The sequence below is a fragment of the Gadus morhua genome, chromosome 11 (assembly GCF_902167405.1).
Source record: "Gadus morhua chromosome 11, gadMor3.0, whole genome shotgun sequence".
In the NCBI taxonomy this organism is placed as follows: Eukaryota; Metazoa; Chordata; class Actinopteri; order Gadiformes; family Gadidae; genus Gadus; species Gadus morhua.
The window spans coordinates 1-69318 of NC_044058.1; the positions used below are offsets into that span (position 1 = coordinate 1).

General features: G+C 43.4%; 23 non-coding genes across 23 annotated transcripts; all 23 read right to left on the reverse strand.

Moving 5' to 3' along the window:
- Positions 1-385: 385 nt before the first annotated feature.
- Positions 386-504, reverse strand: LOC115554878 (5S ribosomal RNA). Its single transcript, XR_003978734.1, has one exon. It is a non-coding gene; the product is annotated as a 5S ribosomal RNA (ribosomal RNA).
- Positions 505-925: 421 nt separating this feature from the next.
- Positions 926-1044, reverse strand: LOC115554922 (5S ribosomal RNA). Its single transcript, XR_003978770.1, has one exon. It is a non-coding gene; the product is annotated as a 5S ribosomal RNA (ribosomal RNA).
- Positions 1045-1465: 421 nt separating this feature from the next.
- On the reverse strand, positions 1466-1584 carry LOC115554924 (5S ribosomal RNA). Its single transcript, XR_003978772.1, has one exon. It is a non-coding gene; the product is annotated as a 5S ribosomal RNA (ribosomal RNA).
- Positions 1585-2006: 422 nt separating this feature from the next.
- Positions 2007-2125, reverse strand: LOC115554804 (5S ribosomal RNA). The gene has a single exon (XR_003978668.1). It is a non-coding gene; the product is annotated as a 5S ribosomal RNA (ribosomal RNA).
- A 411-nt stretch (positions 2126-2536) lies between these two features.
- On the reverse strand, positions 2537-2655 carry LOC115554853 (5S ribosomal RNA). The gene has a single exon (XR_003978712.1). It is a non-coding gene; the product is annotated as a 5S ribosomal RNA (ribosomal RNA).
- A 421-nt stretch (positions 2656-3076) lies between these two features.
- LOC115554920 (5S ribosomal RNA) lies at positions 3077-3195 on the reverse strand. The gene has a single exon (XR_003978768.1). It is a non-coding gene; the product is annotated as a 5S ribosomal RNA (ribosomal RNA).
- Positions 3196-3616: 421 nt separating this feature from the next.
- On the reverse strand, positions 3617-3735 carry LOC115554902 (5S ribosomal RNA). The gene has a single exon (XR_003978756.1). It is a non-coding gene; the product is annotated as a 5S ribosomal RNA (ribosomal RNA).
- Positions 3736-4156: 421 nt separating this feature from the next.
- LOC115554817 (5S ribosomal RNA) lies at positions 4157-4275 on the reverse strand. Its single transcript, XR_003978679.1, has one exon. It is a non-coding gene; the product is annotated as a 5S ribosomal RNA (ribosomal RNA).
- Positions 4276-4696: 421 nt separating this feature from the next.
- Positions 4697-4815, reverse strand: LOC115554919 (5S ribosomal RNA). Its single transcript, XR_003978767.1, has one exon. It is a non-coding gene; the product is annotated as a 5S ribosomal RNA (ribosomal RNA).
- A 411-nt stretch (positions 4816-5226) lies between these two features.
- Positions 5227-5345, reverse strand: LOC115554931 (5S ribosomal RNA). Its single transcript, XR_003978776.1, has one exon. It is a non-coding gene; the product is annotated as a 5S ribosomal RNA (ribosomal RNA).
- Positions 5346-5766: 421 nt separating this feature from the next.
- LOC115554841 (5S ribosomal RNA) lies at positions 5767-5885 on the reverse strand. The gene has a single exon (XR_003978701.1). It is a non-coding gene; the product is annotated as a 5S ribosomal RNA (ribosomal RNA).
- Positions 5886-6306: 421 nt separating this feature from the next.
- On the reverse strand, positions 6307-6427 carry LOC115554926 (5S ribosomal RNA). The gene has a single exon (XR_003978774.1). It is a non-coding gene; the product is annotated as a 5S ribosomal RNA (ribosomal RNA).
- A 421-nt stretch (positions 6428-6848) lies between these two features.
- On the reverse strand, positions 6849-6967 carry LOC115554829 (5S ribosomal RNA). Its single transcript, XR_003978690.1, has one exon. It is a non-coding gene; the product is annotated as a 5S ribosomal RNA (ribosomal RNA).
- Positions 6968-7388: 421 nt separating this feature from the next.
- On the reverse strand, positions 7389-7507 carry LOC115554865 (5S ribosomal RNA). Its single transcript, XR_003978723.1, has one exon. It is a non-coding gene; the product is annotated as a 5S ribosomal RNA (ribosomal RNA).
- Positions 7508-7928: 421 nt separating this feature from the next.
- Positions 7929-8047, reverse strand: LOC115554925 (5S ribosomal RNA). Its single transcript, XR_003978773.1, has one exon. It is a non-coding gene; the product is annotated as a 5S ribosomal RNA (ribosomal RNA).
- A 421-nt stretch (positions 8048-8468) lies between these two features.
- Positions 8469-8587, reverse strand: LOC115554921 (5S ribosomal RNA). The gene has a single exon (XR_003978769.1). It is a non-coding gene; the product is annotated as a 5S ribosomal RNA (ribosomal RNA).
- Positions 8588-9008: 421 nt separating this feature from the next.
- LOC115554914 (5S ribosomal RNA) lies at positions 9009-9127 on the reverse strand. The gene has a single exon (XR_003978763.1). It is a non-coding gene; the product is annotated as a 5S ribosomal RNA (ribosomal RNA).
- A 421-nt stretch (positions 9128-9548) lies between these two features.
- Positions 9549-9667, reverse strand: LOC115554890 (5S ribosomal RNA). Its single transcript, XR_003978745.1, has one exon. It is a non-coding gene; the product is annotated as a 5S ribosomal RNA (ribosomal RNA).
- A 421-nt stretch (positions 9668-10088) lies between these two features.
- On the reverse strand, positions 10089-10207 carry LOC115554940 (5S ribosomal RNA). The gene has a single exon (XR_003978783.1). It is a non-coding gene; the product is annotated as a 5S ribosomal RNA (ribosomal RNA).
- Positions 10208-10618: 411 nt separating this feature from the next.
- LOC115554952 (5S ribosomal RNA) lies at positions 10619-10737 on the reverse strand. Its single transcript, XR_003978794.1, has one exon. It is a non-coding gene; the product is annotated as a 5S ribosomal RNA (ribosomal RNA).
- Positions 10738-11158: 421 nt separating this feature from the next.
- LOC115554798 (5S ribosomal RNA) lies at positions 11159-11277 on the reverse strand. Its single transcript, XR_003978662.1, has one exon. It is a non-coding gene; the product is annotated as a 5S ribosomal RNA (ribosomal RNA).
- A 421-nt stretch (positions 11278-11698) lies between these two features.
- LOC115554928 (5S ribosomal RNA) lies at positions 11699-11817 on the reverse strand. Its single transcript, XR_003978775.1, has one exon. It is a non-coding gene; the product is annotated as a 5S ribosomal RNA (ribosomal RNA).
- A 421-nt stretch (positions 11818-12238) lies between these two features.
- On the reverse strand, positions 12239-12357 carry LOC115554923 (5S ribosomal RNA). The gene has a single exon (XR_003978771.1). It is a non-coding gene; the product is annotated as a 5S ribosomal RNA (ribosomal RNA).
- Positions 12358-69318: the final 56961 nt, after the last annotated feature.

The window sequence follows — 69318 nt, forward strand, 5'->3', positions numbered from 1 at the left end:
GGAGGACGTAAGGAGTGAGAGCGCTGCCGTGGCCAGAGACGGGACTTGTACAGAAACAATGATTAGATCCATAATGAATGAATGAATACGTTATTCCAGACTCAGAGTTACATATTTGAACGCAATGCATTACACTGCTTGGGCGTCATCGTTTGCGTGATCTTTTGAAGAAACGTAGCGTTGCAGAACCTGGGATGGACTAAGGTGGACCGCCGTCATTGCAGCTCTCTGCTACGTCACTACACTGTCCACATGTTTCACAAATAGAGTTTGAGGAGACGTCGTCAGAGTCTGTATGTTGCTTAAATTCTCCAAAACAGTGGGCGCTAAAGCTCAGCGCACGGTAGGCCATTGCATCCAATGAGCTCGATTTGAAATAGTTTAATGCTTACAGCACCTGGTATTCCCAGGCGGTCACCCATCCAAGTACTAACCCGGCCCGACCCTGCTTAGCTTCCAAGATCAGACGAGATCGGGCGTGCCTAAGGTGGTATGGCCGTAAGCAATTATAGACTTGACCATATTAGCTTTTATACAGGGGGAGGACGTAAGGAGTGAGAGCGCTGCCGTGGCCAGAGACGGGACTTGTACAGAAACAATGATTAGATCCATAATGAATGAATGAATACGTTATTCCAGACTCAGAGTTACATATTTGAACGCAATGCATTACACTGCTTTGGCGTCATCGTTTGCGTGATCTTTAGAAGAAACGTAGCGTTGCAATACCTGGGATGGACTAAGGTGGACCGCCGTCATTGCAGCTCTCTGCTTCGTCACTACACTGTCCACATGTTTCACAAATAGAGCTTGAGGAGACGTCGTCAGAGTCTGTGTGTTGCTTAAATTCTCCAAAACAGTGGGCGCTAAAGATCAGCGCACGGTAGGCCATTGCATCCAATGAGCTCGAGTTGAAAAAGTATAATGCTTACAGCACCTGGTATTCCCAGGCGGTCACCCATCCAAGTACTAACCAGGCCCGACCCTGCTTAGCTTCCGAGATCAGACGAGATCGGGCGTGCCTATGGTGGTATGGCCGTAACCATTTATAGACTTGACCATGTAAGCTTTTATACAGGGGGAGGACGTAAGGAGTGAGAGCGCTGCCGTGGCCAGAGACGGGACTTGTACAGAAACAATGATTAATTCCATAATGAATGAATGAATACGTTATTCCAGACTCAGAGTTACATATTTGAACGCAATGCATTACACTGCTTTGGCGTCATCGTTTGCGTGATCTTTAGAAGAAACGTAGCGTTGCAAAACCTGGGATGGACTAAGGTGGACCGCCGTCATTGCAGCTCTCTGCTACGTCACTACACTGTCCACATGTTTCACAAATAGAGCTTGAGGAGACGTCGTCAGAGTCTGTATGTTGCTTAAATTCTCCAAAACAGTGGGCGCTAAAGATCAGCGCACGGTAGGCCATTGCATCCAATGAGCTCGAGTTGAAAAAGTATAATGCTTACTGCACCTGGTATTCCCAGGCGGTCACCCATCCAAGTACTAACCAGGCCCGACCCTGCTTAGCTTCCGAGATCAGACGAGATCGGGCTTGCCTAAGGTGGTATGGCCGTAAGCAATTATAGACTTGACCATATTAGCTTTTATACAGGGGGAGGACGTAAGGAGTGAGAGCGCATGCCGTGGCCAGAGACGGGACTTGTACAGAAACAATGATTAGATCCATAATGAATGAATGAATACGTTATTCCAGACTCAGAGCAACATATTTGAACGCAATGCATTACACTGCTTGGGCGTCATCGTTTGCGTGATCTTTTGAAGAAACGTAGCGTTGCAAAACCTGGGATGGACTAAGGTGGACCGCCGTCATTGCAGCTCTCTGCTACGTCACTACACTGTCCACATGTTTCACAAATAGAGTTTGAGGAGACGTCGTCAGAGTCTGTATGTTGCTTAAATTCTCCAAAACAGTGGGCGCTAAAGATCAGCGCACGGTAGGCCATTGCATCCAATGAGCTCGAGTTGAAAAAGTATAATGCTTACAGCACCAGGTATTCCCAGGCGGTCACCCATCCAAGTACTAACCAGGCCCGACCCTGCTTAGCTTCCGAGATCAGACGAGATCGGGCGTGCCTAAGGTGGTATGGCCGTAAGCATATATAAACTTGACCATATAAGCTTTTATACAGGGGGAGGACGTAAGGAGTGAGAGCGCTGCCGTGGCCAGAGACGGGACTTGTACAGAAACAATGATTAGATCCATAATGAATGAATGAATAAGTTATTCCAGACTCAGAGTTACATATTTGAACGCAATGCATTACACTGCTTGGGCGTCATCGTTTGCGTGATCTTTTGAAGAAACGTAGCGTTGCAAAACCTGGGATGGACTAAGGTGGACCGCCGTCATTGCAGCTCTCTACTACGTCACTACACTGTCCACATGTTTCACAAATAGAGTTTGAGGAGACGTCGTCAGAGTCTGTATGTTGCTTAAATTCTCCAAAACAGTGGGCGCTAAAGATCAGCGCATTGCATCCAATGAGCTCGAGTTGAAAAAGTATAATGCTTACAGCACCTGGTATTCCCAGGCGGTCACCCATCCAAGTACTAACCAGGCCCGACCCTGCTTAGCTTCCGAGATCAGACGAGATCGGGCGTGCCTATGGTGGTATGGCCGTAAGCATTTATAGACTTGACCATGTAAGCTTTTATACAGGGGGAGGACGTAAGGAGTGAGAGTGCTGCCGTGGCCAGAGACGGGACTTGTACAGAAACAATGATTAGATCCATAATGAATGAATGAATACGTTATTCCAGACTCAGAGCAACATATTTGAACGCAATGCATTACACTGCTTGGGCGTCATCGTTTGCGTGATCTTTTGAAGAAACGTAGCGTTGCAAAACCTGGGATGGACTAAGGTGGACCGCCGTCATTGCAGCTCTCTACTACGTCACTACACTGTCCACATGTTTCACAAATAGAGTTTGAGGAGACGTCGTCAGAGTCTGTATGTTGCTTAAATTCTCCAAAACAGTGGGCGCTAAAGATCAGCGCACGGTAGGCCATTGCATCCAATGAGCTCGAGTTGAAAAAGTATAATGCTTACAGCACCTGGTATTCCCAGGCGGTCACCCATCCAAGTACTAACCAGGCCCGACCCTGCTTAGCTTCCGAGATCAGACGAGATCGGGCGTGCCTAAGGTGGTATGGACGTAAGCAATTATAGACTTGACCATATTAGCTTTTATACAGGGGGAGGACGTAAGGAGTGAGAGCGCTGCCGTGGCCAGAGACGGGACTTGTACAGAAACAATGATTAGATCCATAATGAATGAATGAATACGTTATTCCAGACTCAGAGTTACATATTTGAACGCAATGCATTACACTGCTTGGGCGTCATCGTTTGCGTGATCTTTTGAAGAAACGTAGCGTTGCAAAACCTGGGATGGACTAAGGTGGACCGCCGTCATTGCAGCTCTCTGCTACATCACTACACTGTCCACATGTTTCACAAATAGAGTTTGAGGAGACGTCGTCAGAGTCTGTATGTTGCTTAAATTCTCCAAAACAGTGGGCGCTAAAGATCAGCGCACGGTAGGCCATTGCATCCAATGAGCTCGAGTTGAAATAGTATAATGCTTACAGCACCTGGTATTCCCAGGCGGTCACCCATCCAAGTACTAACCAGGCCCGACCCTGCTTTGCTTCCGAGATCAGACGAGATCGGGCGTGCCTAAGGTGGTATGGCCATAAGCAATTATAGACTTGACCATATTAGCTTTTATTCAGGGGGAGGACGTAAGGAGTGAGAGCGCTGCCGTGGCCAGAGACGGGACTTGTACAGAAACAATGATTAGATCCATAATGAATGAATGAATACGTTATTCCAGACTCAGAGTTACATATTTGAACGCAATGCATTACACTGCTTGGGCGTCATCGTTTGCGTGATCTTTTGAAGGAACGTAGCGTTGCAAAACCTGGGATGGACTAAGGTGGACCGCCGTCATTGCAGCTCTCTGCTACGTCACTACACTGTCCACATGTTTCACAAATAGAGTTTGAGGAGACGTCGTCAGAGTCTGTATGTAACTTAAATTCTCCAAAACAGTGGGCGCTAAAGATCAGCGCACGGTAGGCCATTGCATCCAATGAGCTCGAGTTGAAAAAGTATAATGCTTACAGCACCAGGTATTCCCAGGCGGTCACCCATCCAAGTACTAACCAGGCCCGACCCTGCTTAGCTTCCGAGATCAGACGAGATCGGGCGTGCCTAAGGTGGTATGGCCGTAAGCATATATAAACTTGACCATATTAGCTTTTATACAGGGGGAGGACGTAAGGAGTGAGAGCGCTGCCGTGGCCAGAGACGGGACTTGTACAGAAACAATGATTAGATCCATAATGAATGAATGAATACGTTATTCCAGACTCAGAGTTACATATTTGAACGCAATGCATTACACTGCTTGGGCGTCATCGTTTGCGTGATCTTTTGAAGAAACGTAGCGTTGCAGAACCTGGAATGGACCAAGGTGGACCGCCGTCATTGCAGCTCTCTGCTACGTCACTACACTGTCCACATGTTTCACAAATAGAGTTTGAGGAGACGTCGTCAGAGTCTGTATGTTGCTTAAATTCTCCAAAACAGTGGGCGCTAAAGATCAGCGCACGGTAGGCCATTGCATCCAATGAGCTCGAGTTGAAAAAGTATAATGCTTACAGCACCTGGTATTCCCAGGCGGTCACCCATCCAAGTACTAACCAGGCCCGACCCTGCTTAGCTTCCGAGATCAGACGAGATCGGGCGTGCCTAAGGTGGTATGGCCGTAAGCAATTATAGACTTGACCATATTAGCTTTTATACAGGGGGAGGACGTAAGGAGTGAGAGCGCTGCCGTGGCCAGAGACGGGACTTGTACAGAAACAATGATTAGATCCATAATGAATGAATGAATACGTTATTCCAGACACAGAGCAACATATTTGAACGCAATGCATTACACTGCTTGGGCGTCATCGTTTGCGTGATCTTTTGAAGAAACGTAGCGTTGCAAAACCTGGGATGGACTAAGGTGGACCGCCGTCATTGCAGCTCTCTGCTACGTCACTACACGGTCCACATGTTTCACAAATAGAGTTTGAGGAGACGTCGTCAGAGTCTGTATGTTGCTTAAATTCTCCAAAACAGTGGGCGCTAAAGATCAGCGCATTGCATCCAATGAGCTCGAGTTGAAAAAGTATAATGCTTACAGCACCTGGTATTCCCAGGCGGTCACCCATCCAAGTACTAACCAGGCCCGACCCTGCTTAGCTTCCGAGATCAGACGAGATCGGGCGTGCCTAAGGTGGTATGGCCGTAAGCAATTATAGACTTGACCATATTAGATTTTATACAGGGGGAGGACGTAAGGAGTGAGAGCGCTGCCGTGGCCAGAGACGGGACTTGTACAGAAACAATGATTAGATCTATAATGAATGAATGAATACGTTATTCCAGACTCAGAGCAACATATTTGAACGCAATGCATTACACTGCTTGGGCGTCATCGTTTGCGTGATCTTTTGAAGAAACGTAGCGTTGCAAAACCTGGGATGGACTAAGGTGGACCGCCGTCATTGCAGCTCTCTGCTACGTCACTACACGGTCCACATGTTTCACAAATAGAGTTTGAGGAGACGTCGTCAGAGTCTGTATGTTGCTTAAATTCTCCAAAACAGTGGGCGCTAAAGATCAGCGCACGGTAGGCCATTGCATCCAATGAGCTCGAGTTGAAAAAGTATAATGCTTACAGCACCTGGTATTCCCAGGCGGTCACCCATCCAAGTACTAACCAGGCCCGACCCTGCTTAGCTTCCGAGATCAGACGAGATCGGGCGTGCCTAAGGTGGTATGACCGTAAGCAATTATAGACTTGACCATATTAGCTTTTATACAGGGGGAGGACGTAAGGAGTGAGAGCGCTGCCGTGGCCAGAGACGGGACTTGTACAGAAACAATGATTAGATCCATAATGAATGAATGAATACGTTATTCCAGACTCAGAGCAACATATTTGAACGCAATGCATTACACTGCTTGGGCGTCATCGTTTGCGTGATCTTTTGAAGAAACGTAGCGTTGCAAAACCTGGGATGGACTAAGGTGGACCGCCGTCATTGCAGCTCTCTACTACGTCACTACACTGTCCACATGTTTCACAAATAGAGTTTGAGGAGACGTCGTCAGAGTCTGTATGTTGCTTAAATTCTCCAAAACAGTGGGCGCTAAAGATCAGCGCACGGTAGGCCATTGCATCCAATGAGCTCGAGTTGAAATAGTATAATGCTTACAGCACCTGGTATTCCCAGGCGGTCACCCATCCAAGTACTAACCAGGCCCGACCCTGCTTAGCTTCCGAGATTCAGACGAGATCGGGCGTGCCTAAGGTGGTATGGCCTGTAAGCATTTATAGACTTGACCATATTAGCTTTTATACAGGAGGAGGACGTAAGGAGTGAGAGCGCTGCCGTGGCCAGAGACGGGACTTGTACAGAAACAATGATTAGATCCATAATGAATGAATGAATACGTTATTCCAGACTCAGAGTTACATATTTGAACGCAATGCATTACACTGCTTGGGCGTCATCGTTTGCGTGATCTTTTGAAGAAACGTAGCGTTGCAAAACCTGGGATGGACTAAGGTGGACCGCCGTCATTGCAGCTCTCTGCTACGTCACTACACTGTCCACATGTTTCACAAATAGAGTTTGAGGAGACGTCGTCAGAGTCTGTATGTTGCTTAAATTCTCCAAAACAGTGGGCGCTAAAGATCAGCGCACGGTAGGCCATTGCATCCAATGAGCTCGAGTTGAAAAAGTATAATGCTTACAGCACCTGGTATTCCCAGGCGGTCACCCATCCAAGTACTAACCAGGCCCGACCCTGCTTAACTTCCGAGATTAGACGAGATCGGGCGTGCCCAAGGTGGTATGGCTGTAAGCATTTGTAGACTTGACCATATTAGCTTTTATACAGGAGGAGGACGTAAGGAGTGAGAGCGCTGCCGTGGCCAGAGACGGGACTTGTACAGAAACAATGATTAGATCCATAATGAATGAATGAATACGTTATTCCAGACTCAGAGTTACATATTTGAACGCAATGCATTACACTGCTTGGGCGTCATCGTTTGCGTGATCTTTTGAAGAAACGTAGCGTTGCAAAACCTGGGATGGACTAAGGTGGACCGCCGTCATTGCAGCTCTCTGCTACGTCACTACACGGTCCACATGTTTCACAAATAGAGTTTGAGGAGACGTCGTCAGAGTCTGTATGTTGCTTAAATTCTCCAAAACAGTGGGCGCTAAAGATCAGCGCACGGTAGGCCATTGCATCCAATGAGCTCGAGTTGAAAAAGTATAATGCTTACAGCACCTGGTATTCCCAGGCGGTCACCCATCCAAGTACTAACCAGGCCCGACCCTGCTTAGCTTCCGAGATCAGACGAGATCGGGCGTGCCTATGGTGGTATGGCCGTAAGCATTTATAGTCTTGACCATATAAGCTTTTATACAGGGGGAGGACGTAAGGAGTGAGAGCGCTGCCGTGGCCAGAGACGGGACTTGTACAGAAACAATGATTAGATCCATAATGAATGAATGAATACGTTATTCCAGACTCAGAGTTACATATTTGAACGCAATGCATTACACTGCTTGGGCGTCATCGTTTGCGTGATCTTTTGAAGAAACGTAGCGTTGCAGAACCTGGGATGGACTAAGGTGGACCGCCGTCATTGCAGCTCTCTGCTACGTCACTACACTGTCCACATGTTTCACAAATAGAGTTTGAGGAGACGTCGTCAGAGTCTGTATGTTGCTTAAATTCTCCAAAACAGTGGGCGCTAAAGATCAGCGCACGGTAGGCCATTGCATCCAATGAGCTCGAGTTGAAAAAGTATAATGCTTACAGCACCTAGTATTCCCAGGCGGTCACCCATCCAAGTACTAACCAGGCCCGACCCTGCTTAGCTTCCGAGATCAGACGAGATCGGGCGTGCCTAAGGTGGTATGGCCTTAAGCATATATAAACTTGACCATATTAGCTTTTATACAGGGGGAGGACGTAAGGAGTGAGAGCGCTGCCGTGGCCAGAGACGGGACTTGTACAGAAACAATGATTAGATCCATAATGAATGAATGAATACGTTATTCCAGACTCAGAGTTACATATTTGAACGCAATGCATTACACTGCTTGGGCGTCATCGTTTGCGTGATCTTTTGAAGAAACGTAGCGTTGCAGAACCTGGGATGGACTAAGGTGGACCGCCGTCATTGCAGCTCTCTGCTACGTCACTACACTGTCCACATGTTTCACAAATAGAGTTTGAGGAGACGTCGTCAGAGTCTGTATGTTGCTTAAATTCTCCAAAACAGTGGGCGCTAAAGATCAGCGCACGGTAGGCCATTGCATCCAATGAGCTCGAGTTGAAAAAGTATAATGCTTACAGCACCTGGTATTCCCAGGCGGTCACCCATCCAAGTACTAACCAGGCCCGACCCTGCTTAGCTTCCGAGATCAGACGAGATCGGGCGTGCCTAAGGTGGTATGGACGTAAGCAATTATAGACTTGACCATATTAGCTTTTATACAGGGGGAGGACGTAAGGAGTGAGAGCGCTGCCGTGGCCAGAGACGGGACTTGTACAGAAACAATGATTAGATCCATAATGAATGAATGAATACGTTATTCCAGACTCAGAGTTACATATTTGAACGCAATGCATTACACTGCTTGGGCGTCATCGTTTGCGTGATCTTTTGAAGAAACGTAGCGTTGCAAAACCTGGGATGGACTAAGGTGGACCGCCGTCATTGCAGCTCTCTGCTACATCACTACACTGTCCACATGTTTCACAAATAGAGTTTGAGGAGACGTCGTCAGAGTCTGTATGTTGCTTAAATTCTCCAAAACAGTGGGCGCTAAAGATCAGCGCACGGTAGGCCATTGCATCCAATGAGCTCGAGTTGAAATAGTATAATGCTTACAGCACCTGGTATTCCCAGGCGGTCACCCATCCAAGTACTAACCAGGCCCGACCCTGCTTTGCTTCCGAGATCAGACGAGATCGGGCGTGCCTAAGGTGGTATGGCCATAAGCAATTATAGACTTGACCATATTAGCTTTTATTCAGGGGGAGGACGTAAGGAGTGAGCGCGCTGCCGTGGCCAGAGACGGGACTTGTACAGAAACAATGATTAGATCCATAATGAATGAATGAATACGTTATTCCAGACTCAGAGTTACATATTTGAACGCAATGCATTACACTGCTTGGGCGTCATCGTTTGCGTGATCTTTTGAAGGAACGTAGCGTTGCAAAACCTGGGATGGACTAAGGTGGACCGCCGTCATTGCAGCTCTCTGCTACGTCACTACACTGTCCACATGTTTCACAAATAGAGTTTGAGGAGACGTCGTCAGAGTCTGTATGTAACTTAAATTCTCCAAAACAGTGGGCGCTAAAGATCAGCGCACGGTAGGCCATTGCATCCAATGAGCTCGAGTTGAAAAAGTATAATGCTTACAGCACCAGGTATTCCCAGGCGGTCACCCATCCAAGTACTAACCAGGCCCGACCCTGCTTAGCTTCCGAGATCAGACGAGATCGGGCGTGCCTAAGGTGGTATGGCAGTAAGCATATATAAACTTGACCATATTAGCTTTTATACAGGGGGAGGACGTAAGGAGTGAGAGCGCTGCCGTGGCCAGAGACGGGACTTGTACAGAAACAATGATTAGATCCATAATGAATGAATGAATACGTTATTCCAGACTCAGAGTTACATATTTGAACGCAATGCATTACACTGCTTGGGCGTCATCGTTTGCGTGATCTTTTGAAGAAACGTAGCGTTGCAGAACCTGGAATGGACCAAGGTGGACCGCCGTCATTGCAGCTCTCTGCTACGTCACTACACTGTCCACATGTTTCACAAATAGAGTTTGAGGAGACGTCGTCAGAGTCTGTATGTTGCTTAAATTCTCCAAAACAGTGGGCGCTAAAGATCAGCGCACGGTAGGCCATTGCATCCAATGAGCTCGAGTTGAAAAAGTATAATGCTTACAGCACCTGGTATTCCCAGGCGGTCACCCATCCAAGTACTAACCAGGCCCGACCCTGCTTAGCTTCCGAGATCAGACGAGATCGGGCGTGCCTAAGGTGGTATGGCCGTAAGCAATTATAGACTTGACCATATTAGCTTTTATACAGGGGGAGGACGTAAGGAGTGAGAGCGCTGCCGTGGCCAGAGACGGGACTTGTACAGAAACAATGATTAGATCCATAATGAATGAATGAATACGTTATTCCAGACACAGAGCAACATATTTGAACGCAATGCATTACACTGCTTGGGCGTCATCGTTTGCGTGATCTTTTGAAGAATCGTAGCGTTGCAAAACCTGGGATGGACTAAGGTGGACCGCCGTCATTGCAGCTCTCTGCTACGTCACTACACGGTCCACATGTTTCACAAATAGAGTTTGAGGAGACGTCGTCAGAGTCTGTATGTTGCTTAAATTCTCCAAAACAGTGGGCGCTAAAGATCAGCGCATTGCATCCAATGAGCTCGAGTTGAAAAAGTATAATGCTTACAGCACCTGGTATTCCCAGGCGGTCACCCATCCAAGTACTAACCAGGCCCGACCCTGCTTAGCTTCCGAGATCAGACGAGATCGGGCGTGCCTAAGGTGGTATGGCCGTAAGCAATTATAGACTTGACCATATTAGATTTTATACAGGGGGAGGACGTAAGGAGTGAGAGCGCTGCCGTGGCCAGAGACGGGACTTGTACAGAAACAATGATTAGATCCATAATGAATGAATGAATACGTTATTCCAGACTCAGAGCAACATATTTGAACGCAATGCATTACACTGCTTGGGCGTCATCGTTTGCGTGATCTTTTGAAGAAACGTAGCGTTGCAAAACCTGGGATGGACTAAGGTGGACCGCCGTCATTGCAGCTCTCTGCTACGTCACTACACGGTCCACATGTTTCACAAATAGAGTTTGAGGAGACGTCGTCAGAGTCTGTATGTTGCTTAAATTCTCCAAAACAGTGGGCGCTAAAGATCAGCGCACGGTAGGCCATTGCATCCAATGAGCTCGAGTTGAAAAAGTATAATGCTTACAGCACCTGGTATTCCCAGGCAGTCACCCATCCAAGTACTAACCAGGCCCGACCCTGCTTAGCTTCCGAGATCAGACGAGATCGGGCGTGCCCAAGGTGGTATGGCCGTAAGCAATTATAGACTTGACCATATTAGCTTTTATACAGGGGGAGGACGTAAGGAGTGAGAGCGCTGCCGTGGCCAGAGACGGGACTTGTACAGAAACAATGATTAGATCCATAATGAATAAATGAATACGTTATTCCAGACTCAGAGTTACATATTTGAACGCAATGCATTACACTGCTTGGGCGTCATCGTTTGCGTGATCTTTTGAAGAAACGTAGCGTTGCAGAACCTGGGATGGACTAAGGTGGACCGCCGTCATTGCAGCTCTCTGCTACGTCACTACACTGTCCACATGTTTCACAAATAGAGTTTGAGGAGACGTCGTCAGAGTCTGTATGTTGCTTAAATTCTCCAAAACAGTGGGCGCTAAAGATCAGCGCACGGTAGGCCATTGCATCCAATGAGCTCGAGTTGAAAAAGTATAATGCTTACAGCACCTGCTATTCCCAGGCGGTCACCCATCCAAGTACTGACCAGGCCCGACCCTGCTTAGCTTCCGAGATCAGACGAGATCGGGCGTGCCTAAGGTGGTATGGCCTTAAGCATATATAAACTTGACCATATTAGCTTTTATACAGGGGGAGGACGTAAGGAGTGAGAGCGCTGCCGTGGCCAGAGACGGGACTTGTACAGAAACAATGATTAGATCCATAATGAATGAATGAATACGTTATTCCAGACTCAGAGTTACATATTTGAACGCAATGCATTACACTGCTTGGGCGTCATCGTTTGCGTGATCTTTTGAAGAAACGTAGCGTTGCAGAACCTGGGATGGACTAAGGTGGACCGCCGTCATTGCAGCTCTCTGCTACGTCACTACACTGTCCACATGTTTCACAAATAGAGTTTGAGGAGACGTCGTCAGAGTCTGTATGTTGCTTAAATTCTCCAAAACAGTGGGCGCTAAAGATCAGCGCACGGTAGGCCATTGCATCCAATGAGCTCGAGTTGAAAAAGTATAATGCTTACAGCACCTGGTATTCCCAGGCGGTTACCCATCCAAGTACTAACCAGGCCCGACCCTGCTTTGCTTCCGAGATCAGACGAGATCGGGCGTGCCTAAGGTGGTATGGCCGTAAACATTTATAGACTAGACCATATTAGCTTTTATACAGGGGGAGGACGTAAGGAGTGAGAGCGCTGCCGTGGCCAGAGACGGGACTTGTACAGAAACAATGATTAGATCCATAACTAGAACTGCAAGCAGTTATGCAGGGGTCCAAGAAGTGTGCATTTCGCCGGCACAACGCGACAAGAAACGTGCGTTTCGCCGGCACAACGCGAAGCATGTGTTCAAAACGCTACCCTGAACCTGTGGATACAAAGGATATGACTGTGGTAGGAGTAGCGAGAAGTCAGTGTAGCGTTTTCGCGGCGAAATTTTGTAGAAGATAAACAATTTCGTCGTTTATGGCGCCCCCTAATGGCGAAATTTTCCGAAATTTTTGTCGAACGACATTAAGGTTAGCACCAACATGTGTGTAAAATTTGGACTCGTTCCGATGTCTAATTTTGGATTTTTTTGGATTTTTAATTTTCCACGTCTAATTTAGCTCATAAACCAATATTCAAAACGCTACCGTTTCGTCGTCGAAGGTCCGATCAAAAAATCTATCATTTCTATGCGTGTGCGTCTGAAGATGCCGTGTGCAAAGTTTGGTGTCGATTGGTCAAGAAATGTGGGAGGAGTAGCGAAAAAACAGTTTTGCGGTTTTCGCGACTTTGCGAAAAAAAATTCTGGACGCAAATGGGCGTGGCCTAGGCCAAAAGATGCAGCAGACTCCAGTGCATCTGTGTGTACAAGTTTTTGGACTCTGGGAGGTTCGGTGTGGGAGTTATAGCCCCAAACGCGTATTCCTTGGTATAGCGCCACCTAGTGGCCGGCAGGTCTGGATTTTGTCGTCTGCATAGTCTTCACGGACCTGGATCTATTCATGCAATTGGCGTGTGTGCACCATTTACGGTTTGGGCTGTAGTACCACTTCTAGGGGGGAAAAATAACTAGAACTGCAAGCAGTTATGCAGGGGTCCAAGAAGTGTGCATTTCGCCGGCACAACGCGACAAGAAATGTGCATTTCGCCGGCACAACGCGAAGCAAGTATTCAAAACGCTACCGTGAACAACATGTGGATACAAAGGTTTTGACTGTGGGAGCTTCGGTGTGGGAGTTATAGCCCAAAACGCGTTTTCAGAACATTCCATTGGCCAAATAGGAGATAGACAATGTCGTTGTTTTTTGGCGCCGCCCTGTGGCGAAATTTTTAATTTTCCAAAGACAATTTTCTTTTGCCAAATAACTCCCGCCCACATTAATAATTCTTGGCCATTTTTTCTATATAGACTTGGGTTTGCCCCTTGATGGTTTCCCTTGAGTTTGAAGAACATTCCTTTGGCCAATTAGAAGATATACAATTTCCTCGTTTATTGCGCCCCCTAATGGCGAATTTTTCCGAATTTTTTATCGAACGACATTAAGGTTAGCACCAACATGTGTGTAAAATTTGGACTCGATCCGATGTCTCATTTTGGATTTCTTTGGATTTTTGCTATTCCACGTCTAATTTAGCTAATAAACCAATATTCCAAATGCTACCGTTTCGTCGTCGAAGGTCGGATCAAAAAAGTGTTTCATGCATTCTTTGTGTGAGTGTCTGAAGATGTCGTGTGCAAAGTTTGGTGTCGATTGGTCAAGAAATGTGGGAGGAGTAGGGAAAATACAGTTTTGCGGTTTTCGCGATTTTGCGAAAAAAAATTATGGACGCAAATGGGCGTGGCCTATGCCAAAAGATGCAGCAGACTCCAGTGAATATGTGCGTACAAGTTTTTGACTGTGGGAGGTTCGGTGTGGGAGTTATAGCCCCAAACGCGTATTCCTTGGTATAGCGCCACCTAGTGACCGGCGTGTCTGGATTTTGTCGTCTGCGTAGTCCGAAGAGATCGGGATCTAGTCATGTAATTGGCGTGTGTGCACCATTTACGGTTTGGGCTGTGGTACCACTTTTAGGGGGGTAAGTATAATAATAATAGGAAGAAAAATCCTTACAAAAACAATAGGGATCCAACCTGTTGGCTTGGACCCCTAATAAAAAAAATCCTTACAAAAACAATAGGGATCCAACCTGTTGGCTTGGACCCCTAAAAAATCCTTACAAAAACAATAGGGATCCAACCTGTTGGCTTGGACCCCTAAAAATAATCCTTACAAAAACAATAGGGATCCAACCTGTTGGCTTGGACCCCTAACTAGAACTGCAAGCAGTTATGCAGGGGTCCAAGAAGTGTGCATTTCGCCGGCACAACGCGACAAGAAATGTGCGTTTCGCCGGCACAACGCGAAGCATGTGTTCAAAACGCTACCCTGAACCTGTGGATACAAAGGATTTGACTGTGGTAGGAGTAGCGAGAAGTCAGTGTGGCGTTTTCGAGGCGAAATTTTGTAGAAGATATACAATTTCCTCGTTTATTGCGCCCCCTAATGGCGAAATTTTCCGAAATTTTTATCGTACGACATTAAGGTTAGCACCAACATGTGTGCACAATTTGGACTCGTTCCGATGTCTAATTTTGGATTTCTTTGGATTTTTGATTTTCCACGTCTAATTTAGCTGATAAACCAATATTCAAAATGCTACCGTTTCGTCGCCAAAGGTCGCATCAAAAAAGTGTTTCATGCATTCTTTGCGTGTGCGTCTGAAGATGTCGTGTGCAAAGTCTGGTGTCAATTGGTCAAGAAATGTGGGAGGAGTAGGGAAAAAACAGTTTTGCGTTTTTCGCGATTTTGCGAAAAAAAATTCTGGACGCAAATGGGCGTGGCCTATGCCAAAAGATGCAGCAGACTCCAGTGAATCTGTGCGTACAAGTTTTTGAATGTGGGAGGTTCGGTGTGGGAGTTATAGCCCCAAACGCGTTTTCCCTTGGTATAGCGCCACCTAGTGTTCGGCGTGTCTGGATTTTGTCGTCTGCTTAGAACTCAGGGACCTGGATCTAGTCATGCAATTGGCGTGTCGGCACCATTTACGGTTTGGGCTGTGGGCACACTTTTAGGATTAGCACGTTATGCAGGGGTCCAAGAAGTGTGCATTTCGCCGGCACAACGCGACAAGAAATGTGCATTTCGCCGGCCCAACGCGAAGCAAGTATTCAAAACGCTACCGTGAACAACATGTGGATATAAAGGTTTTGACTGTGGGAGCTTCGGTGTGGGAGTTATAGCCTAAAACGCGTTTTCAGAACATTCCATTGGCCAAATAGGAGATAGAAAATGTCGTCGTTTTTTGGCGCCGCCCTGTGGCGAAATTTTCCAAAGACAATTTTCCTTTGCCAAATAACTCCCGCCCACATTAATAATTCTTGGCCATATTTTCTATATAGACTCGGGTTTGCCCCTTGATGGTTTCCCTTGAGTTTGAAGAACATTCCTTTGGCCAATTAGAAGATATACAATTTCCTCGTTTATTGCGCCCCCTAACGGCAAATTTTTCCGAAATTTTTATCGAACGTCATTAAGGTTAGCACCAACATGCGTGTAGAATTTGGACTCGATCCGATGTCTAATTTTGGAATTTTTTGGATTTTTAATTTTCCACGTCTAATTTAGCTAATAAACAAATATTCAAAACTCTACCGTTTCGTCGTCGAAGGTCGGATCAAAAAACTGTCTATCATTTCTTTGCGTGTGCGTCTGAAGATGCCGTGTGCAAAGTTTGGTGTCGATTGGTCAAGAAATGTGGGAGGAGTAGCGAAAATACAGTTTTGCGGTTTTCGCGATTTTGCGAAAAAAAATTATTGACGCAAATGGGCGTGGCCTATGCCAAAAGATGCAGCAGACTCCAGTGCATATGTGGGTACAAGTTTTTGACTGTGGGAGGTTCGGTGTGGGAGTTATAGCCCCAAACGCGTATTCCTTGGTATAGCGCCACCTAGTGGCCGGCGTGTCTGGATTTGGTTATCTGAGTAGCGGTGCCGTACCTGGATCTAGTCATGCAATTGGCGCGTGTGCAGCATTTACGGTTTGGTCTGTAGTCCCACAAGTACGGGGGGAAGAATAACTAGAACTGCAAGCAGTTATGCAGGGGTCCAAGAAGTGTGCATTTCGCCGGCACAACGCGAAGCATGTGTTCGAAACTGAGAAACGGCGTATGCCAAAAGATGCAGCTGACTCCAGTGAATCTGTGGATACAAAGGTTTTGACTGTGGGAGGTTCGGTGTGGGAGTTATAGCCCAAAACGCGTTTTCAGAACATTCCATTGGCGATTAGGAGATGTATTATTTCGTCGTTTTTTTGCGCCCTCTTGTGGCGAAATTTTCCAAAGACAATTTTCCTTTTCCAAATAACTCCCGCCCACATTAATAATTCTTGACCATAATTTTTATATAGACTCGGGATTGCCCCGTGATGGTTTCCCTTGAGTTTGAAGAACATTCCTTTGGCCAATTAGAAGATATACAATTTCCTCGTTTATTGCGCCCCCTAATGGCGAAATTTTCCGACATTTTTATCGTACGACATTAAGGTTAGCACCAACATGTCTGTAAAATTTGGACTTGTTCCGATGTCTAATTTTGGATTTCTTTGGATTTTTGATTTTCCACGTCTAATTTAGCTCATAAACCAATATTCAAAACGCTACCGTTTCGTCGTCGAAGGTCCGATCAAAAAAGTGTCTATCAATTCTATGCGTGTGCGTCTGAAGATGCCGTGTGCAAAGTTTGGTGTCGATTGGTCAAGAAATGTGGGAGGAGTAGGGAAAATACAGTTTTGCGGTTTTCGCGATTTTGCGAAAAAAAATTATAGACGCAAATGGGCGTGGCCTATGCCAAAAGTTGCAGCAGACTCCAGTGAATATGTGTGTACAAGTTTTTGGACTGTGGGAGGTTCGGTGTGGGAGTTATAGCCCCAAACGCGTTTTCCCTTGGTATAGCGCCACCTAGTGGCCGGCGTGTCTGTATTTTGCCGTCTGCATAGTCTTCAGGGACCTGGATCTATTCATGCAATTGGCGTGTCGGCACCATTTACGGTCTGGGCTGTGGTACCACTTCTAGCCGGGAATAATAATAATAATAATAATAATAATAATAATAATAAGAAAAATCCTTACAAAAACAATAGGGATCCAACCTGTTGGCTTGGACCCCTAACTAGAACTGCAAGCAGTTATGCAGGGGTCCAAGAAGTGTGCATTTCGCCGGCACAACGCGACAAGAAATGTGCGTTTCGCCGGCACAACGCGAAGCATGTGTTCAAAACGCTACCCTGAACCTGTGGATACAAAGGATTTGACTGTGGTATGAGTAGCGAGAAGTCAGTGTAGCGTTTTCGCGGCAAAATTTTGTAGAAGATATACAATTTCCTCGTTTATGGCGCCCCCTAATGGCGAATTTTTCCGAATTTTTTATCGAACGGCGTTAAAGTTAACACCAACATGTGTGTAAAATTTGGACTCGATCCGATGTCTAATTTTGGTTTTTTTTGGATTTTTGATTTTCCACGTCAAATTTAGCTAATAAACCAATATTCAAAACGCTACCGTTTCGTCGTCGAAAGTCGGATCAAAAAACTGTCTTAGGGTTTCTTTGCGTGTGCGTCTGAAGATGCCGTGTGCAAAGTTTGGTGTTGATTGGTCGAGAAATGTGGGAGGAGTAGCGAAAAAACAGTTTTGCGGTTTTCGCGATTTTGCGAAAAAAAATTCTAGACGCAAATGGGCGTGGCCTATGCCAAAAGATGCAGCAGACTCCAGTGAATCTGTGTGTACAAGGTTTTGAATGTGGGAGGTTCAGTGTGGGAGTTATAGCCCCAAACGCGTCTTTCCTTGGTATAGTGCCACCTAGTGGCCGGCGTGTCTGGATTTTGTCGTCTGCGTAGAACTCAGGGACCTGGATCTAGTCATGCAATTGGCGTGTCGGCACCATTTACGGTTTGGGCTGTGGACCCACTTCTAGGGGGGAAAAATAATAATAAACAAGAAGTGTGCCTTTCGCCGGCACAACGCGACAAGAAATGTGCATTTCGCCGGCACAACGTGAAGCAAGTATTCAAAACGTTACCGTGAACAACATGTGGATATAAAGGTTTTGACTGTGGGAGCTTCGGTGTGGGAGGTATAGCCTAAAACACGTTTTCAGAACATTCCATTGGCGATTAGGAGATGTATTATTTCGTCGTTTTTTTGCGCCCTCTTGTGGCGAAATTATGCAAAGACAATTTTCCTTTTCCAAATAACTCCCGCCCACATTGATAATTCTTGACCATAATTTTTATATAGACTCGGGTTTGCCCCTTGATGGTTCCCTCATAGTTTGAAGAACATTCCTTTGGCCAATTAGAAGATATACAATTTCCTCGTTTATGGCGCCCCCTAATGGCGACATTTTCCGAATTTTTTATCGTACGACATTAAGGTTAGCACCAACATGTGTGTAAAATTTGGACTCGTTCCGATGTCTAATTTTGGATTTCTTTGGATTTTTGATTTTCCACGTCTAATTTAGCTCATAAACAAATATTCAAAACGCTACCGTTTCGTCGTCGAAGGTCGGATCAAAAAAGTGTTCCAGCATTCTTTGCGTGTGCGTCTGAAGATGCCGTGTGCAAAGTTTGGTGTCGATTGGTCAAGAAATGTGGGAGGAGTAGGAAAAAAACAGTTTTGCGGTTTTCGCGATTTTGCGAAAAAAAATTATAGACGCAAATGGGCGTGGCCTATGTCAAAAGATGCAGCAGACTCCAGTGAATATGTGGGTACAAAGGATTTGACTGTGGTAGGAGTAGCGAGTAGTCAGTGTAGCGTTTTCGCGACGAAATTTTGTAGAAGATATACAATTTCCTCGTTTATTGCGCCCCCTAATGGCGAAATATTCCGAAATTTTTATCGAACGTCATTAAGGTTAGCACCAACATGTGTGTAAAATTTGGACTCGTTCCGATGTCTAATTTTGGATTTCTTTGGAATTTTGATTTTCCACGTCTAATTTAGCTCATAAACCAATATTCAAAACGCTACCGTTTCGTCGTCGAAGGTTGGATCAAAAAACTGTCTACCATTTCTTTGCGTGTGCGTCTAAAGATGCCGTGTGCAAAGTTTGGTGTCGATTGGTCCAGAAATGTGGGAGGAGTAGGGAAAAAACAGTTTTGCGGTTTTCGTGATTTAGCGAAAAATATTCCCAGACGCAAATGGGCGTGGCCTAGGCCAAAAGATGCAGCAGACTCCAGTGCATCTGTGTGTACAAGTTTTTGGACTCTGGGAGGTTCGGTGTGGGAGTTATAGCCCCAAACGCGTATTCCTTGGTATAGCGCCACCTAGTGGCCGGCATGTCTGGATTTGGTCGTCTGCCGTCACCTCACGGACCTGGATCTAGGCATGTAATTGGCGTGTGTGCACCATTTACGGTTTGGGCTGTAGTACCACTTTTAGCTGCTGGAATAAAAATCCTTACAAAAACAATAGGGATCCAACCTGTTGGCTTGGACCCCTAAAAAAATCCTTACAAAAACAATAGGGATCCAACCTGTTGGCTTGGACCCCTAATAATCCTTACAAAAACAATAGGGATCCAACCTGTTGGCTTGGACCCCTAAAAATCCTTACAAAAACAATAGGGATCCAACCTGTTGGCTTGGACCCCTAAAAATCCTTACAAAAACAATAGGGATCCAACCTGTTGGCTTGGACCCCTAATAATCCTTACAAAAACAATAGGGAAAAAATTCTAGACGCAAATGGGCGTGGCCTATGCCAAAAGATGCAGCAGACTCCAGTGAATATGTGGGAACAAGTTTTTGACTGTGGTATCTTCGGTGTGGGAGTTATAGCCCCAAACGCGTTTTCCCTTGTTATAGCGCCACCTAGTGACCGGCGTGTCTGGATTTTGTCGTCTGCGTAGTCCGAAGAGATCTGGATCTAGTCATGCAATTCGCGTGTCGGCAACATTTACGGTTTGGGCTGTGGTCACACTTTGAGGGAGGTAAGAATAATAATTATGCAGGGGTCCAAGAAGTGTGCATTTCGCCGGCACAACGCGACAAGAAATGTGCATTTTGCCGGCACAACGCGAAGCAAGTATTCAAAACGCTACCGTGAACAACATGTGGATATAAAGGTTTTGACTGTGGGAGCTTCGGTGTGGGAGTTATAGCCTAAAACGCGTTTTCAGAACATTCCATTGGCCAAATAGGAGATAGACAATGTCGTCGTTTTTTGGCGCCGCCCTGTGGCGACATTTTCCAAAGACAATTTTCCTTTGCCAAATAACTCCCGCCCACATTAATAATTCTTGGCCATATTTTCTATATAGACTCGGGGTTGCCCCTTGATGGTTCCCTTATAGTTTGAAGAACATTCCTCTGGCCAATTAGAAGATATACAATTTCCTCGTTTATTGCGCCCCCTAATGGCGAAAAATACCGTTTTTTTTATTGACCGCCATTAAGGGTAACACCGACATGTGTCTAAAATGTGGGCTTGATCCGATGTCTAATTTTGGTATTTTTTGAATTTTTGCGTTTCGGCGTAAAACGTAGCTAATAAACCAATGTTCAAAACGCTACCGTTTCGTCGTCGAGGGTCGGATCAAAAAAGTGTTAGACGCAAATGGGCGTGGCCTATGCCAAAAGATGCAGCAGACTCCAGTGCATATGTGCGTACAAGTTTTTGACTGTGGGAGGTTCGGTGTGGGAGTTATAGCCCCAAACGTGTTTCTCCTTGGTATAGCGCCACCTAGTGGCCGGCAGGTCTAGGTTTGGTCGTCTGCGTAGTCCGAAGAGATCTGGATCTAGTCATGCAATTCGCGCGTCGGCACCATTTACGGTTTGGGGTGTGGGCATAGTTTCAGGGGGGTAAGTATAATAATAACTAGAACTGCAAGCAGTAATGCAGGGGTCCAAGAAGTGTGCATTTCGCCGGCATAACGCGACAGGAAATGTGCGTTTCGCCGGCACAACGCGAAGCATGTGTTCAAAACGCTACCCTGAACCTGTGGATACAAAGGATTTGACTGTGGTAGGAGTAGCGAGAAGTCAGTGTAGCGTTTTCGCAGCGAAATCTTTTAGAAGATATACAATTTCCTTGTTTATTGCGCCCCCTAATGGCGAAATTTTCCGAATTTTTTATCGAACGACGTTAAGGCTAGCCCCGACATGTGTGTAAAATGTGGACTTGATCCGATGTCTAATTTTTTTTTTTTTTTTTTTTTTGATTTTCCACGTCAAATTTAGCTAATAAACCAATATTCAAAACGCTACCGTTTCGTCGTCGAAAGTCGGATCAAAAAACTGTCTGAGGGTTTCTTTGCGTGTGCGTCTGAAGATGCCCTGAGCAAAGTTTGGTGTTGATTGGTCGAGAAATGCTGGAGGAGTAGCGAAAAAACAGTTTTGCGGTTTTCGCGATTTTGCGAAAAAAAATTCCAGACGCAAATGGGCGTGGCCTATGCCAAAAGATGCAGCAGACTCCAGTGCATCTGTGTGTACAAGTTTTTGGACTCTGGGACGTTCGGTGTGGGAGTTATAGCCCCAAACGCGTATTCCCTGGTATAGCGCCACCTAGTGGCCGGCATGTCTGGATTTGGTCGTCTGCATAGTCTTCACGTACCTGGATCTAGTCATGTAATTGGCGTGTGTGCACCATTTACGGTTTGGGCTGTAGTAGCACTTTCTTGGTAGGAAGTATAAGAATAATAATCCTTACAAAAACAATAGGGATCCAACCTGTTGGCTTGGACCCCTAATAATCCTTACAAAAACAATAGGGATCCAACCTGTTGGCTTGGACCCCTAACTAGAACTGCAAGCAGTTATGCAGGGGTCCAAGAAGTGTGCATTTCGCCGGCACAACGCGACAAGAAATGTGCGTTTCACCGGCAGAACGCGAAGCAAGAATTCAAAACACTACCGTGAACAACATGTGGATATAAAGGTTTTGACTGTGGGAGGTTCGGTGTGGGAGTTATAGCCCAAAACGCGTTTTCAGAACATTCCATTGGCGATTAGGAGATGTATTATTTCGTCGTTTTTTTGCGCCCTCTTGTGGCGAAATTTTGCAAAGACAATTTTCCTTTTCCAAATAACTCCCGCCCACATTAATAATTCTTGACCATAATTTTTATATAGACTCGGGTTTGCCCCTTGATGGTTCCCTCATAGTTTGAAGAACATTCCTTTGGCCAATTAGAAGATATACAATTTCAACATTTATGGCGCCCCCTAATGGCGACATTTTCCGAAATTTTTATCGTACGACATTAAGGTTAGCACCAACATGTGTGTAAAATTTGGACTCGTTCCGATGTCTAATTTTGGATTTCTTTGGATTTTTGATTTTCCACGTCTAATTTAGCTCATAAACCAATATTCAAAACGCTACCGTTTCGTCGTCGAAGGTTGGATCAAAAAAGTGTTCCAGCGTTCTTTGCGTGTGCGTCTGAAGATGCCGTGTGCAAAGTTTGGTGTCGATTGGTCAAGAAATGTGGGAGGAGTAGGGAAAAAACTGTTTTGCGGTTTTCACGATTTTGCGAAAAAAAATTCTAGACGCAAATGGGCGTGGCCTATGCCAAAAGATGCAGCAGACTCCAGTGAATATGTGCGCACAAGTTTTTGACTGTGGGAGGTTCGGTGTGGGAGTTATAGCCCCAAACGCGTATTCCTTGGTATAGCGCCACCTAGTGGCCGGCATGTCTGGATTTTGTCGTCTGCGTAGTCCGAAGAGATCTGGATCTAGTCATGCAATTCGCGCGTCGGCACCATTTACGGTTTGGGGTGTGGGCATAGTTTCAGGGGGGTAAGTATAATAATAACTAGAACTGCAAGCAGTTATGCAGGGGTCCAAGAAGTGTGCATTTCGCCGGCACAACGCGACAAGAAATGTGCGTTTCGCCGGCACAACGCGAAGCATGTGTTCAAAACGCTACCCTGAACCTGTGGATACAAAGGTTTTGACTGTGGGAGCTTCGGTGTGGGAGTTATAGCCTAAAACGCGTTTTCAGAACATTCCATTGGCCAAATAGGAGATAGACAATGTCGTCGTTTTTTGGCGCCGCCCTGTGGCGACATTTTCCAAAGACAATTTTCCTTTTTCAAATAACTCCCGCCCACATTAATATTTCTTGGCCATATTTTCTATATAGACTCGGGATTGCCCCTTGATGGTTTCCCTCGGGTTTGAAGAACATTCCTCAGGCCAATTAAAAGATATACAATTTCCTCGTTTATTGCGCCCCCTAATGGCGAAATTTTCCGATTTTTTTATCGAACGACAATAAGGCTAGCCCCGACATGTGTGTAAAATGTGGACTCGATCCGATGTCTAATTTTGTTTTTTTTTGGATTTTTGATTTTCCACGTCAAATTTAGCTAATAAACCAATATTCAAAACGCTACCGTTTCGTCGTCGAAAGTCGGATCAAAAAACAGTCTGAGGGTTTATTTGCGTGTGCGTCTGAAGATGCCGTGTGCAAAGTTTGGAGTTGATTGGTCGAGAAATGTGGGAGGAGTAGCGAAAAAACAGTTTTGCGGTTTTCGCGATTTTGCGAAAAAAAATTCTAGACGCAAATGGGCGTGGCCTATGCCAAAAGATGCAGCAGACTCCAGTGAATCTGTGTGTACAAGGTTTTGAATGTGGGAGGTTTGGTGTGGGAGTTATAGCCCCAAACGCGTATTCCTTGGTATAGCGCCACCTAGGGGCCGGCGTGTCTGGATTTTGTCGTCTGCATAGTCTTCACGGACCTGGATCTAGTCATGCAATTGGCATGTCGGCACCATTTACGGTTTGGGCTGTGGTACCACTTTCTTGGTAGGAAGTATAATAAAAAGAATAATCCTTACAAAAACAATAGGGATCCAACCTGTTGGCTTGGACCCCTAACTAGAACTGCAAGCAGTTATGCAGGGGTCCAAGAAGTGTGCATTTCGCCGGCACAACGCGACAAGAAATGTGCGTTTCACCGGCAGAACGCGAAGCAAGTATTCAAAACACTACCGTGAACAACATGTGGATATAAAGGTTTTGACTGTGGGAGGTTCGGTGTGGGAGTTATAGCCCAAAACGCGTTTTCAGAACATTCCATTGGCGATTAGGAGATGTATTATTTCGTCGTTTTTTTGCGCCCTCTTGTGGCGAAATTTTGCAAAGACAATTTTCCTTTTCCAAATAACTCCCGCCCACATTAATAATTCTTGACCATAATTTTTATATAGACTCGGGTTTGCCCCTTGATGGTTTCCTCATAGTTTGAAGAACATTCCTTTGGCCAATTAGAAGATATACAATTTCAACATTTATGGCGCCCCCTAATGGCGACATTTTCCGAAATTTTTATCGTACGACATTAAGGTTAGCACCAACATGTGTGTAAAATTTGGACTCGTTCCGATGTCTAATTTTGGATTTCTTTGGATTTTTGATTTTCCACGTCTAATTTAGCTCATAAACCAATATTCAAAACGCTACCGTTTCGTCGTCGAAGGTTGGATCAAAAAAGTGTTCCAGCGTTCTTTGCGTGTGCGTCTGAAGATGCCGTGTGCAAAGTTTGGTGTCGATTGGTCAAGAAATGTGGGAGGAGTAGGGAAAAAACTGTTTTGCGGTTTTCACGATTTTGCGAAAAAAAATTCTAGACGCAAATGGGCGTGGCCTATGCCAAAAGATGCAGCAGACTCCAGTGAATATGTGCGTACAAGTTTTTGACTGTGGGAGGTTCGGTGTGGGAGTTATAGCCCCAAACGCGTATTCCTTGGTATAGCGCCACCTAGTGGCCGGCATGTCTGGATTTTGTCGTCTGCGTAGTCCCCACGGATCTGGATCTAGTCATGCAATTGGCGTGTCGGCACCATTTACGGTTTGGGCTGTGGGCACACTTTTAGGGAGGTAAGTATAATAATAATAATAATAATAAACACTACAAAAACAATAGGGATCCAACCTGTTGGCTTGGACCCCTAATAAAAATCCTTACAAAAACAATAGGGATCCAACCTGTTGGCTTGGACCCCTAAAAATCCTTACAAAAACAATAGGGATCCAACCTGTTGGCTTGGACCCCTAATAAGAAAAATCCTTACAAAAACAATAGGGATCCAACCTGTTGGCTTGGACCCCTAACTAGAACTGCAAGCAGTTATGCAGGGGTCCAAGAAGTGTGCATTTCGCCGGCACAACGCGACAAGAAATGTGCGTTTCGCCGGCACAACGCGAAGCAAGTATTCAAAACGCTACCGTGAACTACATGTGGATATGAAGGTTTTGACTGTGGGAGCTTCGGTGTGGGAGTTATAGCCTAAAACGCGTTTTCAGAACATTCCATTGGCCAAATAGGAGATAGACAATGTCGTCGTTTTTTGGCGCCGCCCTGTGGCGACATTTTCCAAAGACAATTTTCCTTTGCCAAATAACTCCCGCCCACATTAATAATTCTTGGCCATATTTTCTATATAGACTCGGGTTTGCCCCTTGATGGTTTCCCTTGAGTTTGAAGAACATTCCTTTGGCCAATTAGAAGATATACAATTTCCTAGTTTATAGCGCCCCCTTTGGGCGTAATTTTCCGAATTTTTATTCAAACGTCGATAAGGGTGGCGGTAACATGTGTGTTAAATTTGGACTCGATCCGATGTGTAATTTTGGATTTTTTTGGATTTTGGATTTTTCACGTCTAATTTAGCTAATAAACCAATATTCAAAACGCTACCGTTTCGTCGTCGAAAGTCGGATCAAAAAACTGTCCCAAGGGTTTCTTTGCGTGTGCGTCTGAAGATATCGTGTGCAAAGTTTTGTGTCAATTGGTCAAGAAATGTGGGAGGAGTAGCGAAAATACAGTTTTGCGGCTTTCGCGATTTAGCGAAAAATATTCCCAGACGCAAATGGGCGTGGCCTAGGCCAAAAGATGCAGCAGACTCCAGTGCATCTGTGTGTACAAGTTTTTGGACTCTGGGAGGTTCGGTGTGGGAGTTATAGCCCCAAACGCGTATTCCTTGGTATAGCGCCACCTAGTGGCCGGCATGTCTGGATTTGGTCGTCTGCGTAGTCCCCACGGATCTGGATCTAGTCATGCATTTGGCGTGTCTGCACCATTTACGGTTTGGGCTGTGGGCACACTTTTAGGGAGGTAAGTATAGAAAAAATAATCCTTACAAAAACAATAGGGATCCAACCTGTTGGCTTGGACCCCTAAAAAAATCCTTACAAAAACAATAGGGATCCAACCTGTTGGCTTGGACCCCTAATAATAGGAATAATCCTTACAAAAACAATAGGGATCCAACCAGTTGGCTTGGACCCCTAATAATAAAAACTTACCTCAGAGTTGTCCGTCGCCTTCGTTGGTCATTTTGGAATGATAACTATGAAATCTAAGGGAGGGAATAGTATCTAACGTGTGTGAGAGAAATATAGTAGAGCTACTTCGAGATGCAACCTCTCTGCGTGCCTGGCTATGTGTTCTGCCCTCCAATCTCTCTGTCGACTTTTATAGGGTCAAGTGGGCGTGGCCAACGTGACGTAATTGTTCCTCCCTCCTTGCCTGTTTAATGGTGTTTGATCCCGCTTCCTAGTGGCTATGTGTGGGTTATTCAATTTGTATGTTAGATCCTGCTTCCTAGTGACTATGTGGGGGCAGTTTATGTGTTTAAAATCCGTAATAATATTATTCTAAATAAATACAAAGTGTTTTTAGGGTTGGGTTTAGGGAATAAAGCTAAAGATTAGGTTTTGGGATTAAAATCAAACTTTTTAAATTTTAAATGTTGAAAGGTTTAGGTTTAGAGAGAGTGAGAAGAGTGGGGTAAGGGAGAGTGGGGAGTCAGAGGTAAGGAGGCGTGCGATGTCTGTCGCTACATCCTCCCTTGCCTGTCTGGGCTTCTCTGATATCCTATTCACACCTCAAACCCAGAGGGCAGAGGGGTGATAGGACGTTAAAGGGTATAGAGTTAGAGAGAGATATAGAAGAGTGGGGTAAGGGAGGGTGGGGAGTCAGAGGTAAGGAGGCGTGCGATGTATGTCGCTACATCCTCCCTTGCCTGTCTGGGCTTCTCTGATATCCTATTCACCCCTCAAACCCAGAGGGCAGAGGGGTGATAGGACGTTAAAGGGTATAGGATTAGAGAGAGCGAGATGAGGTTGGAGGTTAGGAAGTTTTCAGATGGATTTCTCGTTGGTACTTCTCGGTTGGTTTTAGGAAAGGATAGATTTCTTATCGTTCGGTTGGTGTTCAAGATGGGAAAGATTTTCCATTGATGTTGCTCGGTTGGTTTTAAGATAGGATAGATTTATCGTTAGTGCTTCTTGGTTGGTTTTAAGACAGGATAGATTTCTCATCGTTCAAGTTTTCCAGGTTGGTATTTGTTTGTTCCTTTTTTAAGGTTGGTGTAGGGTCAAAGACAACTTGGGTTCAAAAAAGACCATTTGGTCCGAGGGCTCTGGCAGGGTTAGGTATATTGAAACAACTCATGGATCTCCCCACGTCGTCCGACGACTTCGCAGTTAGGATAGAGATCCAAGGCAAGGCACTGGCCGGCGCTTGTTACTCATGGTCTTAATGTCCTCATGTACTTTGACCCGTTCTTTGGAATGAATTTTCGTTTTTCCAGTTTGGATTTTTCCAGGTTGATGCGTTATTCGTATTGTAGTTTGGTTATTTAATATTGGAATTTATCCTGTTAAGGCCCGGCAGTATTTTGGTTTTTTTCGCCTAAACACATACCCAAATGGAAAAGCTTATAACACAGTAACCCTAAGTCCTAGATGGATGTATGATACTTCATTTGAAAGCTGACAAGCTCTAGTTTCTGTAGATATGTTTATTTGGCATGTGTCATACACACAACCTAAATGACATCAGTTCAGACATGGCTCTAAAGCAATTTTTTTGTCTTCGAAAATAATGGGTCATATTTGAACTACAATAACTAGGATGTGCTTTATGTAAGGCATATGGCAATATGCCAAATACCTTCTACATCATGCCAACTACACCTGGAAAAAATTTTGGAGTTCTAGGCCTAAAGCTTTGGGAGTTAATGGAGTTTTTATGGTGTGTGGTCACTGGCGGCCCAAACCTCTCCAAAATGTCTCCAAAATGGCCAAATTGTGCCAAATGCATTTACTCACTTCTGTGACACTGGAAACATTACTGAAGCATTTTGGTGACTATAAAACCTTTCTCCATGATTCAAAACATAATTTTTTCACACATTCATTTGATATGGCCATATTGAGATATTGTCATGTGATGAGACACTACCGGATAGTAACCATCATAGAAAAATGACAGAATATACTGGACTGAATTTCAAACAAGGATTTTATTATTCTACAATATACTATTATATAATATTATTACTTGTGCCAATAACAAAATAGGAAAAATGAGTGAACTATAAAAAAAAAAATATGATAAGAAAAAGAACTAAATATGAACAATATACAAAAACTATACAAAAAATGTAGAAGAATACACTATACACAAGAATGAACAAAACCAGTACAGTGCACTGTCAGGACACTTTGGGCCGTTCTACATCCCTTGTTGTGTGTGCCACTCATTATAACAGTCCCTTGTGGCAACAAAACACAAGGGAACGCCACACGTCGAACACCCGACTGGTGTCTTTCTGTGACACAGCTTGCAGAGCCGTCTGCCGGCCCTGCCCGTAGAGTCCCGCTTAGCCTCATCCTGTTCATCCAAGTAATGCGGCTTGTGGGATGCTGCTGGGTTTGGGGGTGCAGCGACCTGTGAGGTGGATGGCCTGGATGTGGATGGTGTTCCTAGCTCCGCAAGCTCCTCGATGAGGGCCTGACGAAACTCCTTCTGATTCATCGATCCCCTCTGACACTGCTGGTACAGTATGTGAGCGTTCACAATAGCAATGTCCAAAAAATGGAAAAAAAAAGTCCTGTACCATTTCATCGTCTTATGTGAAGAGCTGTAATACCCAATCAGTGCGTCCGACAGGTCCACCCCCCCCATATGCTGATTGTAGTCCTTGACTGCTGCTGGAATGGGGACATGGACGACCTCCCACGCTCCAGCCGTCTTCACTCTCCTTTGGGCCGTGTCGCCGGTGAACGCCTTGTGAATGGTGGAACACATGACCACTTCTCTAGTGTCCATCCATTTCACAAAAAGCAGTTCACTGTCCCTGATCCACTTGATGGCGCCCCGAGGAGTGCCCCTTGTGAAGTCATTGAGTGTGGTCTTGGGGAAACCAACCCGGTTCGCACGAATGGTACCACAAGCCCCTATCTTCTTCTTGAACAGGTCCAGAAAAAGGTGGGAGCTTGTGTAGAAGTTATCAACGTAAAGTTTGTAACCTGTACCAAGGAGATCAAAGTCCATGAGTGACATGACGGAGTCATAGCTCAGCCCTTTTCCATAACCAGGTGACTTGCCCTCATACACAAAGAAATTCCAGGTGTATCCAGTGCCAGAATCTGCCAAAACAAACAGCTTATATCCCCACTTAGTGGGCTTGCTCTTGATGTATTGTTTTAGGGAGATTCTGGCCTTGGATGCAACCATCCTTTCGTCGATAGAGATGTGTCGCCCCGGCTGGAAGTGGGCTTTGCAGGCTTCGACGATGTGGCTGTAAAGGGGCTTGATCTTGCACAGGCGGTCGTAAGCCGGCGTCCCCCTCTTAGCCACGTTCTCCTCGTCTGCTGTGATGTCGCTCATGTGGAGAGCCCGGGAAATCCTCAGGAACTTGTTTCGGGATATCACAGAGGGGGGGAATATAAGGCTGTAGAGACGGGACCCTCTCCAGTAGTCCAGCAGCGAGGAGCATTTGACCATCCCCATGTAGATCACTATGGCGAGGTAGGAGTAGATGTCCGCTCTGCAGATGTTGTGCCAGACCACTTGCTTTTCGTCGTGCCTCTTGGCTCCGTAGGCGTTGGTGTTCACCATCAAAGTGTCGAGCACAGCGTCGGTGAAGAACAGTTTGAAAAACTCGAGTGGACTGGTTGCCAATCTGGTCCGCTGCTGTGGTCCAGGCTCTCTCATCGGCACGAAGTCAAGGAGGGCAGGCTCGACGTCGTCATCCCCAACATCACGCCACTGTTGTTCCCCTGTGACGGCGCTGGGTCCTCGAGAGGGTCCTCGAGAGGGTCCTCGGGATCCTCCTCTCCTGCCCCTCCCCCGGACACGTCGTGCAGCACGGGAACGGCCAGTCGTTGGTGTGGCGGTGGGCGATGCAGCGGGGGAGGTAGCACTGGTGGCTGCAGAGTGCGATCTCTCACGACCACCTTCAGTAGGAGTGGGGGCCGGGGGTCTGCCTTTCTGGCTTTGCGGCTCCCAATCCGCATCACTGTCCTCAGACATTGACCTACAAACACAATGCAATGCACAAATGTCACCAAATATAATGAAGAAATATATAAATGCAATTCAATGGGGTGTTATTTACATAGAAAACAAATAAACATTTCATTTATATCATTTCTGTCATTTTTTCATTTATATATATAATGTATACTATATAACTATACTGCATTGTTCACTGTAAGCATAAAAATCCACACACAAAAATACACATAGATGGCGTCACTCACCGATCTAAGACGTCGTCCAATTGTTTCTTGAACATGTCCTCTATCTCGGAATCATATTGGCTGTCTTCGCTGTCCTCCGATGAAGCCAAAATCAAAGCAAGGGCTTCTTCGTGTGTGTAATATTTGGTTTTCTTTGTGGATTTCGCCATTGTAAACGGCGAAATCAATGCGATCAATGTGTGCGGCGTGCGTCCTGGTCCGCTGGAGGCTCTCGCATGCGCAAAGCGAGTTGTCTGCCGTGATGACGCAGCTGTATATCTCGGCTCATACGTATCACACCTGGACACGCCTGGTAGCGTTGGAAAGGTAAACTCATTGGCTAGAAGCCCAAGTGATTGATGTATCAATAGCCAATACGCTGTCCCTATACTAAAGCCGCGTAACAAAGTAAACAAAGCCCATTGGCCCTTCGAACTGGGAGCGCTCCATCTACTTCACGGGCTGTACCGGGGTGAAAACTGAACAGAAAAAGACGGGGACACTTTCATTTTGTAGCCAGCAAAGTGATGAAAACAAGCATACCCAACAACTCCATACTGGAGGTAGAGAAAATATCCATGCGGCTTCGAAAATCTGGATGTTAGTTGACGAACAAAGTTTGGAGATGGTAAACAAATGGACTTTACACGACAATATTCACAAGCTGGAATAATTTTATGAAAAACCATGTGGATGCTTTTGATCAGTGGATTCTCACGGACATTTGGAATATAAATAATTGAGGAATGGACACATATTACGGTTCTCGGATTGCTTCAAAGGTAGGGAGTCTCTCTGTTTTATTGGCATTTCCGGTTTACCATGCTGGTTAATATCAATATTTATGGTTTTGTGCTCATGATTTATAAAAAAAAACAACCGGATGAATAAATTGTGGAGATTCTACCCTTTCTAACGATGTATAGAATGTCTGTAATGATGAAAGTTGAAGCGGGTTATGTCGCTGCGTAGTGGGAACATGTGGTCAACAAACACAAATCGCCCACCGGTGGGCGAATGGGTCTTAAGAGGTTATTCAACGTTTTTTTGTGCGGCAGATCTGATTTTTTTCAGGTTGATGCGTTATTCGTATTGTAGTTTGGTTATTTAATATTGGAATTTATTCAATGTTTTTTTGTGCGGCAGGTTTTATTTTTTGTTTTGGTTTTAAAGTTTTGGTTTATATTATTTTGAAGAATCCCTTCAAGGATTGCAGGACATGTCATCAGTTATGGTCCTCAGGATCATCGAGTGTTTCGGCCGTTATCACAAGACACTCTCACCCGAGGGAGGCCCTCCCGAGGTCGATCAACTCCCGGGAATGTCCTATAACTCATCAAGAACTTCTTCCTTTTTATAAGGTTTGTTTGGTTGGTGTTAAAATAGGGAAGATTTTTCCTTTTAGTGTTACTCGGTTGGTCTTAGGAGAGGATAGATTTTTTCTTTTGTTTGTTCAATTGGTATTAAAATGGAATAGATTTTTCTTTAGTGTTACTCGGTTGGTCTTAAGAGAGGATAGATATTTCCTTTGTTTGTTCGGTTGGTGTTAAGATGGGATAGCCACTCGGGTTAAGGTTAGGGAATAAGGCTAAAGGTTAAGGTTAGGATTTCGATAAGTGGTAGGAATAGCCACTCAGGTTAAGGTTAGGGAATAAGGCTAAAAGGTTAAGGTTATGATTTAGATAAGTGGTGGGGATAGCTACTCGGGTTAAGGTTAGGGAATAAGGCTAAAGGTTAAGGTTAGGATTTAGATTTAGATAAGTGGTAGGGATGAAGTCTAAAGAGAATTGTTCCATACATTGCATAAACCCAGGAAATGTTAAAACAATTACAAAATAACCTGTACCTCATACATAGCATAGCATCAAGTAATTAAATATAGTTTAGTTTTAAATAAAGTAATAAAAAAATAATAAAAACTTACCTCAGAGTTGTCCGTCGCCTTCGTTGGTCATTTTGGAATGATAACTATGAAATCTAAGGGAGGGAATAGTATCTAACGTGTGTGAGAGAAATATAGTAGAGCTACTTCGAGATGCAACCTCTCTGCGTGCCTGGCTATGTGTTCTGCCCTCCAATCTCTCTGTCGACTTTCATAGGGTCAAGTGGGCGTGGCCAACGTGACGTAATTGTTCCTCCCTCCTTGCCTGTTTAATGGTGTTTGATCCCGCTTCCTAGTGGCTATGTGAGGGTTATTCAATTTGTATGTTAGATCCTGCTTCCTAGTGACTATGTGGGGGCAGTTTATGTGTTTAAAATCCGTAATAATATTATTCTAAATAAATACAAAGTGTTTTTAGGGTTGGGTTTAGGGAATAAAGCTAAAGATTAGGTTTTGGGATTAAAATCAAACTTTTTAAATTTTAAATGTTGAAAGGTTTAGGTTTAGAGAGAGTGAGAAGAGTGGGGTAAGGGAGAGTGGGGAGTCAGAGGTAAGGAGGCGTGCGATGTCTGTCGCTACATCCTCCCTTGACTGACTGGGCTTCTCTGATATCCTATTCACACCTCAAACCCAGAGGGCAGAGGGGTGATAGGACGTTAAAGGGTATAGAGTTAGAGAGAGATATAGAAGAGTGGGGTAAGGGAGGGTGGGGAGTCAGAGGTAAGGAGGCGTGCGATGTATGTCGCTACATCCTCCCTTGCCTGTCTGGGCTTCTCTGATATCCTATTCACCCTTCAAACCCAGAGGGCAGAGGGGTGATAGGACGTTAAAGGGTATAGAGTTAGAGAGAGATATAGAAGAGTGGGGTAAGGGAGGGTGGGGAGTCAGAGGTAAGGAGGCGTGCAATGTATGTCGCTACATCCTCCCTTGCCTGTCTGGGCTTCTCTGATATCCTATTCATCCCTCAAACCCAGAGGGCAGAGGGGTGATAGGACGTTAAAGGGTATAGGATTAGAGAGAGCGAGATGAGGTTGGGGGTTAGGAAGTTTTCAGATGGATTTCTCGTTGGTACTTCTCGGTTGGTTTTAGGAAAGGATAGATTTCTTATCGTTCTGTTGGTGTTCAAGATGGGAAAGATTTTCCATTGATGTTGCTCGGTTGGTTTTAAGATAGGATAGATTTATCGTTAGTGCTTCTTGGTTGGTTTTAAGACAGGATAGATTTCTCATCGTTCAAGTTTTCCAGGTTGGTATTTGTTTGTTCCATTTTTAAGGTTGGTGTAGGGTCAAAGACAACTTGGGTTCAAAAAAGACCAGTTGGTCCGAGGGCTATGGCAGGGTTAGGTATATTGAAACAACTCATGGATCTCCCCACGTCGTCCGACGACTTCGCAGTTAGGATAGAGATCCAAGGCAAGGCACTGGCCGGCGCTTGTTACTCATGGTCTTAATGTCCTCATGTACTTTGACCCGTTCTTTGGAATGAATTTTCGTTTTTCCAGTTTGGATTTTTCCAGGTTGATGCGTTATTCGTATTGTAGTTTGGTTATTTAATATTGGAATTTATTCAATGTTTTTTTGTGCGGCAGATCTGATTTTTTTCAGGTTGATGCGTTATTCGTATTGTAGTTTGGTTATTTAATATTGGAATTTATTCAATGTTTGTTTGTGCGGCAGATTTTATTTTCTTCAGGTTGATGCGTTATTCGTATTGTAGTTTGGTTATTTAATATTGGAATTTATTCAATGTTTTTTTGTGCGGCAGGTTTTATTTTTTGTTTTGGTTTTAAAGTTTTGGTTTATATTATTTTGAAGAATCCCTTCAAGGATTGCAGGACATGTCATCAGTTGTGGTCCTCAGGATCATCGAGTGTTTCGGCCGTTATCACAAGACACTCTCACCCGAGGGAGGCCCTCCCGAGGTCGATCAACTCCCGGGAATGTCCTATAACTCATCAAGAACTTCTTCCTTTTTATAAGGTTTGTTTGGTTGGTGTTAAAATAGGGAAGATTTTTCCTTTTAGTGTTACTCGGTTGGTCTTAGGAGAGGATAGATTTTTTCTTTTGTTTGTTCAATTGGTATTAAAATGGAATAGATTTTTCTTTAGTGTTACTCGGTTGGTCTTAAGAGAGGATAGATATTTCCTTTGTTTGTTCGGTTGGTGTTAAGATGGGATAGCCACTCGGGTTAAGGTTCGGATTTCGATAAGTGGTAGGAATAGCCACTCAGGTTAAGGTTAGGGAATAAGGCTAAAAGGTTAAGGTTAGGATTTAGATAAGTGGTGGGGATAGCCACTCGGGTTACGGTTAGGGAATAAGGCTAAAGGTTAAGGTAAGGATTTAGATAAGTGGTAGGGATAGCTACTCGGGTTAAGGTTAGGGAATAAGGCTAAAGGTTAAGGTTAGGATTTAGATTTAGATAAGTGGTAGGGATGAAGTCTAAAGAGAATTGTTCCATACATTGCATAAACCCAGGAAATGTTAAAACAATTACAAAATAACCTGTACCTCATACATAGCATAGCATCAAGTAATTAAATATAGTTTAGTTTTAAATAAAGTAATAAAAAAATAATAAAAACTTACCTCAGAGTTGTCCGTCGCCTTCGTTGGTCATTTTGGAATGATAACTATGAAATCTAAGGGAGGGAATAGTATCTAACGTGTGTGAGAGAAATATAGTAGAGCTACTTCGAGATGCAACCTCTCTGCGTGCCTGGCTATGTGTTCTGCCCTCCAATCTCTCTGTCGACTTTTATAGGGTCAAGTGGGCGTGGCCAACGTGACGTAATTGTTCCTCCCTCCTTGCCTGTTTAATGGTGTTTGATCCCGCTTCCTAGTGGCTATGTGAGGGTTATTCAATTTGTATGTTAGATCCTGCTTCCTAGTGACTATGTGGGGGCAGTTTATGTGTTTAAAATCCGTAATAATATTATTCTAAATAAATACAAAGTGTTTTTAGGGTTGGGTTTAGGGAATAAAGCTAAAGATTAGGTTTTGGGATTAAAATCGAACTTTTTAAATTTTAAATGTTGAAAGGTTTAGGTTTAGAGAGAGTGAGAAGAGTGGGGTAAGGGAGAGTGGGGAGTCAGAGGTAAGGAGGCGTGCGATGTCTGTCGCTACATCCTCCCTTGCCTGTCTGGGCTTCTCTGATATCCTATTCACCCCTCAAACCCAGAGGGCAGAGGGGTGATAGGACGTTAAATGGTATAGAGTTAGAGAGAGATATAGAAGAGTGGGGTAAGGGAGGGTGGGGAGTCAGAGGTAAGGAGGCGTGCGATGTATGTCGCTACATCCTCCCTTGCCTGTCTGGGCTTCTCTGATATCCTATTCACCCCTCAAACCCAGAGGGCAGAGGGGTGATAGGACGTTAAAGGGTATAGGATTAGAGAGAGCGAGATGAGGTTGGAGGTTAGGAAGTTTTCAGATGGATTTCTCGTTGGTACTTCTCGGTTGGTTTTAGGAAAGGATAGATTTCTTATCGTTCGGTTGGTGTTCAAGATGGGAAAGATTTTCCATTGATGTTGCTCGGTTGGTTTTAAGATAGGATAGATTTATCGTTAGTGCTTCTTGGTTGGTTTTAAGACAGGATAGATTTCTCATCGTTCAAGTTTTCCAGGTTGGTATTTGTTTGTTCCTTTTTTAAGGTTGGTGTAGGGTCAAAGACAACTTGGGTTCAAAAAAGACCAGTTGTTCCGAGGGCTCTGGCAGGGTTAGGTATATTGAAACAACTCATGGATCTCCCCACGTCGTCCGACGACTTCGCAGTTAGGATAGAGATCCAAGGCAAGGCACTGGCCGGCGCTTGTTACCCATGGTCTTAATGTCCTCATGTACTTTGACCCGTTCTTTGGAATGAATTTTCGTTTTTCCAGTTTGGATTTTTCCAGGTTGATGCGTTATTCGTATTGTAGTTTGGTTATTTAATATTGGAATTTATTCAATGTTTGTTTGTGCGGCAGATTTTATTTTCTTCAGGTTGATGCGTTATTCGTATTGTAGTTTGGTTATTTAATATTGGAATTTATTCAATGTTTGTTTGTGCGGCAGATTTTATTTTCTTCAGGTTGATGCGTTATTCGTATTGTAGTTTGGTTATTTAATATTGGAATTTATTCAATGTTTGTTTGTGCGGCAGATTTTATTTTCTTCAGGTTGATGCGTTATTCGTATTGTAGTTTGGTTATTTAATATTGGAATTTATTCAATGTTTTTTTGTGCGGCAGATTTTATTTTTTGTTTTGGTTTTAAAGTTTTGGTTTATATTATTTTGAAGAATCCCTTCAAGAATTGCAGGACATGTCATCAGTTGTGGTCCTCAGGATCATCGAGTGTTTCGGCCGTTATCACAAGACACTCTCACCCGAGGGAGGCCCTCCCGAGGTCGATCAACTCCCGGGAATGTCCTATAACTCATCAAGAACTTCTTCCTTTTTATAAGGTTTGTTTGGTTGGTGTTAAAATAGGGAAGATTTTTCCTTTTAGTGTTACTCGGTTGGTCTTAGGAGAGGATAGATTTTTTCTTTTGTTTGTTCAATTGGTATTAAAATGGAATAGATTTTTCTTTAGTGTTACTCGGTTGGTCTTAAGAGAGGATAGATATTTCCTTTGTTTGTTCGGTTGGTGTTAAGATGGGATAGCCACTCGGGTTAAGGTTCGGATTTCGATAAGTGGTAGGAATAGCCACTCAGGTTAAGGTTAGGGAATAAGGCTAAAAGGTTAAGGTTAGGATTTAGATAAGTGGTGGGGATAGCCACTCGGGTTACGGTTAGGGAATAAGGCTAAAGGTTAAGGTAAGGATTTAGATAAGTGGTAGGGATAGCTACTCGGGTTAAGGTTAGGGAATAAGGCTAAAGGTTAAGGTTAGGATTTAGATTTAGATAAGTGGTAGGGATGAAGTCTAAAGAGAATTGTTCCATACATTGCATAAACCCAGGAAATGTTAAAACAATTACAAAATAACCTGTACCTCATACATAGCATAGCATCAAGTAATTAAATATAGTTTAGTTTTAAATAAAGTAATAAAAAAATAATAAAAACTTACCTCAGAGTTGTCCGTCGCCTTCGTTGGTCATTTTGGAATGATAACTATGAAATCTAAGGGAGGGAATAGTATCTAACGTGTGTGAGAGAAATATAGTAGAGCTACTTCGAGATGCAACCTCTCTGCGTGCCTGGCTATGTGTTCTGCCCTCCAATCTCTCTGTCGACTTTTATAGGGTCAAGTGGGCGTGGCCAACGTGACGTAATTGTTCTTCCCTCCTTGCCTGTTTAATGGTGTTTGATCCCGCTTCCTAGTGGCTATGTGAGGGTTATTCAATTTGTATGTTAGATCCTGCTTCCTAGTGACTATGTGGGGGCAGTTTATGTGTTTAAAATCCGTAATAATATTATTCTAAATAAATACAAAGTGTTTTTAGGGTTGGGTTTAGGGAATAAAGCTAAAGATTAGGTTTTGGGATTAAAATCAAACTTTTTAAATTTTAAATGTTGAAAGGTTTAGGTTTAGAGAGAGTGAGAAGAGTGGGTAAAGGGAGAGTGGGGAGTCAGAGGTAAGGAGGCGTGCGATGTCTGTCGCTACATCCTCCCTTGCCCGTATGGGCTTCTCTGATATCCTATTCACACCTCAAACCAAGAGGGCAGAGGGGTGATAGGACGTTAAAGGGTATAGAGTTAGAGAGAGATATAGAAGAGTGGGGTAAGGGAGGGTGGGGAGTCAGAGGTAAGGAGGCGTGCAATGTATGTCGCTACATCCTCCCTTGCCTGTCTGGGCTTCTCTGATATCCTATTCACCCCTCAAACCCAGAGGGCAGAGGGGTGATAGGACGTTAAAGGGTATAGGATTAGAGAGAGCGAGATGAGGTTGGAGGTTAGGAAGTTTTCAGATGGATTTCTCGTTGGTACTTCTCGGTTGGTTTTAGGAAAGGATAGATTTCTTATCGTTCGGTTGGTGTTCAAGATGGGAAAGATTTTCCATTGATGTTGCTCGGTTGGTTTTAAGATAGGATAGATTTATCGTTAGTGCTTCTTGGTTGGTTTTAAGACAGGATAGATTTCTCATCGTTCAAGTTTTCCAGGTTGGTATTTGTTTGTTCCTTTTTTAAGGTTGGTGTAGGGTCAAAGACAACTTGGGTTCAAAAAAGACCATTTGGTCCGAGGGCTCTGGCAGGGTTAGGTATATTGAAACAACTCATGGATCTCCCCACGTCGTCCGACGACTTCGCAGTTAGGATAGAGATCCAAGGCAAGGCACTGGCCGGCGCTTGTTACTCATGGTCTTAATGTCCTCATGTACTTTGACCCGTTCTTTGGAATGAATTTTCGTTTTTCCAGTTTGGATTTTTCCAGGTTGATGCGTTATTCGTATTGTAGTTTGGTTATTTAATATTGGAATTTATTCAATGTTTTTTTTGTGCGGCAGATCTGATTTTTTTTCAGGTTGATGCGTTATTCGTATTGTAGTTTGGTTATTTAATATTGGAATTTATTCAATGTTTGTTTGTGCGGCAGATTTTATTTTCTTCAGGTTGATGCGTTATTCGTATTGTAGTTTGGTTATTTAATATTGGAATTTATTCAATGTTTTTTTTGTGCGGCAGGTTTTATTTTTTGTTTTGGTTTTAAAGTTTTGGTTTATATTATTTTGAAGAATCCCTTCAAGGATTGCAGGACATGTCATCAGTTGTGGTCCTCAGGATCATCGAGTGTTTCGGCCGTTATCACAAGACACTCTCACCCGAGGGAGGCCCTCCCGAGGTCGATCAACTCCCGGGAATGTCCTATAACTCATCAAGAACTTCTTCCTTTTTATAAGGTTTGTTTGGTTGGTGTTAAAATAGGGAAGATTTTTCCTTTTAGTGTTACTCGGTTGGTCTTAGGAGAGGATAGATTTTTTCTTTTGTTTGTTCAATTGGTATTAAAATGGAATAGATTTTTCTTTAGTGTTACTCGGTTGGTCTTAAGAGAGGATAGATATTTCCTTTGTTTGTTCGGTTGGTGTTAAGATGGGATAGCCACTCGGGTTAAGGTTCGGATTTCGATAAGTGGTAGGAATAGCCACTCAGGTTAAGGTTAGGGAATAAGGCTAAAAGGTTAAGGTTAGGATTTAGATAAGTGGTGGGGATAGCCACTCGGGTTACGGTTAGGGAATAAGGCTAAAGGTTAAGGTAAGGATTTAGATAAGTGGTAGGGATAGCTACTCGGGTTAAGGTTAGGGAATAAGGCTAAAGGTTAAGGTTAGGATTTAGATTTAGATAAGTGGTAGGGATGAAGTCTAAAGAGAATTGTTCCATACATTGCATAAACCCAGGAAATGTTAAAACAATTACAAAATAACCTGTACCTCATACATAGCATAGCATCAAGTAATTAAATATAGTTTAGTTTTAAATAAAGTAATAAAAAAATAATAAAAACTTACCTCAGAGTTGTCCGTCGCCTTCGTTGGTCATTTTGGAATGATAACTATGAAATCTAAGGGAGGGAATAGTATCTAACGTGTGTGAGAGAAATATAGTAGAGCTACTTCGAGATGCAACCTCTCTGCGTGCCTGGCTATGTGTTCTGCCCTCCAATCTCTCTGTCGACTTTTATAGGGTCAAGTGGGCGTGGCCAACGTGACGTAATTGTTCCTCCCTCCTTGCCTGTTTAATGGTGTTTGATCCCGCTTCCTAGTGGCTATGTGAGGGTTATTCAATTTGTATGTTAGATCCTGCTTCCTAGTGACTATGTGGGGGCAGTTTATGTGTTTAAAATCCGTAATAATATTATTCTAAATAAATACAAAGTGTTTTTAGGGTTGGGTTTAGGGAATAAAGCTAAAGATTAGGTTTTGGGATTAAAATCGAACTTTTTAAATTTTAAATGTTGAAAGGTTTAGGTTTAGAGAGAGTGAGAAGAGTGGGGTAAGGGAGAGTGGGGAGTCAGAGGTAAGGAGGCGTGCGATGTCTGTCGCTACATCCTCCCTTGCCTGTCTGGGCTTCTCTGATATCCTATTCACCCCTCAAACCCAGAGGGCAGAGGGGTGATAGGACGTTAAAGGGTATAGAGTTAGAGAGAGATATAGAAGAGTGGGGTAAGGGAGGGTGGGGAGTCAGAGGTAAGGAGGCGTGCGATGTATGTCGCTACATCCTCCCTTGCCTGTCTGGGCTTCTCTGATATCCTATTCACCCCTCAAACCCAGAGGGCAGAGGGGTGATAGGACGTTAAAGGGTATAGGATTAGAGAGAGCGAGATGAGGTTGGAGGTTAGGAAGTTTTCAGATGGATTTCTCGTTGGTACTTCTCGGTTGGTTTTAGGAAAGGATAGATTTCTTATCGTTCGGTTGGTGTTCAAGATGGGAAAGATTTTCCATTGATGTTGCTCGGTTGGTTTTAAGATAGGATAGATTTATCGTTAGTGCTTCTTGGTTGGTTTTAAGACAGGATAGATTTCTCATCGTTCAAGTTTTCCAGGTTGGTATTTGTTTGTTCCTTTTTTAAGGTTGGTGTAGGGTCAAAGACAACTTGGGTTCAAAAAAGACCAGTTGTTCCGAGGGCTCTGGCAGGGTTAGGTATATTGAAACAACTCATGGATCTCCCCACGTCGTCCGACGACTTCGCAGTTAGGATAGAGATCCAAGGCAAGGCACTGGCCGGCGCTTGTTACCCATGGTCTTAATGTCCTCATGTACTTTGACCCGTTCTTTGGAATGAATTTTCGTTTTTCCAGTTTGGATTTTTCCAGGTTGATGCGTTATTCGTATTGTAGTTTGGTTATTTAATATTGGAATTTATTCAATGTTTGTTTGTGCGGCAGATTTTATTTTCTTCAGGTTGATGCGTTATTCGTATTGTAGTTTGGTTATTTAATATTGGAATTTATTCAATGTTTGTTTGTGCGGCAGATTTTATTTTCTTCAGGTTGATGCGTTATTCGTATTGTAGTTTGGTTATTTAATATTGGAATTTATTCAATGTTTGTTTGTGCGGCAGATTTTATTTTCTTCAGGTTGATGCGTTATTCGTATTGTAGTTTGGTTATTTAATATTGGAATTTATTCAATGTTTTTTTTGTGCGGCAGATTTTATTTTTTGTTTTGGTTTTAAAGTTTTGGTTTATATTATTTTGAAGAATCCCTTCAAGAATTGCAGGACATGTCATCAGTTGTGGTCCTCAGGATCATCGAGTGTTTCGGCCGTTATCACAAGACACTCTCACCCGAGGGAGGCCCTCCCGAGGTCGATCAACTCCCGGGAATGTCCTATAACTCATCAAGAACTTCTTCCTTTTTATAAGGTTTGTTTGGTTGGTGTTAAAATAGGGAAGATTTTTCCTTTTAGTGTTACTCGGTTGGTCTTAGGAGAGGATAGATTTTTTCTTTTGTTTGTTCAATTGGTATTAAAATGGAATAGATTTTTCTTTAGTGTTACTCGGTTGGTCTTAAGAGAGGATAGATATTTCCTTTGTTTGTTCGGTTGGTGTTAAGATGGGATAGCCACTCGGGTTAAGGTTCGGATTTCGATAAGTGGTAGGAATAGCCACTCAGGTTAAGGTTAGGGAATAAGGCTAAAAGGTTAAGGTTAGGATTTAGATAAGTGGTGGGGATAGCCACTCGGGTTACGGTTAGGGAATAAGGCTAAAGGTTAAGGTAAGGATTTAGATAAGTGGTAGGGATAGCTACTCGGGTTAAGGTTAGGGAATAAGGCTAAAGGTTAAGGTTAGGATTTAGATTTAGATAAGTGGTAGGGATGAAGTCTAAAGAGAATTGTTCCATACATTGCATAAACCCAGGAAATGTTAAAACAATTACAAAATAACCTGTACCTCATACATAGCATAGCATCAAGTAATTAAATATAGTTTAGTTTTAAATAAAGCAATAAAAAAATAATAAAAACTTACCTCAGAGTTGTCCGTCGCCTTCGTTGGTCATTTTGGAATGATAACTATGAAATCTAAGGGAGGGAATAGTATCTAACGTGTGTGAGAGAAATATAGTAGAGCTACTTCGAGATGCAACCTCTCTGCGTGCCTGGCTATGTGTTCTGCCCTCCAATCTCTCTGTCGACTTTTATAGGGTCAAGTGGGCGTGGCCAACGTGACGTAATTGTTCCTCCCTCCTTGCCTGTTTAATGGTGTTTGATCCCGCTTCCTAGTGGCTATGTGAGGGTTATTCAATTTGTATGTTAGATCCTGCTTCCTAGTGACTATGTGGGGGCAGTTTATGTGTTTAAAATCCGTAATAATATTATTCTAAATAAATACAAAGTGTTTTTAGGGTTGGGTTTAGGGAATAAAGCTAAAGATTAGGTTTTGGGATTAAAATCAAACTTTTTAAATTTTAAATGTTGAAAGGTTTAGGTTTAGAGAGAGTGAGAAGAGTGGGGTAAGGGAGAGTGGGGAGTCAGAGGTAAGGAGGCGTGCGATGTCTGTCGCTACATCCTCCCTTGCCCGTATGGGCTTCTCTGATATCCTATTCACACCTCAAACCCAGAGGGCAGAGGGGTGATAGGACGTTAAAGGGTATAGAGTTAGAGAGAGATATAGAAGAGTGGGGTAAGGGAGGGTGGGGAGTCAGAGGTAAGGAGGCGTGCAATGTATGTCGCTACATCCTCCCTTGCCTGTCTGGGCTTCTCTGATATCCTATTCACCCCTCAAACCCAGAGGGCAGAGGGGTGATAGGACGTCAAAGGGTATAGGATTAGAGAGAGCGAGATGAGGTTGGAGGTTAGGAAGTTTTTCAGATGGATTTCTCGTTGGTACTTCTCGGTTGGTTTTAGGAAAGGATAGATTTCTTATCGTTCGGTTGGTGTTCAAGATGGGAAAGATTTTCCATTGATGTTGCTCGGTTGGTTTTAAGATAGGATAGATTTATCGTTAGTGCTTCTTGGTTGGTTTTAAGACAGGATAGATTTCTCATCGTTCAAGTTTTCCAGGTTGGTATTTGTTTGTTCCTTTTTTAAGGTTGGTGTAGGGTCAAAGACAACTTGGGTTCAAAAAAGACCATTTGGTCCGAGGGCTCTGGCAGGGTTAGGTATATTGAAACAACTCATGGATCTCCCCACGTCGTCCGACGACTTCGCAGTTAGGATAGAGATCCAAGGCAAGGCACTGGCCGGCGCTTGTTACTCATGGTCTTAATGTCCTCATGTACTTTGACCCGTTCTTTGGAATGAATTTTCGTTTTTCCAGTTTGGATTTTTCCAGGTTGATGCGTTATTCGTATTGTAGTTTGGTTATTTAATATTGGAATTTATTCAATGTTTTTTTTGTGCGGCAGATCTGATTTTTTTTCAGGTTGATGCGTTATTCGTATTGTAGTTTGGTTATTTAATATTGGAATTTATTCAATGTTTGTTTGTGCGGCAGATTTTATTTTCTTCAGGTTGATGCGTTATTCGTATTGTAGTTTGGTTATTTAATATTGGAATTTATTCAATGTTTGTTTGTGCGGCAGATTTTATTTTCTTCAGGTTGATGCGTTATTCGTATTGTAGTTTGGTTATTTAATATTGGAATTTATTCAATGTTTGTTTGTGCGGCAGATTTTATTTTCTTCAGGTTGATGCGTTATTCGTATTGTAGTTTGGTTATTAATATTGGAATTTATTCAATGTTTTTTTTGTGCGGCAGATTTTATTTTTTGTTTTGGTTTTTAAAGTTTTGGTTTATATTATTTTGAAGAATCCCTTCAAGAATTGCAGGACATGTCATCAGTTGTGGTCCTCAGGATCATCGAGTGTTTCGGCCGTTATCACAAGACACTCTCACCCGAGGGAGGCCCTCCCGAGGTCGATCAACTCCCGGGAATGTCCTATAACTCATCAAGAACTTCTTCCTTTTTATAAGGTTTGTTTGGTTGGTGTTAAAATAGGGAAGATTTTTCCTTTTAGTGTTACTCGGTTGGTCTTAAGAGAGGATAGATATTTCCTTTGTTTGTTCAATTGGTATTAAAATGGAATAGATTTTTCTTTAGTGTTACTCGGTTGGTCTTAAGAGAGGATAGATATTTCCTTTGTTTGTTCGGTTGGTGTTAAGATGGGATAGCCACTCGGGTTAAGGTTCGGATTTCGATAAGTGGTAGGAATAGCCACTCAGGTTAAGGTTAGGGAATAAGGCTAAAAGGTTAAGGTTAGGATTTAGATAAGTGGTGGGGATAGCCACTCGGGTTACGGTTAGGAATAAGGCTAAAGGTTAAGGTAAGGATTTAGATAAGTGGTAGGGATAGCTACTCGGGTTAAGGTTAGGGAATAAGGCTAAAGGTTAAGGTTAGGATTTAGATTTAGATAAGTGGTAGGGATGAAGTCTAAAGAGAATTGTTCCATACATTGCATAAACCCAGGAAATGTTAAAACAATTACAAAATAACCTGTACCTCATACATAGCATAGCATCAAGTAATTAAATATAGTTTAGTTTTAAATAAAGCAATAAAAAAATAATAAAAACTTACCTCAGAGTTGTCCGTCGCCTTCGTTGGTCATTTTGGAATGATAACTATGAAATCTAAGGGAGGGAATAGTATCTAACGTGTGTGAGAGAAATATAGTAGAGCTACTTCGAGATGCAACCTCTCTGCGTGCCTGGCTATGTGTTCTGCCCTCCAATCTCTCTGTCGACTTTTATAGGGTCAAGTGGGCGTGGCCAACGTGACGTAATTGTTCCTCCCTCCTTGCCTGTTTAATGGTGTTTGATCCCGCTTCCTAGTGGCTATGTGAGGGTTATTCAATTTGTATGTTAGATCCTGCTTCCTAGTGACTATGTGGGGCAGTTTATGTGTTTAAAATCCGTAATAATATTATTCTAAATAAATACAAAGTGTTTTTAGGGTTGGGTTTAGGGAATAAAGCTAAAGATTAGGTTTTGGGATTAAAATCAAACTTTTTAAATTTTAAATGTTGAAAGGTTTAGGTTTAGAGAGAGTGAGAAGAGTGGGGTAAGGGAGAGTGGGGAGTCAGAGGTAAGGAGGCGTGCGATGTCTGTCGCTACATCCTCCCTTGCCCGTATGGGCTTCTCTGATATCCTATTCACACCTCAAACCCAGAGGGCAGAGGGGTGATAGGACGTTAAAGGGTATAGAGTTAGAGAGAGATATAGAAGAGTGGGGTAAGGGAGGGTGGGGAGTCAGAGGTAAGGAGGCGTGCAATGTATGTCGCTACATCCTCCCTTGCCTGTCTGGGCTTCTCTGATATCCTATTCACCCCTCAAACCCAGAGGGCAGAGGGGTGATAGGACGTCAAAGGGTATAGGATTAGAGAGAGCGAGATGAGGTTGGAGGTTAGGAAGTTTTCAGATGGATTTCTCGTTGGTACTTCTCGGTTGGTTTTAGGAAAGGATAGATTTCTTATCGTTCGGTTGGTGTTCAAGATGGGAAAGATTTTCCATTGATGTTGCTCGGTTGGTTTTAAGATAGGATAGATTTATCGTTAGTGCTTCTTGGTTGGTTTTAAGACAGGATAGATTTCTCATCGTTCAAGTTTTCCAGGTGGTATTTGTTTGTTCCTTTTTTAAGGTTGGTGTAGGGTCAAAGACAACTTGGGTTCAAAAAAGACCATTTTGGTCCGAGGGCTCTGGCAGGGTTAGGTATATTGAAACAACTCATGGATCTCCCCACGTCGTCCGACGACTTCGCAGTTAGGATAGAGATCCAAGGCAAGGCACTGGCCGGCGCTTGTTACTCATGGTCTTAATGTCCTCATGTACTTTGACCCGTTCTTTGGAATGAATTTTCGTTTTTCCAGTTTGGATTTTTCCAGGTTGATGCGTTATTCGTATTGTAGTTTGGTTATTTAATATTGGAATTTATTCAATGTTTTTTTGTGCGGCAGATCTGATTTTTTTTCAGGTTGATGCGTTATTCGTATTGTAGTTTGGTTATTTAATATTGGAATTTATTCAATGTTTGTTTGTGCGGCAGATTTTATTTTCTTCAGGTTGATGCGTTATTCGTATTGTAGTTTGGTTATTTAATATTGGAATTTATTCAATGTTTGTTTGTGCGGCAGATTTTATTTTCTTCAGGTTGATGCGTTATTCGTATTGTAGTTTGGTTATTTAATATTGGAATTTATTCAATGTTTGTTTGTGCGGCAGATTTTATTTTCTTCAGGTTGATGCGTTATTCGTATTGTAGTTTGGTTATTTAATATTGGAATTTATTCAATGTTTTTTTGTGCGGCAGATTTTATTTTTTGTTTTGGTTTTAAAGTTTTGGTTTATATTATTTGAAGAATCCCTTCAAGAATTGCAGGACATGTCATCAGTTGTGGTCCTCAGGATCATCGAGTGTTTCGGCCGTTATCACAAGACACTCTCACCCGAGGGAGGCCCTCCCGAGGTCGATCAACTCCCGGGAATGTCCTATAACTCATCAAGAACTTCTTCCTTTTTATAAGGTTTGTTTGGTTGGTGTTAAAATAGGGAAGATTTTTCCTTTTAGTGTTACTCGGTTGGTCTTAGGAGAGGATAGATTTTTTCTTTTGTTTGTTCAATTGGTATTAAAATGGAATAGATTTTTCTTTAGTGTTACTCGGTTGGTCTTAAGAGAGGATAGATATTTCCTTTGTTTGTTCGGTTGGTGTTAAGATGGGATAGCCACTCGGGTTAAGGTTCGGATTTCGATAAGTGGTAGGAATAGCCACTCAGGTTAAGGTTAGGGAATAAGGCTAAAAGGTTAAGGTTAGGATTTAGATAAGTGGTGGGGATAGCCACTCGGGTTACGGTTAGGGAATAAGGCTAAAGGTTAAGGTAAGGATTTAGATAAGTGGTAGGGATAGCTACTCGGGTTAAGGTTAGGGAATAAGGCTAAAGGTTAAGGTTAGGATTTAGATTTAGATAAGTGGTAGGGATGAAGTCTAAAGAGAATTGTTCCATACATTGCATAAACCCAGGAAATGTTAAAACAATTACAAAATAACCTGTACCTCATACATAGCATAGCATCAAGTAATTAAATATAGTTTAGTTTTAAATAAAGCAATAAAAAAATAATAAAAACTTACCTCAGAGTTGTCCGTCGCCTTCGTTGGTCATTTTGGAATGATAACTATGAAATCTAAGGGAGGGAATAGTATCTAACGTGTGTGAGAGAAATATAGTAGAGCTACTTCGAGATGCAACCTCTCTGCGTGCCTGGCTATGTGTTCTGCCCTCCAATCTCTCTGTCGACTTTTATAGGGTCAAGTGGGCGTGGCCAACGTGACGTAATTGTTCCTCCCTCCTTGCCTGTTTAATGGTGTTTGATCCCGCTTCCTAGTGGCTATGTGAGGGTTATTCAATTTGTATGTTAGATCCTGCTTCCTAGTGACTATGTGGGGGCAGTTTATGTGTTTAAAATCCGTAATAATATTATTCTAAATAAATACAAAGTGTTTTTAGGGTTGGGTTTAGGGAATAAAGCTAAAGATTAGGTTTTGGGATTAAAATCAAACTTTTTAAATTTTAAATGTTGAAGGGTTTAGGTTTAGAGAGAGTGAGAAGAGTGGGGTAAGGGAGGGTGGGGAGTCAGAGGTAAGGAGGCGTGCGATGTCTGTCGCTACATCCTCCCTTGCCTGTCTGGGCTTCTCTGATATCCTATTCACACCTCAAACCCAGAGGGCAGAGGGGTGATAGGACGTTAAAGGGTATAGAGTTAGAGAGAGATATAGAAGAGTGGGGTAAGGGAGGGTGGGGAGTCAGAGGTAAGGAGGCGTGCAATGTATGTCGCTACATCCTCCCTTGCCTGTCTGGGCTTCTCTGATATCCTATTCACCCCTCAAACCCAGAGGGCAGAGGGGTGATAGGACGTCAAAGGGTATAGGATTAGAGAGAGCGAGATGAGGTTGGAGGTTAGGAAGTTTTCAGATGGATTTCTCGTTGGTACTTCTCGGTTGGTTTTAGGAAAGGATAGATTTCTTATCGTTCGGTGGTGTTCAAGATGGGAAAGATTTTCCATTGATGTTGCTCGGTTGGTTTTAAGATAGGATAGATTTATCGTTAGTGCTTCTTGGTTGGTTTTAAGACAGGATAGATTTCTCATCGTTCAAGTTTTCCAGGTTGGTATTTGTTTGTTCCTTTTTTAAGGTTGGTGTAGGGTCAAAGACAACTTGGGTTCAAAAAAGACCATTTGGTCCGAGGGCTCTGGCAGGGTTAGGTATATTGAAACAACTCATGGATCTCCCCACGTCGTCCGACGACTTCGCAGTTAGGATAGAGATCCAAGGCAAGGCACTGGCCGGCGCTTGTTACTCATGGTCTTAATGTCCTCATGTACTTTGACCCGTTCTTTGGAATGAATTTTCGTTTTTCCAGTTTGGATTTTTCCAGGTTGATGCGTTATTCGTATTGTAGTTTGGTTATTTAATATTGGAATTTATTCAATGTTTTTTTGTGCGGCAGATCTGATTTTTTTCAGGTTGATGCGTTATTCGTATTGTAGTTTGGTTATTTAATATTGGAATTTATTCAATGTTTGTTTGTGCGGCAGATTTTATTTTCTTCAGGTTGATGCGTTATTCGTATTGTAGTTTGGTTATTTAATATTGGAATTTATTCAATGTTTTTTTGTGCGGCAGATTTTATTTTCTTCAGGTTGATGCGTTATTCGTATTGTAGTTTGGTTATTTAATATTGGAATTTATTCAATGTTTGTTTGTGCGGCAGATTTTATTTTCTTCAGGTTGATGCGTTATTCGTATTTTAGTTTGGTTATTTAATATTGGAATTTATTCAATGTTTTTTTTGTGCGGCAAATTTTATTTTTTGTTTTTGGTTTTAAAGTTTTGGTTTATATTATTTTGAAGAATCCCTTCAAGGATTGCAGGACATGTCATCAGTTGTGGTCCTCAGGATCATCGAGTGTTTCGGCCGTTATCACAAGACACTCTCACCCGAGGGAGGCCCTCCCGAGGTCGATCAACTCCCGGGAATGTCCTATAACTCATCAAGAACTTCTTCCTTTTTATAAGGTTTGTTTGGTTGGTGTTAAAATAGGGAAGATTTTTCCTTTTAGTGTTACTCGGTTGGTCTTAGGAGAGGATAGATTTTTTCTTTTGTTTGTTCAATTGGTATTAAAATGGAATAGATTTTTCTTTAGTGTTACTCGGTTGGTCTTAAGAGAGGATAGATATTTCCTTTGTTTGTTCGGTTGGTGTTAAGATGGGATAGCCACTCGGGTTAAGGTTCGGATTTCGATAAGTGGTAGGAATAGCCACTCAGGTTAAGGTTAGGGAATAAGGCTAAAAGGTTAAGGTTAGGATTTAGATAAGTGGTGGGGATAGCCACTCGGGTTAAGGTTAGGGAATAAGGCTAAAGGTTAAGGTAAGGATTTAGATAAGTGGTAGGGATAGCTACTCGGGTAAGGTTAGGGAATAAGGCTAAAGGTTAAGGTTAGGATTTAGATTAGATAAGTGGTAGGGATGAAGTCTAAAGAGAATTGTTCCATACATTGCATAAACCCAGGAAATGTTAAAACAATTACAAAATAACCTGTACCTCATACATAGCATAGCATCAAGTAATTAAATATAGTTTAGTTTTAAATAAAGTAATAAAAAAATAATAAAAACTTACCTCAGAGTTGTCCGTCGCCTTCGTTGGTCATTTTGGAATGATAACTATGAAATCTAAGGGAGGGAATAGTATCTAACGCGTGTGAGAGAAATATAGTAGAGCTACTTCGAGATGCAACTCTCTGCGTGCCTGGCTATGTGTTCTGCCCTCCAATCTCATCTGTCGACTTTTATAGGGTCAAGTGGGCGTGGCCAACGTGGACGTAATTGTTCCTCCTCCTTGCCTGTTAATGGGTTTTTGATCCCGCTTCCTAGTGGCTATGTGAGGGTTATTCAATTTGTATGTTAGATCCTGCTTCCTAGTGACTATGTGGGGGCAGTTTATGTGTTTAAAATCCGTAATAATATTATTCTAAATAAATACAAAGTGTTTTTAGGGTTGGGTTTAGGGAATAAAGCTAAAGATTAGGTTTTGGGATTAAAATCGAACTTTTTAAATTTAAATGTTGAAAGGTTAGGTTTAGAGAGAGTGAGAAGAGTGGGGTAAGGGAGAGTGGGGAGTCAGAGGTAAGGAGGCGTGCGATGTCTGTCGCTACATCCTCCCTTGCCTGTCTGGGCTTCTCTGATATCCTATTCACCCCTCAAACCCAGAGGGCAGAGGGGTGATAGGACGTTAAAGGGTATAGAGTTAGAGAGAGATATAGAAGGGTGGGGTAAGGGAGGGTGGGGAGTCAGAGGTAAGGAGGCGTGCAATGTCTGTCGCTACATCCTCCCTTGCCTGTCTGGGCTTCTCTGATATCCTATTCACCCCTCAAACCCAGAGGGCAGAGGGGTGATAGGACGTCAAAGGGTATAGGATTAGAGAGAGCGAGATGAGGTTGGAGGTTAGGAAGTTTTCAGATGGATTTCTCGTTGGTACTTCTCGGTTGGTTTTTAGGAAAGGATAGATTTCTTATCGTTCGGTTGGTGTTCAAGATGGGAAAGATTTTCCATTGATGTTGCTCGGTTGGTTTTAAGATAGGATAGATTTATCGTTAGTGCTTCTTGGTTGGTTTTAAGACAGGATAGATTTCTCATCGTTCAAGTTTTCCAGGTTGGTATTTGTTTGTTCCTTTTTTAAGGTTGGTGTAGGGTCAAAGACAACTTGGGTTCAAAAAAGACCAGTTGTTCCGAGGGCTCTGGCAGGGTTAGGTATATTGAAACAACTCATGGATCTCCCCACGTCGTCCGACGACTTCGCAGTTAGGATAGAGATCCAAGGCAAGGCACTGGCCGGCGCTTGTTACCCATGGTCTTAATGTCCTCATGTACTTTGACCCGTTCTTGGAATGAATTTTCGTTTTTCCAGTTTGGATTTTTCCAGGTTGATGCGTTATTCGTATTGTAGTTTGGTTATTTAATATTGGAATTTATTCAATGTTTGTTTGTGCGGCAGATTTTATTTTCTTCAGGTTGATGCGTTATTCGTATTGTAGTTTGGTTATTTAATATTGGAATTTATTCAATGTTTGTTTGTGCGGCAGATTTTATTTTCTTCAGGTTGATGCGTTATTCGTATTGTAGTTTGGTTATTTAATATTGGAATTTATTCAATGTTTGTTTGTGCGGCAGATTTTTATTTTCTTCAGGTTGATGCGTTATTCGTATTGTAGTTTGGTTATTTAATATTGGAATTTATTCAATGTTTGTTTGTGCGGCAGATTTATTTTCTTCAGGTTGATGCGTTATTCGTATTTTAGTTTGGTTATTTAATATTGGAATTTATTCAATGTATTTTTGTGCGGCAAATTTTATTTTTTGTTTTGGTTTTAAAGTTTTGGTTTATATTATTTTGAAGAATCCCTTCAAGGATTGCAGGACATGTCATCAGTTGTGGTCCTCAGGATCATCGAGTGTTTCGGCCGTTATCACAAGACACTCTCACCCGAGGGAGGCCCTCCCGAGGTCGATCAACTCCCGGGAATGTCCTATAACTCATCAAGAACTTCTTCCTTTTTATAAGGTTTGTTTGGTTGGTGTTAAAATAGGGAAGATTTTTCCTTTTAGTGTTACTCGGTTGGTCTTAGGAGAGGATAGATTTTTTCTTTTGTTTGTTCAATTGGTATTAAAATGGAATAGAATTTTTCTTTAGTGTTACTCGGTTGGTCTTAAAGAGAGGATAGATATTTCCTTGTTTGTTCGGTTGGTGTTAAGATGGGATAGCCACTCGGGTTAAGGTTAGGATTTCGATAAGTGGTAGGAATAGCCACTCAGGTTAAGGTTAGGGAATAAGGCTAAAAGGTTAAGGTTAGGATTTAGATAAGTGGTGGGGATAGCCACTCGGGTTAAGGTTAGTGAATAAGGCTAAAGGTTAAGGTAAGGATTTAGATAAGTGGTAGGGATAGCTACTCGGGTTAAGGTTAGGGAATAAGGCTAAAGGTTAAGGTTAGGATTTAGATTTAGATAAGTGGTAGGGATGAAGTCTAAAGAGAATTGTTTCCATACATTGCATAAACCCAGGAAATGTTAAAACAATTACAAAATAACCTGTACCTCATACATAGCATAGCATCAAGTAATTAAATATAGTTTAGTTTTAAATAAAGTAATAAAAAAATAATAAAAACTTACCTCAGAGTTGTCCGTCGCCTTCGTTGGTCATTTTGGAATGATAACTATGAAATCTAAGGGAGGGAATAGTATCTAACGTGTGTGAGAGAAATATAGTAGAGCTACTTCGAGATGCAACCTCTCTGCGTGCCTGGCTATGTGTTCTGACCTCCAATCTCTCTGTCGACTTTTATAGGGTCAAGTGGGCGTGGCCAACGTGACGTAATTGTTCCTCCCTCCTTGCCTGTTTAATGGTGTTTGATCCCGCTTCCTAGTGGCTATGTGAGGGTTATTCAATTTGTATGTTAGATCCTGCTTCCTAGTGACTATGTGGGGGCAGTTTATGTGTTTAAAATCCGTAATAATATTATTCTAAATAAATACAAAGTGTTTTTAGGGTTGGGTTTAGGGAATAAAGCTAAAGATTAGGTTTTGGGATTAAAATCAAACTTTTTAAATTTTAAATGTTGAAAGGTTTAGGTTTAGAGAGAGTGAGAAGAGTGGGGTAAGGGAGAGTGGGGAGTCAGAGGTAAGGAGGCGTGCGATGTCTGTCACTACACCTCCCTCCTTGCCCGTATGGGCTTCTCTGATATCCTATTCACACCTCAAACCAAGAGGCAGAGGGGTGATAGGACGTTAAAGGGTATAGAGTTAGAGAGAGATATAGAAGAGTGGGGTAAGGGAGGGTGGGGAGTCAGAGGTAAGGAGGCGTGCAATGTATGTCGCTACATCCTCCCTTGCCTGTCTGGGCTTCTCTGATATCCTATTCACCCCTCAAACCCAGAGGGCAGAGGGGTGATAGGACGTTAAAGGGTATAGGATTAGAGAGAGCGAGATGAGGTTGGAGGTTAGGAAGTTTCAGATGGATTTCTCGTTGGTACTTCTCGGTTGGTTTTAGGAAAGGATAGATTTCTTATCGTTCGGTTGGTGTTCAAGACGGGAAAGATTTTCCATTGATGTTGCTCGGTTGGTTTTAAGATAGGATAGATTTATCGTTAGTGCTTCTTGGTTGGTTTTAAGACAGGATAGATTTCTCATCGTTCAAGTTTTCCAGGTTGGTATTTGTTTGTTCCTTTTTTAAGGTTGGTGTAGGGTCAAAGACAACTTGGGTTCAAAAAAGACCATTTGGTCCGAGGGCTCTGGCAGGGTTAGGTATATTGAAACAACTCATGGATCTCCCCACGTCGTCCGACGACTTCGCAGTTAGGATAGAGATCCAAGGCAAGGCACTGGCCGGCGCTTGTTACTCATGGTCTTAATGTCCTCATGTACTTGACCCGTTCTTTGGAATGAATTTTCGTTTTTTCCAGTTTGGATTTTTCCAGGTTGATACGTTATTCGTATTGTAGTTTGGTTATTTAATATTGGATATTTATTCAATGTTTGTTTGTGCGGCAGATTTTATTTTCTTCAGGTGATGCGTTAATCGTATTGTAGTTTGGTTATTTAATATTGGAATTTATTCAATGTTTGTTTGTGCGGCAGATTTTATTTTCTTCAGGTTTGATGCGTTATTCGTATTGTAGTTTGGTTATTTAATATTGGAATTTATTCAATGTTTGTTTGTGCGGCAGATTTTATTTTCTTCAGGTTGATGCGTTATTCGTATTGTAGTTTGGTTATTTAATATTGGAATTTATTCAATGTTTGTTTGTGCGGCAGATTTTATTTTCTTCAGGTTGATGCGTTATTCGTATTGTAGTTTGGTTATTTAATATTGAATTATTCAATGTTTGTTTGTGCGGCAGATTTTATTTTCTTCAGGTTGATGCGTTATTCGTATTGTAGTTTGGTTATTTAATATTGGAATTTTATTCAATGTTTTTTTGTGCGGCAGATTTTATTTTTTGTTTTGGTTTTAAAGTTTTGGTTTATATTATTTGAAGAATCCCTCAAGAATTGCAGGACATGTCATCAGTTGTGGTCCTCCGGATCATCGAGTGTTTCGGCCGTTATCACAAGACACTCTCACCCGAGGGAGGCCCTCCCGAGGTCGATCAACTCCCGGGAATGTCCCTATAACTCATCAAGAACTTCTTCCTTTTTATAAGGTTTGTTTGGTTGGTGTTAAAATAGGGAAGATTTTTCCTTTTAGTGTTACTCGGTTGGTCTTAGGAGAGGATAGATTTTTTCTTTTGTTTGTTCAATTGGTATTAAAATGGAATAGATTTTTCTTTAGTGTTACTCGGTTGGTCCTTAAGAGAGGATAGATATTTCCTTTGTTTGTTCGGTTGGTGTTAAGATGGGATAGCCACTCGGGTTAAGGTTAGGGAATAAGGCTAAAGGTTAAGGTTAGGATTTCGATAAGTGGTAGGAATAGCCACTCAGGTTAAGGTTAGGGAATAAGGCTAAAAGGTTAAGGTTAGGATTTAGATAAGTGGTGGGGATAGCCACTCGGGTTAAGGTTAGTGAATAAGGCTAAAGGTTAAGGTAAGGATTTAGATAAGTGGTAGGGATAGCTACTCGGGTTAAGGTTAGGGAATAAGGCTAAAGGTTAAGGTTAGGATTTAGATTTAGATAAGTGGTAGGGATGAAGTCTAAAGAGAATTGTTCCATACATTGCATAAACCCAGGAAATGTTAAAACAATTACAAAATAACCTGTACCTCATACATAGCATAGCATCAAGTAATTAAATATAGTTGTTTTAAATAAAGTAATAAAAAATAATAAAACTTACCTCAGAGTTGTCCGTCGCCTTCGTTGGTCATTTTGGAATGATAACTATGAAATCTAAGGGAGGGAATAGTATCTAACGTGTGTGAGAGAAATATAGTAGAGCTACTTCGAGATGCAACCTCTCTGCGTGCCTGGCTATGTGTTCTGACCTCCAATCTCTCTGTCGACTTTTATAGGGTCAAGTGGGCGTGGCCAACGTGACGTAATTGTTCCTCCCTCCTTGCCTGTTTAATGGTGTTTGATCCCGCTTCTAGTGGCTATGTGAGGGTTATTCAATTTGTATGTTAGATCCTGCTTCCTAGTGACTATGTGGGGGCAGTTTATGTGTTTAAAATCCGTAATAATATTATTCTAAATAAATACAAAGTGTTTTAGGGTTGGGTTTAGGGAATAAAGCTAAAGATTAGGTTTTGGGATTAAAATCAACTTTTTAAATTTTAAATGTTGAAAGGTTTAGGTTTAGAGAGAGTGAGAAGAGTGGGGTAAGGGAGAGTGGGAGTCAGAGGTAAGGAGGCGTGCGATGTCTGTCGCTACATCCTCCCCTGCCTGTCTGGGCTTCTCTGATATCCTATTCACCCCTCAAACCCAGAGGGCAGAGGGGTGATAGGACGTTAAAGGGTATAGAGTTAGAGAGAGATATAGAAGAGTGGGGTAAGGGAGGGTGGGGAGTCAGAGGTAAGGAGGCGTGCGATGTATGTCGCTACATCCTCCCTTGCCTGTCTGGGCTTCTCTGATATCCTATTCACCCCTCAAACCCAGAGGGCAGAGGGGTGATAGGACGTTAAAGGGTATAGGATTAGAGAGAGCGAGATGAGGTTGGAGGTTAGGAAGTTTTTCAGATGGATTTCTCGTTGGTACTTCTCGGTTGGTTTTAGGAAAGGATAGATTTCTTATCGTTCGGTTGGTGTTCAAGATGGGAAAGATTTTCCATTGATGTTGCTCGGTTGGTTTTAAGATAGGATAGATTTATCGTTAGTGCTTCTTGGTTGGTTTTAAGACAGGATAGATTTCTCATCGTTCAAGTTTTCCAGGTTGGTATTTGTTTGTTCCTTTTTTAAGGTTGGTGTTAGGGTCAAAGACAACTTGGGTTCAAAAAGACCAGTTGTTCCGAGGGCTCTGGCAGGGGTTAGGTATATTGAAACAACTCATGGATCTCCCCACGTCGTCCGACGACTTCGCAGTTAGGATAGAGATCCAAGGCAAGGCACTGGCCGGCGCTTGTTACCCATGGTCTTAATGTCCTCATGTACTTTGACCCGTTCTTTGGAATGAATTTTCGTTTTTTCCAGTTTGGATTTTTCCAGGTTGATGCGTTATTCGTATTGTAGTTTGGTTATTTAATATTGGAATTTATTCAATGTTTGTTTGTGCGGCAGATTTTATTTTCTTCAGGTTGATGCGTTATTCGTATTGTAGTTTGGTTATTTAATATTGGAATTTATTCAATGTTTGTTTGTGCGGCAGATTTTATTTTCTTCAGGTTGATGCGTTATTCGTATTGTAGTTTGGTTATTTGATATTGGAATTTATTCAATGTTTGTTTGTGCGGCAGATTTTATTTTCTTCAGGTTGATGCGTTATTCGTATTGTAGTTTGGTTATTTAATATTGGAATTTATTCAATGTTTTTTTGTGCGGCAGATTTTATTTTTTGTTTTGGTTTTAAAGTTTTGGTTTTATATTATTTTGAAGAATCCCTTCAAGAATTGCAGGACATGTCATCAGTTGTGGTCCTCAGGATCATCGAGTGTTTCGGCCGTTATCACAAGACACTCTCACCCGAGGGAGGCCCTCCCGAGGTCGATCAACTCCCGGGAATGTCCTATAACTCATCAAGAACTTCTTCCTTTTTATAAGGTTTTGTTTGGTTGGTGTTAAAATAGGGAAGATTTTTCCTTTTAGTGTTACTTGGTTGGTCTTAGGAGAGGATAGATTTTTTCTTTTGTTTGTTCAATTGGTATTAAAATGGAATAGATTTTTCTTAGTGTTACTCGGTTGGTCTTAAGAGAGGATAGATATTTCCTTTGTTTGTTCGGTTGGTGTTAAGATGGGATAGCCACTCGGTGTAAGGTTCGGATTTCGATAAGTGGTAGGAATAGCCACTCAGGTTAAGGTTAGGGAATAAGGCTAAAAGGTTAAGGTTAGGATTTAGATAAGTGGTGGGATAGCCACTCGGGTTAAGGTTAGGGAATAAGGCTAAAGGTTAAGGTTAGGATTTCGATAAGTGGTAGGGATAGCTACTCGGGTAAGGTTAGGGAATAAGGCTAAAGGTTAAGGCTAGGATTTAGATTTAGATAAGTGGTAGGGATGAAGTCTAAAGAGAATTGTTCCATACATTGCATAAACCCAGGAAATGTTAAAACAATTACAAAATAACCTGTACCTTCATACATAGCATAGCATCAAGTAATTAAATATAGTTTAGTTTTAAATAAAGTAATAAAAAAATAATAAAAACTTACCTCAGAGTTGTCCGTCGCCTTCGTTGGTCATTTTGGAATGATAACTATGAAATCTAAGGGAGGGAATGAAGGGAAAAACGGTCTGTCTAGTTACTGGACCAGATGAAATGAGACGGAGAGGTAATAAAGTCTGTCGGCACGAGGACCTTGGATTTATTAAGTAAAGTGGCAACGGTTATACAGAGTCATAAGCGTGAGAAATCGAATATGTCTAAGTCCCTAATCAGCGCTGATGGTTCGTGGAAGGTCTGCTTCAGAAGAAGGTGAAGAGTCTCTGTGTGATACAGTCTTATACTGTATCTTCCTCCTGATGAGGTGTTTGCGTTTGAGATGTGTGTGGTTCTGTGTGTTTTACTTGACCTTGGCTCCCAGGCCCTGCTGTGTATGCCTCCTAACGGGGGAGAGCTCCTCGTGTCTCTCAGGCCCTTGGTATGGGCAGATAACGGGGGAGAGCTTCAAAGTGTCTCCTGTGTGCGGCTCTCCGTTCTTGAAGATGCTGCCAGCCTGGGAAATGGGGCCTTCGGCTCCGGCCTTGACCTGACTATATTCTCATGTATGTGTTATGTGTTAAAAGTTGACTATATTGTAAGTTGACTGCCATGTGATGTGCTCATTAAGCTAGGGTAGGAGTTAGCTATACTTATAATGTACATGTGATGTACTCAGCAGGTTATTTTGCCCAACATATCCCCCTCAAGTCGTCGCAAGACGACTTTTACTCATTAGGGGTACGAGGGATAGGACTCCAGCGCGGGACTACCATTATAACATTATTAGAAATAACAGAAAGAAGGCAAATGACCATAAAAACAAACAACCATGAGCCTGGGACGAAAACAGCTCGCTGGACCGGGTGTATGGGGAACCACGTGGGAGAAACACCACCCATGCGTCAGACATGGGTACGCCATACACACCCCACCTAGGGGGTGGCATCCACCCCGGCCGTACATCGCGAGCAAACAATACCAACAATACTAGCAGCAGATAATACACAACACATACCATAAACATACAATAATACAAAAACAAATACCAAAAACGACAACCAACAACAAAGCTGGCCACATAACAAAACCAACACCAAACCATAACAATAACAACAAAATGCAACAATAAAACGAACAGTAAACAATAACAATATAAAAATGCAACAATCACACAAATACTACACTAACGATCACAGGAAAGAAATGTAACCACGAAACGTGTCCCTAAATAATAGCGAAGATATGAGGTAGATAACGAATGGCAATCCCCCTCAACCCATCCCTAGAGGACCACACACTAAGGATGTGAGGAGGAGTTGACTGGTCGTGTTACAACAAGCAATCACACGCATGGGGCATCCAGGGTAGGCTCGGGGCACGGGAACAACTGAAACCATGGAATAGTCCTGAGCGTCATCATGGGCAGGTGGTCGCAAGGCGCCACCTGAGCATTAGACCCTTTTATTCAACTGCGCTCAGGACCTCATCTGATAAACGGGCAATCAAGGCCCCTGGAATCTCGCCCGTGTGTATCCCCGAGCTCCATCTAGTGGGACAGCGATATAAACAACAACATTTACGTTCCCGGCGTCGGTTGCGTAGACGCGAGCATAGATATGGGAGCGGCTAAAAACAGTGAAGCGTACAGAAGCGAATACAGCCAGGGGCGCCCTCAAGCCTTAAGGGAACGGGCCGCAGCCCCTGGTACCGGAACGCAGATCCCTGGTCCGGGCGACGTGGGTGCATCAGGTGGGAGGGGGGTGGTGCCGTTGGCGGGGACGGGAATGGGGCAGCCCACCTGGAGAGCTTACTAGCATGTCACAGGCGGGGGGGGGGGGGGGAGGGGGGTGTGGTGGTGGGGTTTCAGCATACGGTGGTGGAAACAGGACGCCGGGGCCGGATGATCTTCATGTATTGGTGCGCTGCATTGCGTGGGGGGGCCCTTGGACAGTGGGGCAGGGGTCTGTTCCATGTTCTCCAGCCAGATCAGGTCGGGCCCCCTCTGGTGGTCCCTCGTCCAAACTCCCCGGTGTATACTCGATCCCCAGGTAAGCTTGGATGGCACCTGCTGCACCTGTAGCGCCCATACGCTCATTGGGCTCTCCATCCATCCTGTGAAGGGGTCATTAATGCCGGAGCTCTCTGCCAACTCTAATCTGAGGGACTGTAACCCTGCTGAAATTTGATTGCATCATCCTTGGGTAGTTGGTCGGCTCTCCGGGCGTGTCTGCATCTGGCTCCTCTCTGGCCCTGGAACTTTGTGTTTCTCTTGCTGGAATTACAAACTTATGTACAACAGTTAGATGTTCAAACATATTTTCCTTAATCCTATTTCTAATTACTCTAATGGAAGTCCCTTTTGGCACCCTCGAATGTTAAGTGAAGGCATGGGTCGACCCTTAAGCATTTCATGCGGGGTTAGATGCGTCGTTCTGTTAGTTTTCATGCGATAACTCATTAGTGTCAGTCGTAGTGCATTAGTCCTTTAATTTAGTACTCTAATTTAATTTTGTTAATCTTTGTCTTAAGCGTCCCATTCCTCTCTCCACCATACCTTGTGGTTGAGGATTGGGGCGTAATCTAGTCTTTATTTGACATGCAAATGTTGAATCACATGTTTTGAGTGTTCTCTGAATAAACGTTTTGTCTGACCTTATTTCTGACGGACTTCCAAACCTTGTCCTTGACTTCTCCAGTCAGAAACTTGATTACTGTAGTCGCACTTTGGTCTTTTGATGGGACTGCTTCTACCCATCTGTTGAACACTTTTTTCAAATATTTAACACTCATTCAGCCTGGATGTCAATCATTGTTTGCAAGTATGGTGAAGAAAAACCTTGTTTTCTATTTTTTTTTTTAATTCTCCTCAATACCTCCCCCCTTGCGCAATGGTCAAAACCATGCGCATTAAATGATAAGCAAATCTAAGAACGCCGTCGGTGCAACCAACGTCGAAACGTCTAACCTTAACCATCAGCAAATTAAAGACAATCTTTTGGGAAGGGAAATCGAAACCAGTATGTCCAAATCCAAAGCCCAATATGGGTGGGTTTACCATCAGCCGCCTGAAACCACGCTGTTCCAAAGTCATGCACTAAACCGAAAAAACGTACATGCGTTAGTGGCCTTCTATACCACAAAGGTAAAATAAAATAAAATAAAACGCGACATGCCCCGTTCCAAGACCACCTCTGATGCAAGAGCTGACATATCTGACTCCTGTTCCTCCTCCACCCTACACCCCACCCGGCACTTCCTATGATTGTTGCAGCTTGTGACTTCATGATCAAGTAAGCCAGTGCCCACAGCGACTTTGCCAAGTAATCGTGACTGTGCCTGCCTTAGGTCGTCCCGGGTGTCAAGGTGGGATCTTACCCGTCGTTGGCTAACCAGCCTTCCATACTGGCTCGCTGCAGGATGCCGTACCTGGGATACGATCAATCCCCACCTATATGGTGGTATAGATCGCAAGGTGGAGGGATGGAGACAGAGTCTTCAGCCGCTTCTGCCCTATGCAGCGTGTGTGTGCGGTAAAAGATAACCTCAGGGAAACTATAAAACAAAAAGTCATTTATCAGAGTTAAAATGATTAAAGTGTTGCAGCAGCAGTAGTGGCATTTGAAAGGTAAACCCACTACTTCCGAATCCAAATTGACAACATAGCATGTTGGATCCCTTCCCAGCAGATGTAGCGCCAATCCCCGTCATCCTTGACCAAAGAGATTTACCCTATATTTTAATTGGTGTAGTCCTACTTGTACAGTTTATCAAGATTACGTTTTTACTTTATGTATATATTTTTAATTATTATCCTCATCTTTATCATCCCATATTTATTCAATTATTCTTTCCTGTGTGAAAATAATAATAATCACTTTGTTAATAGCAACACCTTCTTTAGTCCAATTGCATTAGATTATCATTACTGTGGTCCTAGGAAGACAAAAAACAAAATAAAAACTAAACTTAAAGAAAAACAAATTAGCCATAATGTGAATATCCACTGCGTGTCTCCCTGTGACCCTCTCCCTCCTTCAGGAGAACACGCTCTCTCTCCCTGCGTGTCTCCCTCCCACTTTGGGTGCGGCCATAACGCCTTGAAGCGAGCGGGCTCCGGGGGCTGGGTGTGGGAGAAACCAGTGGTAGTTCCTTTTCTCGGCCAGCAGAGGAGTTGTTCAGGTGAAACCTATGGACAGAGACTACAAAGAACTTCAAACATGGCAGACGGGGAACTACAAATTTATCAAAGCCTGAAAACTCAACAGAGCTCTACCTGTATTCCTTGGATATGTGGTATTTTATGGCGCATGGCCACCACACGCTTTCAGTTGAACACACTCTCTATTTCCTTTCTCTGTACTGTGTGTTAGTGTGTCTCTCTGTACTGCCTTAATGGTGTAGGTCGACAAATGGGGGTGGTCGGGGTTGTGGACGCCCGTGCACTGAAGGCCGGGTGCGGGGAGGTTTGTCTTTTTAGCTTTATTAGTAACTGGGATAATTCTTCTAGCAGGGGGTGATCGAGAGTCGGGGTTGGATTGGTATTGATGCTGTCCAGTAGGGGGCGGTGTAGTTGGGGAAGGGTAAGGTTGGAGTTGTCCAGCAGGGGGCGCTGTAGTTGGGGAAGGGGAAGGTTGGTGTGGTCCAGCAGGGGGCAGTCTAGTAGGGGAAGGGTAAGGTTGGAGTGGTCCAGTAGGGGGCAGTCTAGTTGGGGAAGGGTAAGGTTGGAGTGGTCCAGCAGGGGGCGCTGTAGTTGGGGAAGGGTAAGGTTGGAGTGGTCCAGCAGGGGGCAGTCTAGTTGGGGAAGGGTAAGGTTGGAGTTGTCCAGCAGGGGGCGCTGTAGTTGGGGAAGGGTAAGGTTGGAGTTGTCCAGCAGGGGGCGCTGTAGTTGGGGAAGGGTAAGGTTGGAGTGGTCCAGCAGAGGGCAGTCTAGTTGGGGAAGGGTAAGGTTGGAGTTGTCCAGCAGGGGGGCGCTGTAGTTGGGGAAGGGTAAGGTTGGAGTGGTCCAGTAGGGGGCAGTCTAGTTGGGGAAGGGTAAGGTTGGAGTGGTCCAGTAGGGGCAGTCTAGTTGGGGAAGGGGTAAGGTTGGAGTGGTCCAGCAGGGGGCGCTGTAGTTGGGGAAGGGGAAGGTTGGAGCGGTCCAGTAGGGGGCAGTCTAGTTGGGGAAGGTAAGGTTTGGAGTGGTCCAGTAGGGGCGCTGTAGTTGGGGAAGGGTAGAGTTGGAGTGGACCAACTTTGGCGGAGGGGGAGGTGTGGCTTGGGACTGAGTGAGAGAACTCAAAAAATGGCGGCCGTGATGCTATAACTCTGGTGTGGCCTGTCTAACACACGAGAGCGGATGAGAGACTAGGGGGTAACTCTTGTCACTCTTGGAGGAGGAGAACGAGAAAAAGGAGGAAAAACAGGGGGAGGGAAGCAAAAAAACAACAACAGGGCCTAAAGACGTTATTCAATACATCCAGATATTCTTCATCGCCAATTAATCGTTATCTATCTTTATTGATTAATCTGGTTCAACAGACTAAACCGTCAACCAACACGGCAAAGAGATGTTGTTTAGTATCATAGTTTATCAATGCGACAGGTCCGGCAGTAATTCAAAGAAACACAGGAGAAAAAAGAGATATCATTTATCCTTGTCAACTTGTCTAGGTCTAGTTTCAATGGTTCAAACAGTAAATTGAAGCGACACAGTAAAAAAAGGTTATTTATCATTGTCAATTTTATCTATTTCCGCAGGTTACGCCATAGAGCAACGCAATACGTCAGAGAGACATTTATTCATTATTATCAATCTATCTATTCCTACATTTACCCGTTTTAAACGGACAAAGATAGAGCGGACCACGCATACACACTCACTGATTCACTCACTAGATTCCCTCTTTCCCGCAGACGCACACAGAAACATATCGACAGACTTCTCATTCTGTGTCCCGCACCCACAATCATTAGACACGGCAAAATAGCGTTAAGCATAGCAAAGCAGGGCAAGCGTTGCACACATAGCCGGGTTATCACTGATTGATTTATTTCCATATTTCAGCCGGCCCAAAAAACACGCTCGCTCTCTTTCTTTCTCTCACACACACACTGTCTCTCGTTCACTTCGCGCATACACACGCTGTCTCTCTGTTTCTCTCTTTCACCCGCACAACACACTGTCCTCTCTGGTCGTGAAGGTGGGGTGAGAGGTCTCTGCTCCCTCTCACACACACACCTAAACAGACCTTTTCTCATTCTGTCTCCTCCAACGCACACACAAAAACATCGCCTCTTGCGTACCCGCGCACACACAGAGTCGCTCACAAGCCTTTCTCTCTCTCTCACGCGCATACACACACTGTTTCTCTTTGCAAAGGGACTTTAACCCTGATAAAGGACTCCAACCTACTCACCACATAGAATTATTTAATACACATCCAATTACTTGGCCATCGGTAGTCTTGTATCACTATGACCGATTCTTATAGGCCCTTCTCTTTCCCTCTGGGTTCCACCCGCGGCCCAGGCTATCCCTCTGAGTCCACTCTGTGGCCCAGGCATTTATTATTTTGGCCATCGGTAGTCTTGTATCACTATGACCGATTCTTATAGGCCCTTCTCTTTCCCTCTGGGTTCCCACCCGCGGCCCAGGCATCCCTCTGAGTCCACTCTGTGGCCCAGGCATTTATTATTTGGCCATCGGTAGTCTTGTATCACTATGGACCGATTCTTATAGGCCCTTCTCTTTCCCTCTGGGTTCCACCCGCGGCCCAGGCATCCCTCTGAGTCCACTCTGTGGCCCAGGCATTTATTATTGTGGCCATCGGTAGTCTTGTATCACTATGACCGATTCTTATAGGCCCTTCTCTTTCCCTCTGGGTTCCACCCGCGGCCCAGGCATCCCTCTGAGTCCACTCTGTGGCCCAGGCATTTATACTATTTGGCCATCGGTAGTCTTGTATCACTATGACCGATTCTTATAGGCCCTTCTCTTTCCCTCTGGGTTCCACCCGCGGCCCAGGCATCCCTCTGAGTCCACTCTGTGGCCCAGGCATTTATTATTTTGGCCATCGGTAGTCTTGTATCACTATGACCGATTCTTATTGGCCCTTCTCTTTCCCTCTGGGTTCCACCGCGGCCCAGGCATCCTCTGAGTCCACTCTGTGGCCCCAGGCATTTATTACTTTGGCCATCGGTAGTCTTGTATCACTATGACCGATTCTTATAGGCCCTATGGTCTCGAGGGTATTCTTTCACCATGCAACGAGCCGATATTCGATGTGTCACGCATTCAGGGTCAATCGGGTTTTATGGGGAAATGCTGGGTGCAGTCCTATTCGTCCCCACGAGATATCCCGTAGCGAACCGTTCTCACAGTCTCACCACCTAATGTGGTTCCTATATAACTATGGCAGAGTTTGGATTTTATCAACAGGTTCTGCATACCTTTTGGTTGGGCTGGCCCGCGAGGTGAGACTGCAGGAATCGGTCCAGTGCTCCGGGGTCCCGAGGCCGTGCCGCTCTCCGTCTCTCGTTTCCCAGTTGCGGTCCAAATTCAGAAAAAATCACGTCGTGGTCACCAAATTGAATGAAAAACGGTCTGTCTAGTTACTGGACCAGATGAAATGAGACGGAGAGGTAATAAAGTCTGTCGGCACGAGGACCTTGGATTTATTAAGTAAAGTGGCAACGGTTATACAGAGTCATAAGCGTGAGAAATCGAATATGTCTAAGTCCCTAATCAGCGCTGATGGTTCCGTCCGGAGCTTCGCCTCCGTGGAAGGTCTGCTTCAGAAGAAGGTGAAGAGTCTCTGTGTGATACAGTCTTATACTGTATCTTCCTCCTGATGAGGTGTGTGTCGTTTGAGATGTGTGTGGTTCTGTGTGTTTTACTTGACCTGGCTCCCAGGCCTGCTGTGTATGCCTCCTAACGGGGGGAGAGCTCCTCGTGTCTCTCAGGCCCTTGGTATGGGCAAGATAACGGGGAGAGCTTCAAAGTGTCTCCTGTGTGCGGCTCTCCCGTTCTTGAAGATGCCTGCCAGCCTGGGAAATGGGGCCTTCGGCTCCGCCTTGACCTGACTATATTCTCATGTATGTGTTATGTGTTAAAAGTTGACTAATTGTAAGTTGACTGCATGTGATGTGCTCATTAAGCTAGGGTAGGAGTTAGCTATACTTATAATGTACATGTGATGTACTCAGCAGGTTATTTTGCCCAACAGGAATAGTATATAACGTGTGTGAGAGAAATATAGTAGAGCTACTTCGAGATGCAACCTCTCTGCGTGCCTGGCTATGTGTTCTGCCATCCACTCTCTCTGTCGACTTTTATAGGGTCAAGGGGGGGCGTGGCCAACGTGACGTAATTGTTCCTCCCTCCTTGCCTGTTTAATGGTGTTTGATCCCGCTTCCTAGTGCTATGTGAGGGTTATTCATTTGTATGTTAGATCCTGCTTCCTAGTGACTATGTGGGGGCAGTTTATGTGGTTTAAAATCCGTAATAATATTATTCATAAAGAAAATACAAAGTGTTTTTAGGGTTTGTGTTTAGGGAGTAAAGCTAAAGATTAGGTTTTGGGATTAAAATCGAACTTTTTAAATTTTAAATGTTGAAAGGTTTAGGTTTAGAGAGAGTGAGAAGAGTGGGGTAAGGGAGAGTGGGGAGTCAGAGGTAAGGAGGCGTGCGATGTCTGTCGCTACATCCTCCCTTGCCTGTCTGGGCTTCTCTGATATCCTATTCACACCTCAAACCCAGAGGGCAGAGGGGTGATAGGACGTTAAAGGGTATAGGATTAGAGAGAGCGAGATGAGGTTGGAGGTTAGGAAGTTTTCAGATGGATTTCTCGTTGGTACTTCTCGGTTGGTTTTAGGAAAGGATAGATTTCTTATCGTTCGGTTGGTGTTCAAGATGGGAAAGATTTTCCATTGATGTTGCTCGGTTGGTTTTAAGATAGGATAGATTTATCGTTAGTGCTTCTTGGTTGGTTTTAAGACAGGATAGATTCCTCATCGTTCAAGTTTTCCAGGTTGGTATTTGTTTGTTCCTTTTTTAAGGTTGGTGTAGGGTCAAAGACAACTTGGGTTCAAAAAAGACCAGTTGGTCCGAGGGCTCTGGCAGGGTTAGGTATATTGAAACAACTCATGGATCTCCCACGTCGTCCGACGACTTCGCAGTTAGGATAGAGATCCAAGGCAAGGCACTGGCCGGCGCTTGTTACTCATGGTCTTAATGTCCTCATGTACTTTGACCCGTTCTTTGGAATGAATTTTCGTTTTTCCAGTTTGGATTTTTCCAGGTTGATGCGTTATTCGTATTGTAGTGTGGTTATTTAATATTGGAATTTATTCAATGTTTGTTTGTGCGGCAGATTTTATTTTCTTCAGGTTGATGCGTTATTCGTATTGTAGTTTGGTTATTTAATATTGGAATTTATTCAATGTTTTTTTGTGCGGCAGATTTTATTTTTTGTTTTGGTTTTAAAGTTTTGGTTTATATTATTTTGAAGAATCCCTTCAAGAATTGCAAGACATGTCATCAGTTGTAGTCCTCAGGATCATCGAGTGTTTCGGCCGTTATCGCAAGACACTCTCACCCGAGGGAGGCCCTCCGAGGTCGATCAACTCCCGGGAATGTCCTATAACTCATCAAGAACTTCTTCCTTTTTATAAGGTTTGTTTGGTTGGTGTTAAAATAGGGACGATTTTTCCTTTTAGTGTTACTCGGTTGGTCTTAGGAGAGGATAGATTTTTCTTTTGTTCAATTGGTATTAAAATGGAATAGATTTTTCTTTAGTGTTACTCGGTTGGTCTTAAGAGAGGATAGATATTTCCTTTGTTTTTCGTTGGTGTTAAGATGGGATAGCCACTCGGGTTAAGGTTAGGGAATAAGGCTAAAGGTTAAGGTTAGGATTTCGATAAGTGGTAGGAATAGCCACTCAGGTTAAGTTAGGGAATAAGGCTAAAAGGTTAAGGTTAGGATTTAGATAAGTGGTGGGGATAGCCACTTGGGTTAAGGTTAGGGAATAAGGCTAAAGGTTAAGGTAAGGATTTAGATAAGTGGTAGGGATAGCTACTCGGGTTAAGGTTAGGGAATAAGGCTAAAGGTTAAGGTTAGGATTTAGATTTAGATAAGTGGTAGGGATGAAGTCTAAAGAGAATTGTTCCATACATTGCATAAACCCAGGAAATGTTAAAACAATTACAAAATAACCTGTACCTCATACATAGCATAGCATCAAGTAATTAAATATAGTTTAGTTTTAAATAAAGTAATAAAAAAATAATAAAAACTTACCTCAGAGTTGTCCGTCGCCTTCGTTGGTCATTTTGGAATGATAACTATGAAATCTAAGGGAGGGAATAGTATCTAACGTGTGTGAGAGAAATATAGTAGAGCTACTTCGAGATGCAACCTCTCTGCGTGCCTGGCTATGTGTTCTGCCCTCCAATCTCTCTGTCGACTTTTATAGGGTCAAGTGGGCGTGGCCAACGTGACGTAATTGTTCCTCCCTCCTTGCCTGTTTAATGGTGTTTGATCCCGCTTCCTAGTGGCTATGTGAGGGTTATTCAATTTGTATGTTAGATCCTGCTTCCTAGTGACTATGTGGGGGCAGTTTATGTGTTTAAAATCCGTAATAATATTATTCTAAATAAATACAAAGTGTTTTTAGGGTTGGGTTTAGGGAATAAAGCTAAAGATTAGGTTTTGGGATTAAAATCGAACTTTTTAAATTTTAAAAGTTGAAAGGTTTAGGTTTAGAGGGAGAAAAGTGGGGTAAGGGAGAGTGGGGAGTCAGAGGTAAGGAGGCGTGCGATGTCTGTCACTACATCCTCCCTTGCCTGTCTGGGCTTCTCTGATATCCTATTCACCCCTCAAACCCAGAGGGCAGAGGGGTGATAGGACGTTAAAGGGTATAGAGTTAGAGAGAGATATAGAAAGTGGGGTAAGGGAGGGTGGGGAGTCAGAGGTAAGGAGGCGTGCGATGTATGTCGCTACATCCTCCCTTGCCTGTCTGGGCTTCTCTGATATCCTATTCACCCCTCAAACCCAGAGGGCAGAGGGGTGATAGGACGTTAAAGGGTATAGGATTAGAGAGAGCGAGATGAGGTTGGAGGTTAGGAAGTTTTCAGATGGATTTCTCGTTGGTACTTCTCGGTTGGTTTTAGGAAGGGTAGATTTCTTATCGTTCGGTTGGTGTTCAAGATGGGAAAGATTTTCCATTGATGTTGCTCGGTTGGTTTTAAGATAGGATAGATTTATCGTTAGTGCTTCTTGGTTGGTTTTAAGACAGGATAGATTTCTCATCGTTCAAGTTTTCCAGGTTGGTATTTGTTTGTTCCTTTTTTAAGGTTGGTGTAGGGTCAAAGACAACTTGGGTTCAAAAAAGACCAGTTGGTCCGAGGGCTCTGGCAGGGTTAGGTATATTGAAACAACTCATGGATCTCCCCGTCGTCCGACGACTTCGCAGTTAGGATAGAGATCCAAG